Source organism: Triticum urartu, chromosome 1A (assembly GCF_056163025.1).
Source record: "Triticum urartu cultivar PI428250 chromosome 1A, HENAU_Tu73, whole genome shotgun sequence".
Lineage (NCBI taxonomy): Eukaryota > Viridiplantae > Streptophyta > Magnoliopsida > Poales > Poaceae > Triticum > Triticum urartu.
Genome location: NC_141873.1, coordinates 108,725,520 through 108,797,608, shown reverse-complemented (window position 1 = coordinate 108,797,608; position 72,089 = coordinate 108,725,520).

Below are 72,089 nucleotides of genomic sequence, written 5' to 3'. Positions count from 1 at the left end.
TAATGCCAATGTAAATAAATAATGAGTTAAATACAGTACCTTGAAGTGGTGGTTTGTTTTCTTATACTAATGGAGCTCATGAGATTTTCTGTTGAGTTTTGTATTGTGAAGTTTTCAAGTTTTGGGTCAAGATTTGATGGATTTTGGAATAAAGAGTGGCAAGAGCCTAAGCTTGGGGATGCCCAAGGCACCCCAAGGTAAGATTCAAGGACAACCAAGAGCCTAAGCTTGGGGATGCCCCAGAAGGCATCCCCTCTTTCATCTTTGTCTATTGATAACTTTACTTGAGGCTATATTTTTATTCACCACATGATATGTGTTTTGATTGGAGCGTCTTGTATGATTTGAGTCTTTGATTTTTAGTTTACCACAATCATCCTTGCTGTACACACCTTTTGGAGAGACACACATGAATCAGAATTTATTAGAATACTCTATGTGCTTCACTTATATCTTTTAAGCTAGAAAATTTTGCTCTAGTGCTTCACTTATATCTTTAAGAGCACGGTGGTGGTTTTATTTTATAGAAATTATTGATCTCTCATGCTTCACTTATATTATTTTGAGAGTCTTTTAGAACATCATGGTAATTTTCTTTGGCTATAAAATTAGTCCTAATATGATAGGCATCCAAGATGGGTATAATAAAAACTATCATAAAAAGTGCATTGAATACTATGAGAAGTTTGATACTTGATAATTGTTTTGAGATATGAAGATGGTGATATTAGAGTCATGCTAGTTGAGTACTTGTGAATTTGAGAAATACTTGTTCTAAAGTTTGTGATTCCCGTAGCACTCATGTATGGTGAACCGTTATGTGATGAAGTCGGAGCATGATTTATTTGTTGATTGTCTTCCTTATGAGTGGCGGTCGGGGACGAGCGATGGTCTTTTCCTACCAATCTATCCCCCTAGGAGCATGCACGCAGTACTTTGTTTCGATAACTAATAGATTTTTGCAATAAGTGTGTGAGTTCTTTATGACTAATGTTGAGTCTATGGATTATACGCACTCTCACACTTCCACCATTGCTAGCCTCTCTAGTACCGCACAACTTTCGCCGGTACCATACACCCACCATATACCTTCCTCAAAACAGCCACCATACCTACCTATTATGGCATTTCCATAGCCATTCCGAGATATATTTCCATGCAACTTACCACCGTTCCGTTTGTTATGACACGCTTCATCATTGTCATATTGTTTTGCATGATCATGTAGTTGACATCGTATTTGTGGCGGAGCCACCTTTACCATCCTTTCATACATGTCACACTTGATTCATTGCACATCCCGGTACACCGCCAGAGGCATTCACATAGAGTCGTATTTTGTTCTAGTATCGAGTTGTATTTTTTTGAGTTGTAAGTAAATAAAAGTGTGATGATCATCATTATTAGAGCATTGTCCCAAGTGAGGAAAGGATGATGGAGACTATGATTCCCCCACAAGTCGGGATGAGACTCCGGACAAATTCTATAAAAGAAAAAAAGATAAAAAGAGGGAAGGGACAATGCTACTACCCTTTTACCACACTTGTGCTTCAAAGTAGCACCATGATCTTCATGATAGAGAGTCTCCTATGTTGTCACTTTCATATACTAGTGGGAATTTTACATTATAGAACTTGGCTTGTATATTCCAATGATGGGCTTCCTCAAAATGCCCTAGGTCTTCGTGAGCAAGCAAGTTGGATGCACACCCACTTAGTTCTTTTGTTGAGCTTTCATACACTTATAGCTCTAGTGCATCCGTTGCATGGCAATCCCTACTCACTCACATTGATATCTATTGATGGGCATCTCCATAGCCCCTTGATATGCCTAGTTGATGTGAGACTATCTTCTCCTTTTTGTCTTCTCCACAACCACCATTCTATTCCACCTCACGCTCATGTATTGCGTGAGGATTGAAAAAGTTTGAGAACATCAAAAGTATGAAACAATTTCTTGGCTTGTGATCGGGGTTGTGCATGATTAAATACTTTGTGTGATGAAATAGAGCATAGCCAGACTATATGATTTTGTAGGGATAACTTTCTTCGGCCATGTTATTTTGAGAAGACATGATTGCTTTGCTAGTATGCTTGAAGTATTATTATTTTTATGTCAATATTAAACTTTTTTTCTTGAATCTTTCAGATCTGAACATTCATGCCACAATAAAGGAAATTACATTAAGAATTACGCTAGGTAGCATTCCACATCAAAAATTCTATTTTTATCATTTACCTACTCGAGGACGAGCATGAATTAAGCTTGGGGATGCTTGATACATCTCCAACGTATCTATAATTTTTGATTGTTCCATGCTATTATATTATCTGTTTTGGATGTTCAATGGGCTTTAATATACCTTTTTATATTATTTTTGGGACTAACCTACTAACCAAAGGCCCAGTGCAAATTGCTGTTTTTTTGCCTATTTCAGTGTTTCACAGAAAAGGAATATCAAACGGATTCCAAACGGAATGAAACCTTTGGGAGAGTTATTTTTGGAACAAACGTGATCCAGGAGACTTGGAGTGGACATCAAGAAAGAAGCGAGGAGGCCACGAGGCAGGAGGGCGCGCCCAGGGGGGCCAGGCATGCCCCCACCCTCGTGGGCCCCTCACAGCTCCACCGACGTACTTCTTCCTCCTATGTATACCCATATACCCCGAAAACATCAAGGAGCACCACGAAACCCTATTTCCATCGCCGCAACCTTCTGTACCCGTGAGATCCCATCTTGGGGCCTTTTCCAGCGCTCCGCCAGAGGGGGAATCGATCATGGAGGGCTTCTACATCAACACCATAGCCTCTCCGATGATGTGTGAGTAGTTTACCACAGACCTTCGGGTCCATAGTTATTAGCTAGATGGCTTCTTCTCTCTCTTTGGATCTCAATACAAAGTTCTCCTCGATTCTCTTGGAGATCTATTCGATGTAATTCTTTTTGCGGTGTGTTTGTCAAGATCCGATGAATTGTGAGTTTATGATCAAGATTATCTATGAACAATATTTGATTCTTCTCTGAAATCTTTTATGCATGATTTAATATCTTTGCAAGTCTCTTCGAATTATCAATTTGGTTTGGCCTACTAGATTGATCTTTCTTGCAATGGGAGAAGTGCTTAGCTTTGGGTTCAATCTTGCGGTGTCCTTTCCCAGTGACAGCAGGGGCAGCAAGGCATGTATTGTATTGTTGCCATCGAGGATAAAAAGATGGGGTTTATGTCATATTGCTTGAGTTTATCCCTCTACATCATGCCATCTTGCCTAATGCGTTACTCTATTGTTATGAACTTAATACTCTAGATGCATGTTAGATAGCGGTCGATGTGTGGAGTAATAGTAGTAGATGCAGAATCATTTCGGTCTACTTGTCGCGGACGTGATACCTATATACATGATCATGCCTAGATATTCTTATAACTATGCGCTTTTCTATCAATTTCTCGACAGTAATTTGTTCACCCACCATAGAATTTACTATCTTGAGAGAAGCCACTAGTGAAACCTATTGCCCCCGGGTCTATCTTCCATCATATTATTTTCCTAGCAAATTGCTATTTCTATTTTGCAATCTTTATTTTTCATTCTATATAACAAAAATACCAAAAATATTTATCTTATTGTCTCTATCAGATCTCACTTTCGTAAGTGACCGTGTAGGGATTGACAACCCCTTTATCTCGTTGGTTGCGAGGTTCTTGTTTGTTTGTGCAGGTACTAGGTGACTTGCATGTTACCTCCTACTGGATTGATACCTTGGTTCTAAAAAACCAAGGGAAATACTTACGCTACTTTGCTGCATCACCCTTTCCTCTTCAAGGGAAAACCAACACATGCTCAAGAGGTAGCACCCGCTGCCACGGGAGGGTAGGACAAAAGATGTCATGCAAGTTCTTTTCCATAAGCACGTATGATTATATTCGGAATACATGCCTACATTACATTGATGAACTGGAGCTAGTTCTGTGTCATCCTATGTTATAACTGTTGCATGAGGAATCACATTTGACATAATTATCCATCACTGATCCATTGCCTACGAGCTTTTCACATATTGATCTTTGCTTAGTTACTTTACCGTTGCCACTGTTACAATCACTACAAAACCAATACTGTTACTTTTGCCACCATTACCGTTACTTCTATATTACTTTGCTACTAAATACTTTGCTGCAGATATTAAGTCTTACAGGTGCAGTTGAATTGACAACTCAACTGTTAATACTTGAGAATATTCTTTGGCTCCCCTTGTGTCGAATCAATAAATTTGGGTTGAATACTCTACCCTCGAAAACTGTTGTGATCCCCTATACTTGTGGGTTATCAGCTCCCCTTGTGCTGAAGCAATAAATTTGGGTGAAATACTACCCTCGAAGACTGTTGCAATCCTCTCTACTTGTGGGCTATCAATAGCCGACACCAAATAAAGCCGAGTCCATCTCATGATGATATGCCTTTGCTAGCGTCATAGCATGCATAACTCATTTGTGAGAAGCTGATAGCCTTAGATGCTTAATCCATTAAGGCGGTTTTTCCTAGCCTCTTACGACATTAACAGAAGCGACACCTCCAATGAAGAACTGCTTGATCAGTGTATATAGCAATTTCACCTTCTCCTCAGGTACATGGAGATTTCCACCACTGGTTTTACCTGAGGACATCTCAACAACATAAGCTGATATTCATAGATTAGTGCTATTGTGGTTGGGTTTTTAATTTACAACCAAGTGGCAAAGCTTTCAGCAGTTTCTTGAGGCTAACAAAGCCAGTTTCTGTTTCCTTTAGTTCTTCTCTACTACTTCCGCTCGTTGCAATCACATCTCCTCTTGTTGTGATGCTTTTGTTTTGACATTCTCAAGCTCTTGGGAGGCTTGTTGGGTAGCTTCTTTTGCTTCACGAGCTAGCTATTCGGCTTTCTCCCTTTTGCTGGCTTTGTTGACAAGTTCTTGCCTCAGCTGGGCTATCTCTTGATATGATTCAGAATTGGATTTCTGCATATACAAAGTGAGATTTGTTAAAAGTCCGAGGTTGCCACAGTTAAGACAACCCAACACTTGGGAGCAACACTACTACAATTTTTTTTCGGATTGTAAGTCTATGATTGCTGCAGGCACACAAGCCAACACTTGGGGCTACACTATTTGAAGCTTCATCTGGAAAATACTAACTCCCAACTTGCTGCAGACACACAACCAGACACTTGGGGGCTACATAGTTGAAATTGTTGGAAATATGCCCTAGAGGCAATAATAAAGTGGTTATTATTATATTTCCTTGTTCATGATAATTGTCTATTGTTCATGCTATAATTGTATTAACCGAAAACCATAATACATGTGTGAATACATAGATCACAACGTGTCCCTATTGAGCCTCTATTTGACTAGCTCGTTGATCAATAGATGGTTTTGGTTTCCTAACCATGGACATTGGATCTCGTTGATAACGGGATCACATCATTAGGAGGATGATGTGATGGACAAGACCGAATCCTAAGCATAGCACAAGATCATGTAGATCGTTTGCTAGAGCTTTTCTAATGTCAAGTATCGTTTCCTTAGACCATGAGATTGTGAAACTCCCAGATACCGTAGAGTGCTTTAGGTGCATCAAACATCACAATGTAACTGGGTGACTATAAAGGTGCACTACGGGTATCTCCGAAGGTGTCTGTTGGGTTGACACGATTCGAGACTGGGATTTGTCACTCCGTATGACGGAGAGGTATCTCTGGGCTCACTCGGTAATGCATCATCATAATGAGCTCAATGGGACTAAGGAGTTAGCCACAGGATCATGCGTTACAGAACGAGTAAAGAGACTTGCCGGTAACGAGATTGAACGAGGTATGGGGATACCAACGATCAAATCTCGGGCAAGTAACATACCGATGGACAAAGGGAATTGTATACGGGATTGATTGAATCCCCGCCATCGTGGTTCATCCGATGAGATCATCGTGGAATATGTGGGAGCCAACATGGCCGGAGAGATGTCTCGGTCATGTCTGGATGGTTCCCGAACCCGTAGAGTCTACACACTTAAGGTTCGGTAACGCTAGAGTTGTTATGGGAAATAGTATGTGGTTACCGAAGGTTGTTCGGAGTCCCGGATGAGATCCCGGACGTTGCTACCTCTTGAGCATGCGTTGGGTTTCCCTTGAAGAGGAAAGGGTGATGCAACAAAGTAGCGTAAGTATTTCCCCCAATTTTTGAGAACCAAGGTATCAATCCAGTAGGAGACTACACGAAAGTCGCCTAGTACCTGCACAAACAAACAAGAACCTCGCAACCAACGCGATAAAGGGGTTGTCAATCCCTTCACGGTTACTTAAGAAAGTGAGATCTGATAGAGATAATAAGATAAATATTTTTGGTATTTTTGTTGTATAGATTGAAAAGTAAAGATTGCAAAATAAACGATGACAGAAATAGCTAGTTGACGGGAAAATAATATGATATAAAGTAGACCCGGGGGGCATAGATTTCACTAGTAGCTTCTCTCAAGATAGCATATATTACGGTGGGTGAACAAATTACTACCGAGCAATTGATAGAAAAGCGCATAGTTATGATGTGTAACATCCCAAATTTTCAATTTGGAATGTTATACATAGGTCATCACTGCATATCATATTTTATTGCATTTTGTTTTTCGATCCTAGAAAATCCTAAGCAACTCAAGGACCCACGGAGAGAGTTGGGGATTTCACTACTTTCATATTTTAATTTTCTCAAATATTAGAAAGGGGATCATTTTGGTTTTAATTATTTTTCCTCTCCAAAAAAATATTTCAAATTAAAATATATGAGAGGAGATAATATGACTTCTCCAAAATAAATGAAATATCAGGGGGAAAATGTTAAAATCAAGTAAATATTTTTATTTGGATTTTATTGCTATTTTATTTAAATTAGGAAAAATATGCATTTTTCAAAATTGCATTCTTAGCCCAAATAAATGTTCACTTTGTCCGAAATATTATTAGAGGACCATGAAAATTTATTTCAGGATTTTTGGACTTCGTTTAGTATTTCTTTTATTTATTTTACTCCGTCCATTTAAAAAAACGAACCGACCTACGGGCCGTGCCCGAGCCGGACTTCCCCGGCCGGCCCCTTTAAAAGGCGAGGCCCGACCGCCCCGCCAGCCCAAGCCGCCAGCCCCGCCGCTCGGAACCCTAGCCGCCGCTACGCCTCGTTTTCCGTGCCGCCACCGCCTCGGTTTCCGCGCCGCCGCCCTCCACCCTGTGCCGCCACCTCCCGCCGACATCGCCACCACCGGAGCTCCGCGGAGTTAGCCGCCGCCGCCGGACTTTTCGCTCAGTTATGTAAAAACCACTCGGTTTTTTTTTCTTCGGAAAACCCTATATCTGTTTTTTTATATATATGTTGGTTTGGTTTTTCGTCGGTCTATTTATTTAGCGGACGTTTGTCTGCTCGTTCGTTTTAACGAACGTTGTTCGCCGATTAGGCTCAGACAGCGAACGCTCGTTCGTTAGTCTTTTCTTTTTATTTTCGGACAGGGACCTATCCACGATTATTTTTATCGCAGATTAGCCCCTAATCTTCAAACCCTTGCCGTTTCTTAACTGTTTGTCCAATTCCAATGAAACCAATGCCAAAATCTTCGTCTCGAACCCCTCTCTCTGTTTAACCAACTTGAACCAGGTTTTTACAAATTTAAAATTTGGTTTGAAGTAGATTTGTCTACGAAGTTCTTTTGACCGTAGTTTCAGTCCCGTAGCTCCGATTCGATCGATTCCTTTTGCAAATCGAACCTCTTGAGTTGAACTTTCAGTTTGGGTCTTCTTATCTGAAGTTTTACCCTTGCATCTTTTCCTGAGTGCTTATGTATGCTATTGTTTGTTTGCGATAGAATTCCCGAAGTGCGCAGCGTGCTACTACGAGTCACTAGGTTTTGCCGATCATTAGCAAAGCAAGTAACACATTGATCATATCCCTTTATTACCCAGTTTTTATGCATTAGTTACAACCCTCAAACATTGCATGAGTAGGATCTCTTAACATGTGGGTTTGTGAAGTAGTTGATGATGTAGAACCTATTGCCCCTTTTTTTTACCAAACCCCTGGGAGTTACTTCTACGTTATGCTATTTATTGCCATGCTATGCTCATAGACGTGGATTTGGTTTGAGTGTATCCATGACAGATGTGAGATTATTAATTAATGTTTTACTTAAGGTGGCTACTTAAACACACATCTGGGTGGATTGGTTGCGGGCACCCGGGGATATACCAGTGCTGTCCTTTTTGGTTCGCCACCCAGGCTCAAAGGGATCATAAGATTATTCATGCTAGAAACTTCCGTGTGCAGCCACAAGCTATTATGGGCTCTAGCATAGTGGAGTAAGTTGCATGACCTCTTCTAGTGGTATGCTAGCAGATGTAGGGGATGTAGGTTGGTACTGTCTGCCGGGGTTAGACTTAATGCTTCTGAAAGACTGTGTCACCGCCATCCGTTTCTCAAACACCTTGTAGTGCGAGAAATCCGACGGAGGAGATCGAGTCTTGTGGGGAAAAGTGCGCAAACCTCTGCAGAGTGTACAAACAAATCATGGTTAACCCTGTCCCCGGTTATGGACATCTTGAGTATCTGGTACTTGGATTATCCTGTGGATCTCATCACCCTAAATTAAATTTGTTGGGATGTTAATTATTTTAATTGGGATTGAGATGGGGTTTTACCATTCTCACTGTTTTTCAACTACCATTGTAGTTAAATAAAATATATTCCTTTGTTGTAGGAAAAAATTGGCTTTTCGCAAAAACATTATAACCATAGAGTCTCCACCAGCATATTCCATGTGCTGACCCGTTTCGGCCTACAACATATCATGTTGCAGACTTTTCAGAAGAAGAGTAAGGTGCGCTGGGTCGTTGTCGTGCACTCAGCTATGCCGTTGGAGTTGATGGACTCACTTTATCTTCCAAGCCTTCCGTTGTTATCTTACTTAGATGGCTATATATATAATAAGTTCTCTTTTCAGACTATCGATGTAATAAGTGTGTGATCACTACTCTATTATAAATCCTTCGAAGTACTGTGTGTGTGTCAGCATTACCGATCCAGGGATGACACTTATGCACAGAGATTTGGCCATTTGAGGTTGGATCGCTACAAGATGGTATCAGAGCACATGCTGAATGTAGGACACGACCACTAAGATGAACCATAGGTCACTCTTCTCCACTCATTTCTGACTTCTCTCCATTTTCTACTCTATAGGATGTCGGACACGAGGAACAAGTTTGCACAGACGAATGAAGACACACCTTTTGGACGACACTTGAAGGAAGTCACTAGGTACCTGAACATTGGAATACCAAGATTCACCGGGACCTACACCGCCACTTTAACAGAAGAGGAGCGTTGGATGATTCGAGTTCAAGTTCTAGGAAGAACATTCAACCAGTAACTAAGCCCATAGAGTTTTCCTTTGATGCGCCAGCCTGGAGTCTAGGAAAGAGCATGGCAGCCCACATCACCATAGGATGCATCGGCGAAGTTTATCACAAGGATCTTAAGGACACCATCTATCAGATATGTGGGCGCTGAGAAGAGAAATGGGAGATGATCAACACCAGGAAAGACAGGTCCATTGCATCTTACATCCAGGAGTTAAACCAGCACATACGATGCCAGGAGAACCAAATGTGCGCAAGCATGATAGATCTGAAGAAGTTCATGACTAGGAACATGGAGCTCGAAGAGGAACTCAAGTCTACACGCGACGGATATGAGGAGGAAATCACAAAACTAGTGGAGAAGAACGACGACCTAACAAGGAAGCTAGGAGTATTCATGGGAGACCCTGCGCCAGGAGGAGATGACGACCACCCCAAGGACTACATCATCATCGATGACACCGACTCCGAACCCAATGATGATGATTATGAAGATGAAGCTGGAGAAGATATCATGGAGTCTTCTACCGATCAAAATTTCTAGTAGACCACCATACTATTAGTAGTATTTCCTCCATGTATATATTAGTAGTCCGAGCACTGTAACGATAGTTAGATCGATTGTAGGCCCTTGTTTGATATTGTTTTGGAGTGATATTGATTGTGTTTGTCTCATGTCCATATGGGTAGTGTTTTCTCACTAGACCTCATTCTATTCTAATCTCTCCCCTCTAAAACCCATCAGATGCCTCCGAGACGTGACCCCGGATTTGCTTTCCCACCGGAGCTCACTCAGTTGATCCAACAGTAGAATACACTGATGCAGTTGCTAGTTCAGAATCAAGGCAACAACAACAAAAACAATAACAACAACCCACCGCCACCACCTCCAGTTGACAACTTAGCCCGTTTTCTGAGGTTACAACCACCGGTGTTTTCCAGTACCACCGAGCCCATAGTTGCGGATGACTGGCTACGTAGGATTGGAAGGGAGTTAACCACTGCAGGTTGCACAAATGTTGAGAAGGTGCGTTTTGCCGCACACCAATTGGATGGACCTGCAGCCTCATGGTGGGAGAATTACACAACCACCTTCCCCATAGACAATGTTACTTGGGAGCAGTTTCAGCAAGCATTCCGCACTGCTCATGTCTCAGCTGGAGCTATGAGCATGAAGAAGCGTGAGTTTCGCAACTTACGCCAGGGCAACCATACTGTGGGGTAGTACATGGAGGAGTTTAGCAAGTTAGCTCGCTATGCCCCGGATGATGTGGCCACAGATGCCGCGAAGCAAGAGAAATTTATGGAAGGGCTGAACAATGAGATGAGTGTGCAATTGATGGTGGCAACATTTAGCAACTAGCAGGAGTTGGTAGATAAGGCTCTTATGATTGAAGGAAAGCAGCAGCAAATTGAGAGCCACAAAAGGAAGAATGGACAAGGGAAGTACAATTCAGGGGCTCAACAGAAGCCATGTTTTACCCCGAACTCGGGAGGATATACCCATAACCATGGAGGTCATAACCACAATGGAGGAAGTTCGCATAACCATAGTGGTTCCAAGAGTGGAAACGGGAATGGAGCAGGCAGTAATCCGAACCGCTCTAACCCAGCCACGCCCGCCAAGAAGGACCAAAGTCACATTACTTGTTTCAAGTGCGGGAAGAGTGGACACTATGCCAATGAGTGTCCTGAACTCAAGAATGGAAATGGCAATGGAAGCTCTGGGAAGAAGCCTAACCCTTTCAATAAGGGCCAAGTGAACCACATGAACGTGGAGGAGGTTGAAGAGCAGCCAGACGCAGTTATCGATAAGTTTTTGATTAAGTCATTTACCGCTCTCGTTCTTTTCAATACTGGTGCATCGCATTCATACATTTCAAGGGGATTTATGGACAAGTTTATGTTACCCACCTTAGCCCTTAGTACACCCTTGTTAGTAAGCTCACCAGGAGCAGAGTATATGGCCAGCCGATGGTGCGGCCGGATACCCTTAAACATTGGCAGCCATATTTTCCCCTCAGACCTAATAATTTTGGAGTCACAAGGATTGGATGTGATACTGGGTATGTATTGGCTATCGAAGTATGGAGTAAACATTAACTGTGCTAGTAGGTCAATTCTACTCACCACCCCGGAGGGGGAAATGATTAAGTATGTATCCAGGCATACCCCAAAGAGGACCCATGTAAATTCCCTCACGGGAGTTGTTCAGGAGGAAGTGCATGTAGTGAAGGATTACCCGGATGTATTTCCAGAGGAACTACCAGGCATGCCGCCGGATCGATACATTGAGTTTTTGATTGAGCTATTGCCAGGCACCGGACCAATATCGAAGAGACCATACCGGATGCCTGCTAATGATCTGGAGGAGATTAAGAAACAGATCAAGGATTTATTGGAGAAAGGTTACATTCGACGAAGCTCGTCACCGCCGGAGCCCCAGTGCTTTTGGTTGAGAAGAAGGATAAATCTTTGAAAATGGTGGTTGATTATCGTGCATTGAATGAAGTTACGATCAAGAACAAGTACCCACTACCAATGATCAATGATTTGTTTGACCATCTGCAAGGAGCTAAAGTATTTTCCAAGATCGATCTTCGATCAGGATACCACCAACTGAAAATCCGAGAACAGGATATACCCAAGACAGCCTTCACCACAAGGTACGGGCTATATGAGTACACGGTTATGTCATTCGGATTGACTAACGCCCCAACCTATTTCATGAGTATGATGAATAAGGTGTTCATGGAGTTTTTGGATAAGTTTGTTGTGGTGTTCATTGATGATATTTTGGTATACTCGAAGAATGAGGAGGAACACAAGGAGCATTTGTGTTTAGTTCTCGAGAAGCTCAGGGAACATCAGTTATATGCCAAGTTCAGCAAATGTGAGTTTTGGTTGAAGGAAGTTGGATTCCTTGGACATGTTATATCAGGAGAAGGTATAGCGGTAGACCCTACCAAGGTTCAGTCAGTCACTAAGTGGTTGGCACCCACCTCAGTTGCAGAGATCCGCAGTTTTCTTGGACTCGCAGGATATTATCAGAGATTCATTGAGAATTTCTCTAAGATAGCGAAGCCCATGACGGAGTTGTTGAAGAAATACACCAAGTTCAAGTGGAAAGATGAATGTGAGGCAAGTTTTCAGGAGTTGAAGAAACGTTTGGTTACAGCCCCAGTGCTGATTCTGCCGGATATACGCAAGGATTTCCAAGTGTATTGCGACGCATCTCGCTTAGGGCTTGGAGGCGTACTTATGCAGGATGGAAGAGTTGTTTCATATGCCTCACGTCAGCTTCGACCACAGGAGTTAAATTATGCCACGCGTGATTTGGAGTTAGCAGCTGTAGTGGATGCACACAAGACCTGGAGACATTTTCTTATTGGAAATCATTGTCATGTGTACACAGATCATAAGAGTTTGAAGTACATTTTCACACAGAAGGAGTTGAATCTCAGGCAAAGGAGATGGTTGGAGCTTATAAAGGATTATGATATGAAGTTACACTATCATCCAGGCAAGGCCAATGTCGTAGCAGACGCTTTGAGCCGAAAGAGTTACGCCAATAACCTTGCAAGCGGAGGATTACCAACAGAGTTAGCTGAAGATCTCAGGGAGCTACGTTTGGAGATAGTCCCTAGAGGTTTTGTTGTAGCATTGGAAATTCAGTTGACATTATTGGGAAAAATTCGAGAAGCTCAGAAGATGATAAGGGAATTGCAGAGATAATGGAGAAAATGAGCAAGGGTAAAGCCAAGGGTTTTCGTGAGGATGAGCACGACACCTTGTGGTTTGAGGACCGTGTTTATGTACCCAATAATGCAGAGATCAGGAAGTTGATACTCCAGGAGGCTCATGACTCGCCATACTCGATACACCCCAGAAACACCAAGATGTATTTGGTTTTGAAGGAGCATTTCTGGTGGACTGGTTTGAAGAAGGATATTGCCGAGTATGTAGCCGTATGTGATGTATGTCAGAGAGTGAAGACAGAACATCAAAATCCATAAGGATTACTGCAGCCTATGCCGATACCCGAATGGAAGTGGGACAAGCTTGGCATGGATTTCATCACCGGATTACCCAGGACCCGACCAGGATACGATTCTATTTGGGTAGTAGTGGATCGTTTGACCAAAGTGGATCACTTTATCCCAGTGAAGACCACCTATACGAGTGCGAAATTGGCCAAGACATATATGACCAGGATCGTATGTCTGCATGGAGTTCCGAGGACCATCGTATCAGATAAAGGAATGCAGTTTACATCAAAGTTTTGGCACCAGCTGCACCAGACTTTGGGTACCAGGCTAGAGTTCTGTACAACCTTTCATCCACAGACAGATGGACAGACTGAGAGAGTCAATCAGATTCTGGAGGACATGTTAAGAGCTTGTGCACTCGATTATGGATCTAGTTGGGATGATAATTTTCCCTACGCAGAGTTTTCATACAACAACAATTATCAAGCTAGTCTGAAGATGGCACCTTTCGAAGCTTTATATGGAAGAAGATGCAGAACGCCGTTGATGTGGGATGAAGTTGGAGACCGCCAGTTGTTTGGACCAGATTTGATCAAAGAGTCAGAAGAGAAGGTTAAGTTGATTTGAGACAGACTAAAGATAGCTCAGTCCAGGCAGAAGAGCTATGCAGACTCAAAACGCAAGGAGGTAGTTTATGAAATTGGAGACAGAGCATATCTTCATGTATCACCACTGCGAGGAGTTAAACGTTTTGGAGTTAAGGGAAAGTTAGCCCCAAGATTTGTTGGACCATATCAAGTTTTGTAACGTATGGGAGAAGTAGCCTACATGTTGGAGCTACCCGAAGGACTGTCAGGAGTTCATGATGTGTTTCATGTTTCCCAGTTGAAGAAGTGTCATGCTGAGATGGCCGTTATTCCTTTGAGAGATACAGTGCCCCTGGAAGCAATTCAGTTGGATAGTGATCTGACCTATGAGGAGAAACCAGTCAAGATTCTCGAGTTTGCCAGATGAGTCACATGCAGCAAGGTTATCAAGTTTTGCAAAGTTTAGTGGAGCCACCATACCGAGGATGAAGCCACCTGGGAACGAGAGGATGATCTACGGAAAGACCACCCAGACCTATTTTCTAGCCAACCCGAATCTCGAGGACGAGATTCATCTTAAGGGGGTAGGTTTGTAACATCCCAAATTTCCAATTTGGAATGTTATACATAGGTCATCAATGCATATCATATTTTATTACATTTTGTTTTGCGATCCTAGAAAATCCTAAGCAACTCAAGGACCCACGGAGAGAGTTGGGGATTTCACTATTTTCATATTTGAATTTCCTCAAATATTGGAAAAGGGGATCATTTTGGTTTTAATTATTTTCCTCTCCAAAAAAATATTTCAAATTAAAATATATGAGAGGAGATAATATGACTTCTCCAAAATAAATGAAATATTGGGGGAAAATGTTAAAATCAAATAAATATTTTTATTTAGATTTTATTGCTATTTTATTTAAATTAGGAAAAATATGTATTTTTCAAAATTGCATTCTTAGCCCAAATAAATGTTCACTTTGTCCGAAATATAATTAGAGGACCATGAAAATTTATTTCAGGATTTTTGGACTTTGTTTGGTATTTATTTTACTCCGTCCGTTGAAAAAAATGAACCGACCTATGGGCCGTGCTCGAGCCGGACTTCCCCGACCGGCCCCTTTAAAAGGCGAGGCCCGACCGCCCCGCCAGCCCAAGCCGCCATCCCCGCCGCCCGAAACCCTAGCTGCTGTCGCGCCTCGTTTTTCACGCCGCCGCCCGCCACCCGCGCCGCCGTCGTGCGCTGCCGCCACCCGCCGACACCACCACCGCTGGAGCCCCACCGAAGTTAGCCGCCGCCACCGCCGGTCTTTTCGCTCGGTTAGGTAAAAACCGTCTCGGTTTTTTTTCCGGAAAACCCTAGATCTATTTTTATATAGATAGGTTCAGTTTTTCGTCGGTTTATTTATTTAGTGGACATTCGTCCGTTCGTTTTAACGAACGTCGTTCGCCGGTTAGGCTCAGACAGCAAACGTTCGTTCGTTAGTCTTTTCTTTTCATTTTTAGCCAGGACCTATCCGTGATTATTTTTATCACAGATTAGCCCCTGATCTTCAAACCCTCGCTGTTTCTTAACCGTTTGTCCAAATCCAGTGAAACCAATGCCAAAATCTTTGTATCGAACCCCTCTCTCTGTTTAACCAACTTGAACCAGGTTTTGAAAAATTTAAAATTTGGTTTAAAGCAGATTTGTCTACGAAGTTCTTTTGACCGTAGTTTCAGTTCCGTAGCTCCGATTCAATCGATTCTTTTTGCAAATCGAACCTCTTCAGTTGAACTTTCAGTTTGGGTCTTCTTATATGAAGTTTTACCCTTGCATCTTTGCCTGAGTGCTTATGTATGCTATTGTTTGTTCGCGATAGAATTCCCGAAGTGCGCAGCGTGCTACTACAAGTCACTAGGTTTTGCGGATCATCATAAAGGCAAGTAACACATTGATCATACCCCTTTATTACCCAGTTTTTATGCATTAGTTACAACCCTCAAACATTGCATGAGTAGGATCTCTTAACATGTGGGTTTGGGAAGTAGTTGATGAGGTAGAACCTATTGCCCTTTTTTTACCAAACCCCTGGGAGTTACTTCTACGTTATGCTATTTATTTCCGTGCTATGCTCGTAGACGTGGATTGGGTTCGAGTGTATCCATGACAGATGTGAGATTATTAATTAATCGTTCACTTAAGGTGGCTACTTAAACACACATCTGGGTGGATTGGTTGCGGGCACCTGGGGATATACCAGTGCTGTCCTTTTTGGTTTGCCACCCAGGCTCAAAGGGATCATAAGATTATTCATGCTAGAAACTTCCGTTTGTAGCCACAAGCTATTATGGGCTCCAGCATAGTGGAGTAAGTTGCATGACCTCTTCCAGTGGTAGGCTAGCAAATGTAGGGGATGTAGGTTTGTACTCTCTACCCGGGGTTAGAGTTAATGCTTCTGAAAGACTGTGTCTCGGTCATCCGTTTCTCAAACACCTTGTAGTGAGATAAATCCAACGGAGGAGTGGGAAAAAGTGCGCAAACCTCTGCAGAGTGTACAAACAAATCATGGTTAGCCGTGTCCCCGGTTCTGGACATCTTGAGTAACTAGTACTTGGATTATCCTGTGGATCTCATCACCCTAAATTAAATTTGTTGGGATGTTAATTATTTTAATTGGGATTGAGATGGGGTTTTACCATTCTCAATGTTTTTCAACTACCATGACAGTTAAATAAAATATATTCCTTTGTTGTAGGAAAAAATTGGCTTTTTGCAAAAACATTATAATCATAGAGCCTCCACCAGCCATATATGCATGTAGTGATAGCTTTTACTTGTTTCATTCCTCTACCGTGTCATCTTGCCAGCATATTCCATGTGCTGACCCGTTTCGGGCTGCAACATATCATGTTGCAGACTTTTCAGACGAAAAGTAAGGTGCGCTAGGTCGTTGTCGTGCACTCAGCTAAGCCGTTGGAGTTGATGGACTCACTTTATCTTCCAAGCCTTCCATTGTTATCTTACTTAGATGGCCTTAAGCCATATATATTGTAATAAGTTCTCTTTTGAGACTATTGATGTAATAAGTGTGCGATTACTACACTGTTATAAATCCTTTGAAGTACTGTGTGTGTCAGCATTACCGATCCAGGGATGACACTTATGCACAGAGATTTGGCCATTTGAGGTCAGATCGCTACATGGTGATATCTAGGAATGGTCATGAACATAGGCATCACGTCCGTGTCAAGTAGACCAAAACGATTCTGCATCTACTACTATTACTCCACACATCGACCGCTATCTAGCATGCATCTAGAGTATTAAGTTCATAAGAACAGAGTAACACATTAGGAAAGATGACATGATGTCGAGGGATAAAATCAAGAAATATAATATAAACCCCGTCTTTTTATCCTCGATGGCAACAATACAATACATGCCTTGCTTCCCCTGCTGTCATTGGGAAAGGACACCGGAAGATTGAACCTAAAGCTAAGCACTTCTCCCATTGCAAGAAAGATCAATCTGGTAGGCCAAACCACAATGATAATTATAAGAGACTTGCAAAGATATCAAATCATGCATATAAGAATCCAGAGTAGAATCAAATATAGTTCATAGATAATCTTAATCATAAACCCACAATTCATCAGATCTCGGCAAACACACCGCAAAAAGAATTACATCGAATAGATCTCCAAGAACATCAAGGAGAACTTTGTATTGAGATCCAAAGAGAGAGAAGAAGCCATCTAGCTAATAACTATGGACCCGAAGGTCTGTGATAAACTACTCACACATCATCGGAGAGGCTATGGTGTTGATGTAGAAGCCCTCCGTGATCGAATCCTCCTCCGACAGATCGCCGGAAAAGGTCCCAGATGGGATCTCACGGGTACAGAAGGTTGCGATAGTGGAAAAGTGGTTTCGTGGCTCCCCTGGATGTTTTCAGGGTATAAGAGTATATATAGGCGAAAGAAGTAGGTCGGTGGAGCTGCGAGGGGCCCACGAGGGTGGGGGGCGCGCTACCCTACCTCGTGGCCGCCTCGCTGCTTCCTTGACGTCCACTCCAGGTCTCCTGGATTGCGTTTGTTCCAAAAAAAATCCTCCTGAAGGTTTCATTCCGTTTGGATTCCGTTTGATATCCTTTTCTGCGAAACACTGAAATAGGCAAAAAAACAGCAATTTGCACTGGGCCTTCAGTTAATAGGTTAGTCCCAAAAATAATATAAAAGTGCATAATAAAGCCCATTAAACATCCAAAACAGATAATATAATAGCATGGAACAATAAAAAATTATAGATATGTTGGAGACGTATCAAGCATCCCCAAGCTTAATTCCTGCTCGTCCTCGAGTGGGTAAATGATAAAAACAGAATTTTTGATATGGAATGCTACCTAACATAATTTCCAATGTATTTCTCTTTATTGCGGCATGAATGTGTAGATCCAAAATATTCTAGACAGAAGTTTCATATTGACATAAAAATAATAATATTTCAAGCAATGCTAACCAAGCAATCATGTCTTATCAAAATAACATAGCCAAAGAAAGCTTATCCCTACAAAATCATATAGTTTGGCCATGCTTCTTTTTCATCACACAAAATGTTCCCATCATGCACAACCCCGATGACAAGCCAAGCAATTGTTTCATACTTTAGCTTTTTCAAACGTTTTCAACTTTCATGCAATATATGAGCGCGAGCCATGGACATAGCACTATGGCTGGAATAGAATATGATGATGGAGGTTGTGTGAGAAGACAAAAGGGGAGAAAGTCTCACATTGACACGGCTAATCGATGGCTATGGAGATGCCCATCAATTGATGTCAATGGAAGGAGTAGGGATTGCCATGCAATGGATGCACTTGAGCTATAAATATATGAAAGCTCAACAAAAGAAACTAAGTGGGTGTGCATCCAACATGCTTGCTCACGAAGACCTAGGGCATTTTGAGGAAGCCCATTATTGGAATATACAAGCCAAGTTCTATAATGAAAACTTCCCACTAGTATATGAAAGTGACAACATAAGAGACTCTCTATCATGAAGATCATGGTGCTACTTTGAAGCACAAGTGTGGAAAAAGGATAGTAACATTGCCCGTTCTCTCTTTTTCTCTCATTTTTTGGCCCTCTTTTTTATGGCCTTTCCCTTTTTTCGAAGAACTTTCCTCACATGGGACAATGCTCTAAAAATGAAAATCATCACACATTTATTTACTTACAACTCAAGAATTACAACTTGATACTTAGAACAAAATATGACTTTATGTGAATGCCTCCGGCGATGTACCAGGATAATGAATCAAGAGTGACATGTATGAAAGAATTATGAAGGTGGCTTTGCCACAATTATGATGTTAACTACATGATCATGCAAGGTAATATGACAATGATGGAGCGTGTCATAATAAACAGAACGGTGGAAAGTTGCATGTCAATATATCTCGGAATGGCTATGGAAATGCCATAATAGGTAGGTATGGTGGCTGTTTTGAGGAAGATATAAGGAGGCTTATGTGTGATAGAGCGTATCATATCACGGGGTTTGGATGCACCGACGAAGTTTGCACCAACTCTCGAGGTGAGAAAGGGGAATGCACGGTACCGAAGAGGCTAGCAATGATGGAAGGGTGAGAGTGCGTATAATCCATGGAATCAACATTAGTCATAAAGAACTCACATACTTATTGCCAAAATCTACAAGTCATCAAAACCAAGCACTACGCGCATGCTCCTAAGGGGATAGATTGGTAGGAAAAGACCATCGCTCGTCCCCGACCGCCACTCATAAGGAAAGCAATCAAAGAACACCCCATGCTTCAAATTTGTCACACAACTTTTACCATACGTGTATGCTACGGGACTTGCCAACTTCAACACAAGAATTTCTCAATTCCAAAATCACTCAACTAGCACAACTCTAATATTACCATCTTCATATCTCAAAACAACTATCAAGTATCAAGCTTCTCATAACATTTAATGCACTCTATATGAAAGTTTTTATTATACCCATCTTGGATGCCTATCATATTAGGACTAATTTCACAACCCAAGCAAATTAACATGCTATTCTAAAAGACTCTAAAAATAATATAAGTGAAGCACGAGAGATCAATAATTTCTATAAAATAAAACCACCACCATGCTCTAAAAACTTTAGAACAAGTATTTCATAAACCACCACAGTGCATTAAAACTTTAGAACAAGTATTTCTCAAATTCACAACTAATCAACTAGCATGACTCTAATATCACCATGTTCATATCTCAAAACAATTATCAAGTATCAAACTTCTCATAGTATTCAATGCACTTTTTATGATAGCTTTTATTATACCCATCTTGGATGCCTATCATATTAGGACTAATTTTATAGCCAAAGCAAATTACCATGCTGTTATAAAAGACTCTCAAAATAATATAAGTGAAGCATGAGAGAAATAAAACCACCACCGTGCTCTTAAAGATATAAGTGAAGCACTAGAGCAAAATTTTCTAGCTCAAAAGATATAAGTAAAGCACATATAGTATTCTAATAAATTCTGAATCATGTGTGTCTCTCCCAAAAGGTATGCACAGCAAGGATGATTGTGGTAAACTAAAAAGCAAAGACTCAAATCATACAAGACGCTCCAAGCAAAACACATATCATGTGGTGAATAAAAATATAGCTTCAAGTAAAGTTACCGATAGATGAAGACGAAAGAGGGGATGCCTTCTGAGGCATCCCCATGCTTAGGCTTTTGGTTGTGCTTGAATTTTACCTTTGGGTGCCTTGGGCATCCCCAAGCTTAGGCTCTTGCCACTCCTTGTTCCAAAATCCATCAAATCTTTACCCAAAACTCAACAAAAAATCTCATGAGCTCCGTTAGTATAAGTAAACAAATCACCACCTTAAGTTACTGTAATAAACTCATTATTTATTTATTTTGGTGTTAAACCTACTGTATTCCAACTTCTCTATGGTTCATACCCCCCGATACTAGCCATAGATTCATAAAAATAAGCAAACAACACACGAAAAACAGAATCTGTCAAAAACAGAACAGTCTGTAGTAATCTATAGGTTTCGAATACTTCTGTAACTCCAAATATCCTTAGAAATTAGGACATCCTAAATAATTTTTATATTGATCTACTGCAGTTGAAATTAGTATTTTATCGCTCTCTGGTTAAAAATGAAAATTATTCTCGTGAGCGCATACTTTCTGTTTTTTCCAGCAAGATCAAATAACAATCATCCAAGAAGATCATAAAGGCTTTACTTGGCACAAACACTAATTAAAACATAAAACACAATCATAACAGAAGATAGATGATTTATTTATTACTAAACAGGAACAAAAATAAAATTGGGTTGCCTCCCAACTAGCACTATCGTTTAACGCCCCTACCTAGGCATAAAAGCAAGAATAGATCTAGGTATTTTCATCTTTGGTATGAAATCCATATGTGGCTCTCATAATAGATTCATAAGGTAATTTAATTTTCATTCTAGGAAAGTGTTCGATGCCTTTCCATAACAGAAATTGGAATATAATATTTCCTTCTTTCATGTCAATAATTGCACCAATCGTTCTAAGGAAAGGTCTACCAAGAATAATAGGACATGTAGGATTGCAATCTATGTCAAGAACAATGAAATCTACGGGCACATGATTCCTATTTGCAACAATAAGAACATCATTAATCCTTCCCATAGATTTCTTAATGGTGGAATCCGCGAGATGCAAATTTAAAGAACAAATCAAATTCACGGAAAACTAACACGTGACACAAAGTTTTTGGAATCATGGAAACACTAGCACCCAAATAACATAAAGCATAGCATTCATGATCCTTAATCTTAATTTTAATAGTAGGTTCCCACTCATCATAAAGTTTTCTAGGGATAGAAACTTCTAATTCAAGTTTTTCTTCGTGGGATTGCATTAAAGCATCAACGATATGTTTAGTAAAAGCTTTATTTTGATCATAAGCATGAGGAGAATTTAGCATGGATTGCAACAAGGAAATACAATCTATCAAAGAGGAATTATCATAATTAAATTCCTTGAAATCCAAAATAGTGGGTTCATTGCTATGTAAAGTTTTGACCTCTTTAATCCCACTTTTACCAAATTTTGCATCAAGATCTAAAAACTCTGAATCATTGGGACGCATTCTAATTGAAATTGACTCATCTCTAGTCCCATCTTTATTAAGATTCATATTGGCATACAAATATTTAATAGGAGACCCACCAATCACTTTTAGATCTTCATCTTTATTATCATGAAAACTAGAAGAACACACCTTCACAAAGCAATCTTTTTTAGCACGCATCCTAGCGGTTCTTTATTTGCACTCATCAGTGGAAATTCTCATGGATTTGAGAGACTCATTGATATTATGCTTAGGTGGAATAGATCTAAGTTTCAAAGAATCAACATGAAGAGAAATTCTATCCACGTTCCTAGCCACCTCATCAATCCTAAGCAATTTTTCTTCAAGCAAAGCATTGACATTCTTTTGCGAATTCATAAATTATTTAACACTAGTCTCAAAATCAGAGGGCATCTTATTAAAATTTCCATAAGAGTTGTTGTAGGAATTACCATAATTATTAGAGGAATTACTACGAAATGACCTAGAATTAAAATTTCCTCTATACGCATTGTTACCAAAATTTTTCCTACCAACAAAATTCACATCCATAGATTCATTATTATTCTCAATCAAAGTGGATAAAGGCATATCATTAGGATCAGAAGAAGCACTCTTATTAGCAAACAATTTCATAAGTTCATCCATCTTTCCACTCAAAACATTAATCTCTTCAATCGCATGAACTTTTTTATTAGTAGATCTTTCAGTATGCCTTTGAGAATAATTAACCATAATATTATCTAGGAGTTTAGTAGCTTCTCCTAAAGTGATTTCCATGAAAGTGCCTCCCGCGGCTGTAACATCCTAAATTTTCAATTTGGAATGTTATACATTAGATCATCATTGCATATCATATTTTATTTTGCTTTTGGTTTGATCCTAGAAATTTCTACGCAACTCAAGGACCCACAGAGAGAGTTGGGGAATTCATTCTTTTCATATTTGAGTTTTCTCAAATTTTGAGAATAGGATCATTTGATTTTAATTATTTTATCATCAATTATTTCTATTACAAAAATATGAGAGAGGGAATAAAATGACTTTCCCAAAATAAAGAAATATTGAGGATTTAATAATAAAATCAAATAAGATTTTATTTTGGAGTTTTTCGTTATTTTATTTGAATTGAGGAAAATTGTGCATTTTTCAAAATTGCATTTAGGCCCCAAATAAATGTTCACCTTGTGCTGCTTGATTTTAGAAGCCAGGGAACATTTATTTCGGAATTTTTGGAGTCCGTTTAGTATTTCTTTTTATTTTTCTTCTGCGCGTAATTATTATAAAAAAGGGCAACCGACCTAACCGGGCCGTGTCCGCCTGGGACTCTGGCCCAGCAGGCTTTATAAGCCGGGGCGCCCGAGGCCGAAACCAACCCAGCCGCCGACGCCCCCAAACCCTAGCCCCGCGCCCGCCGCCTCCGCCAGCGCCGCCCATGATGGTTAAATAAATTTTATTCCTTTGTAGTAGGGAAAAATTGGCTTTACGCAAAACTGTAACCATAGAGCTTTCCACCAGCCAAATATGCATATAGTATAGCTATTTCATTCCATTACTCTCTATGTGTTACTTTGCCAGCATATTCCATGTGCTGACCCGTTTCGGGCTGCAACGTTAATGTTGCAGACTTTTCAGACAACGATTAAGGAGTTTTTAGGTCGTTGTTCTATACTTAGTGATGCCATTGGAGTTGATGGACTCACTTATCTTCCAAGCCTTCCGCTGTTATCGTTATTAGATGGCCTTAAGCCATATTTATTGTAATAAGTTCTCTATTGAGACACTCGATGTAATAAGTGTGTGATTGCTACTCTGTTATAAATCCTCCGAGTACTGTGTGGTGTCAGCATTACTGATCCAGGGATGACACTTGAGCACAGAGATCCGACCGTTTGAGGTCTGGTCGCTACAGAGATGGTATCAGAGCACACGCTGACTGTAGGACACGACCACTAAGCTAAAGACCTAGATCACTATTCACTCTCTTCTTTTCTGACCTCTCATATTTTCTACTCTTTAGGATGGCTGATGCAAGGAACAAGTTCACGCAACCGGATGACGATACACCTTTTGGACGTCACTTGAAGGAAGTCACTAGATACCTGAACATAGGAGTACCAAGCTTCACCGGAACCTACAACGCCACTTTACCTGAAGAAGAGCGCTGGATGATTCAAGTTCAAGTTCCAGGAAGGACGTTCATGCCAGTCACTAAGCCCATAGAGTTTTCTTTTGATGCACCAACTTGGAGTCTAGGAAAGAGCATGGCAGCTCACATCGCCATGGGACACACTGGAGAAGTCTACCGCAGTGATCTCAAGGATACTATCTACCAGATTTGTGGGCGCCGAGATGAGCACTGGGAGATGATCAGCACCAGAAAGGATAGATCCATTGCAGCTTTTATCCAGGAATTAAACCAGCACATTCGATGACAGGAGAACCAGATGTGCGCCGACATGATAGATCTGAAGAAGGCTAAGACAAGAATTAAGGAACTGGAGGAAGAACTCAAGGCTACGCGTGAAGATTATGAAGAGGAAATTGAAGTATTGGTGGAGAAGAATGACGATCTGATCAAGAAGATCGGAATATTTATTGGAGGCCCTACACCAGTAGATGAAGACGAAGAACCCAAGGAGATTCGCCCGGAAGACTACATCATCATCGACGACACCGACTCGGATCCAGATGACAGCGATGATGAATATGTTGATGAAGCCGGAGCAGATATCATGGAGTCTGCAACCGAAGAATATTTCTAGTAGACCACCTCATCAGTAGTAGTAGTCCACCATGTAAATATAGTAGTCCGAGCACTTTTGCGATAGTTAGATCGATTGTATGCCCTTGTTTGATTGAATGAAGTGAATTGTTTGCTTTTGCCTCATGTGCATATGGGTAGTGTTTTATCTTTAGACCCCCTCTATTCTTACATCTCATCTTTTCTAAACCCTCAGATGCCTCCAAGACGTGACCCAGGATTTACCTTTCCACCGGAGCTCACCCAGTTGATCCAGCAGCAGAACACATTGATGCAGTTGCTAGTCCAGAATCAGAATCAGGGGAAGAACAACAACAACAACCCACCACCACCACCACCTGTTGATCACTTAGCCCATTTTCTTAGGCTGAATCCGCCGGTGTTTTCCAGTAGCACCGAGCCGATAGTAGCAGATGATTGGCTCCGCAAGACAGCTAGAGAGTTGACCACAGCAGGATGCACAGATGCGGAGAAGGTGAAGTTTGCCACACATCAGCTTGAAGGACCCGCAACATCATGGTGGGAGAATTTCACAGCCACCTTCCCTGTCGACACTGTCACATGGGACCAGTTTCAGCAGGCCTTTCGTACTGCCCATGTTTCAGCAGGAGCTATGGCCATGAAAAAGCGTGAGTTTCGCAACTTGCGCCAAGGAGGACAGACAGTTGGCCAGTATGTGGAGGACTTTAGTAAATTAGCACGTTACGCCCCAGATGACGTTGCTACGGATGCAGCTAAGCAGGAGAAGTTTCTGGAAGGACTGAAGGATGAGTTGAGCATGCAGTTGATGGTAGCAACCTTCAACAACTACCAGGAGTTGGTAGACCGTGCTCTTTTGATTGAAGGCAAGCAGCAGGAAATTGAGAGCCACAAGAGGAAGTATGGACAAGGAAAGTACAATTCAGGAGCTCAGAAGAAGCCACGTTTTACCGCTAGATCGGGAGGACATTTTCAGCATACCCATGGAGGAGGTAGCTCGCACAATCACAATGGCACCAAGAATGGTAATGGGAATGGAGGAAGCAATGGCCAGAATCGCACCAACCCATCAACCCCAACCAAGAAGGACCTGAGCCAAGTCACTTGCTTTAAGTGTCAGAAGACCGGACATTATGCCAATGAATGTCCTGAAGGCCAGAATGGTAATGGAAGTTCTGGGAAGAAGCCGAACCCTTTCAACAGGGGAAAGGTGAACCACGTTAACGTGGAGGAGGTTGAAGAGCAGCCGGATGTCGTAATCGGTAAGTTTTTGGTTAAGTCATTTACTGCACTCGTTCTTTTTGATACTGGTGCATCACATTCATACATATCAAGGGGATTTGTGAATAAGTATAACCTGCCCACTAAGGTTCTTAGAACACCTATGCTAGTAAGCTCACCAGGAGCGGAGTATATGGCCAGTCAAGGATGTTTTCAAGTGCCATTGAGTATAGGTAGGCATGTGTTTCCCTCAGATTTAATCATTTTGGAATCACAAGGATTGTATGTAATTCTGGGTATGGATTGGCTGTCACTGTATGGAGGAAACATCGATTGCGCTAGTAAGACAATTTTGCTTACTACCCCAGAAGGGAGAAGGATCAAGTATGTATCCCGACATGTGCCAGAAGGGACTCAAGTAAATTGTTTAACAGGAGTTGTGCAGGAGGAAGTACCAGTGGTAAGGGATTTCCCTGAAGTATTTCCACAGGAGTTACCAAGCATGCCACCAGATAGAGATATTGAGTTTTTGATTGAGCTATTGCCAGGCACAGGGCCAATATCAAAGAGACCATACAGGATGCCTGCAAAGGATTTGGTGGAAATTAAGAAGCAAATTAAAGAGTTACTGGATAAGGGATATATCCGCCCAAGTTCTTTGCCTTGGGGATCGCCAGTACTTCTAGTGGAGAAGAAGGATGGATCGTTAAGGATGGTTGTTGACTATCGAGGATTGAATGAAGTAGCGATCAAGAACAAGTACCCACTACCAATGATCAATGATCTGTTTGATCGATTGCAAGGAGCTAAGGTATTTTCCAAGATCGATCTGCGATCAGGATACCACCAGTTGAAGATTCGAGAACAGGATATTCCTAAGACAGCTTTTACCACCAGGTATGGGCTGTACGAGTATACCGTTATGTCATTTGGTCTGACTAACGCACCTGCATATTTTATGAACATGATGAACAAAGTGTTTATGGAGTTCTTGGATAAGTTCATCATGGTGTTCATTGATGATATCCTGGTTTACTCGAAGAATGAAGAGGAGCATAAGGAACATTTGCGATTGGTACTTGAGAAGCTCAGAGAACATCAGTTGTATGCCAAGTTCAGCAAATGTGAGTTTTGGTTGAAGGAAGTAGGATTCCTCGGACACGTTATATCCGGAGAAGGAATAGCAGTTGATCCCACTAAAGTTGATACCGTGACCAAGTGGGAAGCACCAACCATGGTTGGAGAGATACGGAGTTTTCTTGGACTCGCAGGATACTACCGTAGATTCATTGAGAATTTCTCCAAGATTGCAAAGCCTATGACGGAGTTATTAAAGAAGGATACCAAGTTCAAATGGACTAAGGAATGTGAGACTAGTTTCCAGGAGTTGAAGAAATGCTTGGTTACTTCACCAGTGTTGATTTTGCCAGATCAGACCAAGGACTATGAGGTGTATTGCGACGCTTCACGTCGAGGACTTGGAGCAGTGCTTATGCAGGAAGGGAGAGTTGTTTCATATGCCTCAAGACAACTAAAACCTCATGAGTTGAATTATGCTACGCATGATTTGGAATTAGCAGCCGTAGTGCATGCATTGAAAACATGGAGACATTTCCTCATTGGAAACCATTGTGAGGTGTACACGCATCATAAGAGTTTGAAATACATTTTCACACAGAAGGAGTTAAACCTCAGACAAAGGAGATGGTTGGAGCTCATCAAGGATTATGATATGAGATTGCATTACCATCTTGGAAAGGCTAATGTAGTAGCTGACGCATTAAGCCGTAAGAGCCATGTCAATACATTAATGACGGGAGAAATACCAAAGGAGTTAGCCGAAAATCTTCGAGAGTTATGTTTGGAAATAGTTCCGAGAGGCTATGTAGCGGCATTGGAGATTCAGTCAACTTTGATGGATAGAATCAGAGAAGCTCAGAAGACTGACAAGGAGATTGCCTCTATAAAAGAGAAAAAAAGCGAAGGAAGGGCTAAAGGATTTCATGAGGATGAGCACGACACCTATGGTTTGAAGACCGTGTTTATGTGCCCAATGACCCGGAGATCAGGAGGTTAATTCTGCAAGAGGCACACGATTCACCATATTTGATTCACCCAGGAAATACCAAGATGTATTTGGATTTGAAGGATATTTTCTGGTGGACCGGAATGAAGAAAGATATTGTGGAGTATGTAGCAGTTTGTGATGTGTGTCAAAGAGTAAAGGCAGGGCATCAGAAGCCAGCAGGATTATTACAACCATTGCCGATACCCGAATGGAAGTGGGATAAGTTAGGCATGGATTTTATCACGGGATTACCTAGGACTCGTTCAGGCTATGACTCGATTTGGGTTATAGTCGATCGGTTGACGAAAGTAGCTCATTTCATCCCAGTAAAGACCACGTACACCAGTGCTAAGTTGGCAAAGATATACATGACCAGGATCGTATGTTTGCATGGAGTTCCGAGGAGTATCATATCATATAGAGGAACCCAGTTTACCTCAAAGTTCTGGAAGCAGTTGCATGAAACTTTGGGTACTAGACTAGAATTCAGTACAACTTTTCATCCACAGACAGATGGACAGACCGAGAGAGTCAATCAGATTTTGGAGGATATGCTAAGAGCTTGTGCGCTAGATTACGGATCTAGTTGGGACGACAATTTGCCATATGCAGAGTTCTCTTACAACAACAACTACCAAACCAGTTTAAAGAAGGCCCCTTTTGAAGCTTTGTATGGAAGGAGGTGCAGAACACCGTTGTCGTGGGACGAAGTTGGAGACCGCCAGTTGTTTGGGCCTGATTTGATTAAAGAGTCTGAATAGAAGGTGAAATTGATTCGCGATAGGCTCAAGGTAGCTCAGTCTAGACAGAAGAGTTATGTAGATTCTAAATGCAAGGAGACTGTTTATGAAGTTGGAGATAGAGCTTATCTTCAAGTATCCCCACTTCGGGGAACAAAGCGTTTTGGTGTTAAAGGAAAGTTAGCGCCACGATTTGTAGGACCATATCGAGTTTTGGAGCGTATGGGAGAAGTGGCCTACAAGTTGGAATTGCCCGAAGGATTGTCAGGAGTTCATGATGTGTTCCACGTTTCTTAGTTGAAGAAGTGCCACGCGGAGATGGCTGACATACCCTTGAGAGACACAGTGCCATTGGAAACAATTCAGTTGGATAACGATTTGACCTATGAGGAGAAACCGGTTAAGATTCTAGAGTATGCCAGTCGAGTCACCCGCAACAAGGTTATCAAGTTTTTTAAAGTTCAGTGGAGCAACCACACGGAGGATGAAGCCACCTGGGAACGAGAGGAAGATTTTCTCAATGACCACCCTCACCTATTTTCTAGCAAACCCGAATCTCGAGGGAGAGATTCATCTTAAGGGGGTAGGTTTGTAACATCCCAAATTTTCAATTTGGAATGTTATACGTTAGATCATCATTGCATATCATATTTTATTTTTCTTTTGGTTTGATCCTATAAATTTCTACGCAACTCAAGGACCCACGGAGAGAGTTGGGGAATTCATTCTTTTCATATTTGAGTTTTCTCAAATTTTGAGAATAGAATCATTTGGTTTTAATTATTTTATCATCAAATATTTCTATTACAAAAATATGAGAGAGGGAATAAAATGACTTTCCCAAAATAAAGAAATATTGAGGATTTAATAATAAAATCAAATAAGATTTTATTTCGGAGTTTTTCGTTATTTCATTTGAATTTAGGAAAATTGTGCATTTTTCAAAATTGCATTTAGGCCCCAAATAAATTTTCACCTTGTGCGGCTTGATTTTAGAAGCCAGGGAAAATTTATTTCGGAATTTTTGGAGTCCGTTTAGTATTTCTTTTTATTTTTCTTCTGCGCGTAATTATTATTAAAAAAAGGCAACCGACCTAACCGGGCCGTGTCCGCCTGGGACTCTGGCCTGGCAGGCTTTATAAGCCGGGGCGCCCGAGGCCGAAACCAGCCCAGCCGCCGGCGCCCCCAAACCCTAGCCCCGTGCCCGCCGCCGCCGCCGCACGCCGCCGCTGCCGCCCGCCGCCGCCGCCCGCCGCGCCGTCGCCGGAGTCGCCGCCCGCCGCCTCGCCGACCCGCCGCCCGAGGTCGCCTCGAAATCCGTGCCGCCATTTTTTTTTCAAAAAACCGTTCGGTTTTTCGGCGATTTTTTTTAGTTTCGGTTTTTTTAAATAGATCGGTTTTTCCGATTTATTTAGTTAGCGAGCATTCGTCCGTTCGTTTGTTCTAGCGAACGTTCGTCATTTTTCTTTTTCTCGGATTAAATCCGCGATTTTTCTGATCGCGATTTCTGATCCGATTTTCGTTTTAGTATAACTTTTCGCTCGTTAATCGGAATCAGGCGATTCAAGTGCCTGGAGTTTCATCTTGAAACCTCTATCCGTTTAACCAACTTAAACAAGTTTTTGCTACTGTAAAATTTGACTTAGATCAAGATTAGTAGAACGAAGTTGTTTTCTTTCGCCGTCCGACTTTCGTTGCTTCGTTCGATTTGATTCTTTTTGCAAACCAGAGTTCTTAAGTTGAACTTTCCGGTTAGTTCTCTTATTTGACTTTTACCTGTGCATTAGATGAGTGCTTATTGTATGCTTGTTTGTTTTTCTGTGATAGAATACCTGGAGTGCGCCGCCTGTTACTTCGAATCGCTAGGTTTCGCGGATCATCAGCAAGGCAAGTAACACTTTGATCATACCTTTTCTACTACCCAGTTTTTATTGCATTAGATCAATCCTCAAACATTGCATGATTAGGATCTAATTAAATTAAGGGATGGGAAGTAGTTGAGGTAGTACCTATTACCTGTTATATTATCAAGCCCTTGGGAGTTACTTCTACGTTTGCCTGTTATGCCATGCTATGCTAGTAGACGTGGATTGGGTGAGTGATATCCATGACAGATGTGAGTTTGTTAATTAATGGTTTAACTAAGGTGGCAACTTAAACACACATCTGGGTGGATTGAGGTACCTGGGTATTCCAGGATTGCCTATTTTTCTTTATGGACCGCCACCCAGGCTCAAAGGGATCATGAGATTATTCATACTAGAAACTTCCGTGTGCAGCCACAAGCCATTATGGGCTCTGGCATAGTTGATTATGTCGTGCGAACTCTTACAGGGTAGACTAGCAGATGTAGGGGAAAGTAGGTGTAACAGTCTATCCATCGTAAGGTGCTAGCGCTTCTGAAAGACTATGTCTCGGTCATCCGTCTTCTCAAACACCATGTAGTGCGAGAAACCAAACGGAGGCGATCGAGTCTTGTGGGGAAAAGTGCACAAACCTCTGCAGAGTGTATAAACTAATCATGGTTAGCCGTGTCCCAGGTTATGGACATCTTGAGTATCTAGTACCTGGATTATCATGTGAATCTCAACATGTTACCCTAAATTAATTTTGTTGGGTTTGGTTAATGATGATGTTTAATTGGGATTGAGGATGCTGTCAACCATTCTCAATGTTTAACAACTACCATGATAGTTAAATAAATTTTATTCCTTTGTAGTAGGGAAAATTGGCTTTACGCAAAACTGTAACCATAGAGCTTTCCACCAGCCAAATATGCATATAGTATAGCTGTTTCATTCCATTACTCTCTATGTGTTACTTTGCCAGCATATTCCATGTGCGGACCCATTTCGGGCTGCAACGTTAATGTTGCAGACTTTTCAGACGACGATTAAGGAGTTTTTAGGTCGTGGTTCTATACTCAGTGATGCCGTTGGAGTTGATGGACTCACTTATCTTCCAAGCCTTCCGCTGTTATCGTTATTAGATGGCCTTAAGCCATATTTATTGTAATAAGTTCTCTATTGAGACACTCGATGTAATAAGTGTGTGATTGCTACTCTGTTATAAATCCTCCGAGTACTGTGTGGTGTCAGCATTACTGATCCAGGGATGACACCTGAGCACAGAGATCGGACCGTTTGAGGTCTAGTCGCTATAGCGGCCGAATCCAAAAGATTTCTAGAAGCAGAATACAATCCAGCATAAAAATTCTGAATAATCATCCATAAATTCAAACCATGTGTAGGGCAATTACGTATCATTAATTTCATCCTCTCCCATGCTTGTGCAACATGCTCATGATCAAGTTGCTTAAAGTTCATAATATCAATTCTAAGAGAGATGATCTTAGTGGGAGGAAAATACTTAGAGTTAAAAGCATCTTTGCACTTATTCCTTGAATAAATAATATTTTTAGGCAAAGAAGAGAACCAAGTTTTAGTACGATCCCTAAGCGAAAACAGAAATAGCTTCAATTTAACAATATCATTATCCACATCTTTCTTCTTTTGCATATCACATAAATCAACAAAGCTGTTTAGATGGGTAGCGGCATCTTCACTAGGAAGGCCAGCAAATTTATCTTTCATGACAAGAGTCAGCAAAACAGTATTATTTTTACAAGATTCAGCATCGGTAAGAGGAGCAGTCAGAGTGCTAATAAAATCATTATTGTTGGTATTGTAAAAGTCACATAATTTAGTATTATCTTGAGCCATCGTGACAAACAATCAATCCAACAAACAGTCACACAAGAGGCAAGCGAAAAGAGATGAGCGGAAGAAGGGCGATTGGAAAAGAGGCGAATAAAACGGCGAGGGTGAAGTGGGGGAGAGGAAAACGAGAGGCAAATGGCAAATAATGTAATGCGAGGGATAAGAGTTTGTGATGGGTACTTGGTATCTTGACTTGGCGTAGATCTCCCCGGCAACGGCGCCAGAAATCCTTCTTGCTACCTCTTGAGCATGCCTTGGTTTTCCCTTGAAGAGGAAAGGGTGATGCAGCAAAGTAGCGTAAGTATTTCCCTCGGTTTTTGAGAACCAAGGTATCAATCCAGTAGGAGACTACACGCAAGTCGCTTAGTACCTGCACAAACAAACAAGAACCTCGCAACCAACACGATAAAGGGGTTGTCAATCCCTTCACGGTTACTTACGAAAGTGAGATCTGATAGAGAAATAAGATAAATATTTTTGGTATTTTTGTTGCATAGATTGAAAAGTAAAGATTGCAAAATAAACGGTGACAGAAAAAGCTAGTTGACAGGAAAATAATATGATGTAAAGTAGACCCGGCGGCCATAGGTTTCACTAGTGGCTTCTCTCAGGATAGCATATATTACGGTGGGTGAAAAAATTACTGCCGATCAATTGATAGAAAAGCACATAGTTATGCTAATATCTAGGCATGATCATGAACATAGGCATCATGTCCGTGTCAAGTACCAAAATGATTCTGCATCTACTACTATTACTCCACACATCGATCGCTATCTAGAATGCATCTAGAGTATTAAGTTCATAAGAACAGAGTAACGCATTAGGCAAGATGACATGATGTAGAGGGATAAACTCAAGCAATATTATATAAACCCCATCTTTTTATCCTTGATGGCAACAATACAATACATGCCTTGCTGCCCCTACTGTCACTGGGAAAGGACACCGCAAGATTGAATCCAAAGCTAAGCACTTCTCCCATTGCAAGATAGGTCAATCTAGTAGGCCAAACCAAACTGATAATTCGAAGAGACTTGCAAAGATATCAAATCATGCATATAAGAATTCAGAGAAGAATCAAATATTGTTCATAGATAATCTTAATCGTAAACCCACAATTCATCGGATCTCGGCAAACACACCGCAAAAATAATTACATCGAATAGATCTCCAAGAATATCAATGAGAACTTTGTATTGAGATCCAAAGAGAGAGAAGAAGCCATCTAGCTAATAACTATGGACCCAAAGGTCTGTGATAAACTACTCACACATCATCGGAGAGGCTATGGTGTTGATGTAGAAGCCCTCCGTGATTGAATCCACCTTCGGCAAATCGTCGAAAAAGGTCCCCAGATGGGATCTCATGGGTACCGAAGGTTGCGGTGGCGGAGAAGTGGTTTCGTGGCTCCCCTGGATGTTTTTAGGGTATAAGAGTATATATAGGAGAAAGAAGTAGGTCGATGGAGCTGCGAAGGGCCCACGAGGGTGGGGGGCACGCCTGGCCCCCCTGGGCGCGCAACCCTACCTCGTGGCCGCCTCGCCGCTTCCTTGACATCCACTCCAAGTCTCCTGGATTGCGTTTGTTCCATAAAAGATCCTCCCAAAGGTTTCATTCCGTTTGGATTCCGTTTGATATTCCTTTTCTGCGAAACACTAAAATACGCAAAGAAACAACAATTTGCACTGGGCCTTCGGTTAATAGGTTAGTCCCCAAAATAATATAAAAGTGCATAATAAAGCCCATTAAACATCCAAAACAGATAATATAATAGCATGGAACAATCAAAAATTATAGATACATTGGAGACGTATCAGACATCACGAGGAGTTCCGGAATGGTCCGGAGGTGAAGATTTATATATGGGAAGTCCAGTTTCAGTCGCCCGAATAGTTTCGGGGGTTATCGGTATTGTACCGGGACCACCAAAAGGTGTCCGGGGGTCCACCGGGTGGGGCCACCTGCCCCAGGGGACTTAGTGGGCTGAATACGGGAGGGAACCAGCCTCCTAGTGGGCTGGTGCGCCCCCAGGGCCCAAGGCGCCTAGGGTTGGAAACCTATGGGAGGGGGGTGCCTCCCACCTTGCTTGGGGGGCAAGCCTCCCCCTTTACCGCCCCCGTCTAGATGCATCTAGGGATTGACGGACCCTCTCCCTTCACCTTGTAAATAAAGCAGGGGGAGGGCAGCCGCACCCCTTCCCCTGGTGCAACCCTTCCCCTTCCAACACCTCTTCCTCCTCCGTAGTGCTTGGTGAAGCCCTCCCGGAGAATCACGAGCTCGACCACCACGCCGTTGTGCTACCGGAGTTCTCCCTCAACTTCTCCTCTCCCCTTGCTGGATCAAGAAGGAGGAGACGTCCCTGGGCTGTACGTACGTTGAACATGGAGGCGCCGTCCGTTCGGCGCTTGATCGGATCTTCCGTGATTTGAATTGCCGGCATCTCCTAGATTGATCTTGGTGACACGTAGGCGAATTTTGAATTATTACTATGTTCCCCAACAGAAATTAGCAATTTACAGATTTTTTTCAAAAATAGACAAGTCCCAGTTCATTGCAGGCACATGACCCGACACTTGGGGGCTACATAAACTACGAGCTTCATCTATGAAAAAGCACTAAGACATCCCTATGTGAAAAACTTGGATCTTAGGGGCTACACATGTATATACGAAGATAAGGAAAATGTGGTACCTCATATATTTTTCTTCATACGTCCAACCAATGCACTTTCATGAGCTCTCCCTTGTGCAAGCCAGGCCTCATATTGCTGATGAAGAGCAGCCACGCTCATCTCCTCATATTCCTCCATGTGAGTGGTATGAGCTGACTCTTAGCGCAAAGCTAGTTTCTCTTCAAAAATCTTTTTGGAGAGGGCACTAGAGGTACTTGGTGGTCGGACGTACTTCTAGACAGTAATCATCAAATCATCCTGCGTAGAGTTGCCATTAGCCGACTTATCACTAGCATGGTCTTCTTTCTTTTCACTTTCAGCAGCAGGCTCTAAAGTGGTTTAATCATTGAAAACCGGATCATCTAGAACCGGATCCCTAGCAGCAGATTCTGGAGGATCTTGGTCATCAAAAGCAGGCTCACTCCTTGCCGGATCTTCTATGGCGGTCATTGCGATGGTAAAAGTGGCCATCTCCACATCAGTTTCAGCCACAAAAGATGAAGCCGACTTTTCCTTCAAAATCGCCTTAGCCCTGTTCCAACCAAGATATATCAAATGAGGAAAAAGAAACAGAATTGAGACAACATGACAGGTTTTATAAACTTACCCAATGTTTATGGTAAAGTTGGGTAGTTGGCTTACACTAGAGGCATCATATGAAGGTAATGAAGTGTGGTAAGCTGGATTTGATGGATTCAGTGGAACCTTCATCTGGCCGGCTCTTGGGCAAGAAGAGGTTGGACTTAGTTTTTCTTGCCAATGAGCCTAGCATGGAGAGGGTTGGAGAGAGAGAGAGACCTTCATGAAGATCTTCTGAGCCAGAACTCTAGGTCTTCCTTTTCTTGTTCTCTACGTGTTGTATTTTCTTCACAGATAAGTTTGACTCTAGATAAGCTGATAGGTGAGAAAAGGGTACCTTTCTTACAGCCAGTCGAGTTTTCCTTCCACCCATGGTTTCAGTATCAGAGGCACTAGGGGTTACCTCTGTTCACCTAGCTTGCTGGTCCCAGTATTTTCCTGCGAAGACTCGGCATCAGCAAAATGATTATGGAGTTGGCCAAGCAAGTCAAGTTTTTCTAGCTCATCAGCCTCCTCTTTTCCTTCTTCCTCTTCAACCTCTGTCGGCTCCAAATCATGAGTAGTGGGAGCTTAATACTCAGTTTTCCACTAATCGGCTCCAGGCTGAAAGAATAAAAGCCAGTATTTCCACTTTTATAAATTTTTCCAACAAGATTTTCACCCTCCGAATTATGAGGATGCCTTCTAGCTAAAGTTGAATCTTCTTCAGTCCCCTTATCATCAATTTTAATATTACTAAACAAGGAATCAATATAAGAAACACCAATCATCTTAAGATCTTCATCATTACTACCCTCTAGAGATTCTGGCTTAGCCACCATTTGATTTACTAGCGTAGCTTGTGCAACGGATATTTTACCTAGCAAATTTTCTGTCTGAGCATACTTAGATTGGAGATTGGCAACTTCTTTGCTAACATGATCAAGTTGTTTCGTTATAGCATCTAACACAATAAATTCTTTAAGCTCGTCGGTGAAAATTTTATTATGCTCAAATTGTATAGTCATGTATTCTTTGGTATTTTCCTCGATCTCAATGAAGATGTTGGGATAGGGAACATCATAATACTTTCTTTGAGACATCGTGACTACAGAAGCAAGATCACAAGCAAACAAGAAAAAATCAAACGGAAAATATTTTTGTATTTTTGTAAAAACTTGTTAGAAGTGGGGGAGATGAAAATGAGAGGCAAATGGAAAATAAAGTAATTGCAAGGAGATGAGAGTTTATGCGTAGGTACTTGATAGATGTTGATGATGTCTCTCGGCAACGACGCCATAAATTCTTCCTGATTGCTTGCATCTGCGTTGGTAATTCCCCGAAGAGGAGAGGATGATGCAGCATAGCAAAGGTAAGTATTTCCCTTATTTATGAAACCATGGTGATCAATTCAGTAGGAGAACCAAGCAACACTACGTAAATAGCACCTGCACACAAACAACAAAAACTTGCAACCCAACGTGTAACAGGGGTTGTCAATCCCTTCTTGGTATTGAGATATATTAAATTGTATAGCTTTTGATAAATAGATCTAACTAAAACACAAAATAAAGAAAATAAATAGTGCAACAAGGTATTTTTAGATTTAATATGATAGGAAATAGACCCGGGGGCTGTAGTTTTCACTAGAGGCTTCTCTCGAGAAAATAGCATACAGTGAGTAAACAAATTACTGCTGCCAATTGATAGAAAAGTGAATAATCATGCTAATATCCAAGGTAATGATCATGTATATAGGCATCATGTCCAAGATTAGTAGACCGACTCTTGCCTGCATCTACTACTATTCCAAACATCGACCGCTATCCAGCATGCATCTAGTGTATTAAGTTCATGGAAAAACAGAGTAATGCAATAAGAACGATGACATGATGTAGACAAGATAAACTCATGCATGAATAAACCCCATCTTGTTACCTTAATAGCAACGATACATGCATGTCATGTCTCTTTCTATCACTAAGATTGAGCACCGCAAGATCGAACCCATCACAAAGCACCTCTTCCCATGGCAAGAAAATCAATCTTTTTGGCCAAACCAAACCAAAATTCCAGAGAAGAAATACGAGGCTATAACAATCATGCATATAAGGGTTCAACAAAGACTCAAATAATATTCATGAATAGAACTGATCATAAACCCACAACTCATCGGATCCCAACAAACACACCACAAAAAGGAGTTACACCGAATAGATCTCCAAGAACATCAAGGAGAACATTGTATTGAAGATCAAAAAGAGAGAATAAGCCATCTAGATACTAGCTATAGACCCGTAGGTCTTTGGTAAACTACTCACGCATCATCGGAGGGGGAGCAAGGATGATGAAGAACCCCTCCGTGATCGTTGCCCCCTCCGGCAGAGTGCCGGAAAAGGCCTCTAGATTGGATCTCGTGGTTCTAGAACTTTCGGCGGCTGGAAAAGTGTTTTGTCGTCTCCCCTTGGGTTTTGGGGATTTTAGAGTATTTATAGAGGTGGAGGTCGGTGGAGAAGCTTCCCGTGGGCTCCACTACCCACTAGGACGCGCCTGGGACCCCTAGCACGCCCCGGTGCCTAGTGGGCTCACCGGCCTCCTCCCATGTGCTCGCTTGGCTCCCTCCGTGTGTTATGTCCAAAAAAAAATCTTCAAAAAGTTTTGTGGCATTTGGACTTCGTTTCGTATTGATATTCTGCAAAGTAAAAAACAAGCAAAAAACTACAACTAGCACTGGGCACTATGTCAATAGGTTAGTCCCAAAAAATGATATAAAATTGCTAGTAAATGAATGTAAAACATCCAAGATTGATAATATAACAACATGAAACAATCAAAAATTATAGATACGTTGGAGACGTATCAGGCTACACATTACAATATGGTTGCACGTTACGAAAGAATCTATAACCCAACAGCTGATACGTCTCCAACGTATCTATTATTTTTTATTATTTCATGCTATTGTATTATCAACCTTGGATGCTTTCTATGCATTTTTATGCTATTTTATATCATTTTTGGGACTAACCTATTAAGGCTGTATCAGTTCCTATTTTTTTGCTTGTTTTGGCATTTCAGAAAATCAATACCAAACGATGTCCATACATGATGAAACTTTACGGTGATTTTTTTGGACCGGAAGGGACCCTAGAAGGTTTGGGAGGAGGCTAGAAGAGTTAGGAGAGATCCACGAGCTTATCAGGCATGCCCTAGGTGTAGGTCGCACCCCTAAGCCCATGGGCCCCATGCAACTCTATTTGACCTAATTCCACCTCTTTAAATTCTCAAATATACCCTAACCAACAGAGAGCCACCTGAAACACTTCTTTCGCCACCGCAAGCTTCTGTTCTTCCGCGATCCCATATGGAGGCCTTCTCTAGTACTCTGCCGGAGGGGGAATCCATCACGGAGGGCTTCTACATCATCCTTGCCGCCTTCGATGATGTGTGAGTAGTTTACCATAGACCTATGGGTCCATAGCTAGTAGCTGGATGGCTTCTTCTCTCTCTTTGATCTTCAATACAATGTTCCCCTCGATCTTCTTGGAGTTCTATCCGATGTAACACTACTAAGGAAAACCTTATACACAGAAACTTACCAGTAGCGCGGGTCAAAAAGAAGCGCCACTACTACTTACCACTAGCCCCCGACAAATAAATGCGCTGCAGCTAAGTTTGTAGAAGTAGCGCGTCTGAAGAAAGAAGCGCTACTACTACAACTCCCACACTATTCTCTACAGGCTAGGAATAGTAGTAGCGAGCTTATGCAAAGCATGCTGCTGCTAAGATGGTTGTAGCAGCATGTTTTACGCGGAAAGCGCTACTGCTAATGAAAATAAAACAAAATGAAAAACATGTAGAAAAGTAAATGAAAATGAAAGAAATAGAAAAGGGGGAAAGGAAAAAAAGAAAATGTGAAGGAAAATAAAAGAAAAAGAAAAATAAAGGAGAAAGGCGTAGCAGCATCGTGCTTTCAGGACAAGCGCAATAGCTAACGTAGTAGTGTCGCATTTTGTTAGTCAGCGCTATAACTAAGTTAGCTATCGCTAATGTAGCAGTAGCACTTTTCGGGGCCAGCGCTACTACTATTTTTGACTTAACCGCGTGGTTCTTCTTCCCCCCGGCCACTTCCCCCAAATCCCCCCTTGATCTGCTGTTGCCGCGTCGCCCTACATCACCGTCAGCCGCGCGCGCTCTCCCGTGACCCTCCGCACACCCTCTGCTGCCCTCGGTGGCCATCATTGTTGTCGCCCTCAATCGCCGCCCTTCGCCGCGCGCCCGAGCCCCGACCCCGACCTCGACACCGTGTGCGCCTCCCTCGGCCGCTCCCTAACTCTGCCGGCGCCTGAGGTGAGCACGCCTACACCTCCTCCTCCTCCCCCTACCTCTGCCTAGCTAGGGTTCCTAGGGTTCATCAAATTTTAGGGTTCATCTAATTATTAGGGTTCATCAAATTAGCTAGTACTTGTAAATGCTTAAGTAGTTATATAGTTGTTGTGCACCTAGTGTAGTTAAGTAAATATAGTTGTAAACTAGATGTTAATTAGGGCAATAGTGCAGATGCTTAAGTAGTTTTTAGGAAAAATTCCTAGGGTTCATCAATGGGTTCTTAAGTACTTGTAGATGCTTAAGTACCTAGCTAGGGTTCATCTAATTAGTTAGTACTTGTAGATGCTTAAGAACTAGGGCAGTAGGGTTAGGGCAGTAGGGTTTAACTAGATGTTAATTATGGCAGTAGTGTTTAGTTTAGAGAAAAAATTCAATATAGTTTTTTTACTATTTTTAGTAAGTGTTTAATAGAATTAGTAAGAAAATTAATAGAACTAGTTGATTTTTAGTAAGAACTAGTTGAATTAATAGAATTAGTTTATTTTTAGTAAGAAAATTAATAGTACTAGCTGAACTAGTTTATTTTTATTTATAGTAAGTGTTTAGTTGAACTAGTTGAATTAATAGAACAAGTTTATTTTTAGTAAGAAAATTTAGGTATATAAGATTTGATGATCTAATTAAAATTTTACTATAGAACTAGTTTATTTTTAGTAAGAAAATTAATAGAACTAGTTTATTTTTAGGTGCATTTAACAGAATTCTAGCTTGATTCGTTTTGAAGTGGACATGTCATATTTTGAACATGTCACATTTTTTGTTATTTTTTAGTTAAAGCAATTATTCCCGCATCGACGTCGACGATGCCTATCCCGCATCCTCGTCGTCAACTCGGCGGAGGAGGCCTGCTTGATCAGAGGGGCCATGTCCGAGATTGGGCTCCGCTGGGCTGGTACTGGGAGGTGCCACCTTCTGGGGGCGCAACTTGGTGAGGAGCCAGCCGTCATTGACCCGAACCTTCTTTGGTGGTGGTCGTGTGGGCCAGTGACAGTGCGGAGGCTTGAGGACCGCGCGGAGGTGGTACGTCACTGTGTCAGCGAGGAGGACGAGCACGTCCGTCGCTACATGGTTGCGTTGTAGGGCAGGTTCTCCAATACCTGGCAGGTTCTTCTTGGATCTCACAAGAGCTATGATCATGTGATGGTTCCTTCTCTTTGGGTGTCCACCACCCACGCTGATACCCGTCGTTCGCTAGGGTTTTAGCTGTATTAGTGATGTTATATGTAGGATACTATTCGAGATGTATTAGTGATAATATTCGATGATGTACGGATGCAAGAGATGATTTAGTTTTGCTTATTGAATGCATGCTAATTTGAATACTAATTTATTTTATGATTTGGTTTTCTTATAGAATGCTCAAATTGGAGAGCACTATGCAAGGCATATGCATTTGATTAGTTGATAGCTTATAGGGTTTTTGTTTTGCATAAATCAAGGAGCCCGTCCATCATCCTCGCCGTCGTCCCCGTCACCGGCCCCCTCCGACCTCGAGGTGAGACCAGCTAAATCTTCATGTCAATATGAGTCCTATAAGATATTTTGAAATGTTTTTGTTCATATTTTCAACCATTGAAATGCAATGACCATCAAGTTTGAATGCTCATATGATGTAGATATAAACATGTATATCTTGTGTTGCTCAGATAGGATATGTGCTTCCCCAAGTGGCCGGCCATGTTTGCAGGTAACACCTCCGAGTGGCCTATGTTTTGCCGAAGTGTTGATTAATTTCCGTTCCGGCAAATTTCAGGCGCTTGATATGTCCTTTTTTTTAGCAAAGGTCATGCTAGATTTTTTCGTGAATTTTGGCATGACTTGTGCTAGAATATGTAGGAAATATCGAGTGGCCTGGATTTTCTAGAAAAATAATTAAACGACATTTAGGGTTGACTCTAAGTCTGTCGAGGCTCCATACATGACAATCAACAAATGAGTGAAGAAGAATCCCGATTGTTGTCATGGGGGTTGTTTTTCCTTCTTCTCCTTGTGCTAGACCTTTGTTATGCACTTGGGGAAGGAGGAATAATGACCATCACCGACGGTCGAAAAAATTAGTGAGGGAGTGTGTCCACCATATATGAGAGAGGACAAAGAATCCTGACTGTTGTCGTGGGGGTTGTTTCTCCTTCTTCTCCTTGTGCTAGACCTTTGTTATGCACTAGGGGAAAGAGGAGTAACGACCATCACCGGTGGTTGCAAATGTCAGAGAGGAATCAGTGAGGGAAAGTCTCCACCATATATGAGAGGACGAAGAATCCCGACTGTTGTCGTGGGGGTCGCTTTTCCTTCGTTCCCGTGTGCTAGACATTTTGGTGTAATGCACTCGGGGACGAAAGGAGGAGCGACCATCACCAACAGTCGAATGTATACACCACGTGACCTGAGAGTTTTCAAGAAAAGACTCGACAGACTGATAGTTAACCTGTGATGAATACTAATGATCTAAATTAGTTTTTGTAGTACATATATTTAATTGTACAGGTTTAATCTTTCAATTAAGAACATAGGAAATGTCGTCGATGTCGTCTATCGGACGATGAAAGTCTCCTGGTGGAGTGTGACTGGTGCGGCAACGACCGGGGTCAGTGCGACATGCCTCACCTGGTAGAAGGTCGGCGCTTCAGCATTAAGCTTCAGGAGACCTTCGATGTTGAAATGGTACGCAACGACAACATGTGTTTTTTCCATAATTAAGCACGACTTCTGCTTCTTCAACGTGTATTTTTTTGTCTTTTACAATTCGACTAGCTTATCCCATGTCATGCAAGACACTATGTATAGGGGATCGCAACAGCTTTCGAGGGTAGAGTATTCAACCCAAATTTATTGATTCGACACAAGGGGAGCCAAAGAATATTCTCAAGTATTAGCAGCTGAGTTGTCAATTCAACCACACCTGGAAACTTAGTATCTGCAGCAAAGTGTTTAGTAGCAAAGTAATATGATAGTGGTGGTAGCGGCAACAAAAGTAAAGACAGAAAAAGTAATGTTTTTTTATTTTGTAGTGATTGTAACAGTAGCAGCGGGAAAGTAAATAAGCGTAAACCAGTATATGGAAAACTCGTAGGCACCGGATCAGTGATGGATAATTATGCCGGATGCGGTTCATCATGTAACAGTCATAACATAGGATGACACAGAACTAGCTCCAATTCATCAATGTAATGTAGGCATGTATTCCGTATATAGTCATACGTGCTTATGGAAAAGAACTTGCATGACATCTTTTGTCCTACCCTCCCGTGGCAGCGGGGTCCTATTGGAATCTAAGGGATATTAAGGCCTCCTTTTAATAGAGAACCGGAACAAAGAATTAGCACATAGTGAATACATGAACTCCACAAACTATGGTCGTCACCGGGAGTGGTCCCGATTATTGTCACTTCGGGGTTGCCGGATCATAACACATAGTAGGTGACTATAGACTTGCAAGATAGGATCAAGAACTCACATATATTCATGAAAATATAATAGGTTCAGATCTAAAATCATGGCACTCGGGCCCTAGTGACAAGCATTAAGCATAGCAAAGTCATAGCAACATCAATCTCAGAACATAATGGATACTAGGGATCAAACCCTAACAAAACTAACTCGATTGAATGATAAATCTCATCCAACCCATCACCGTCCAGCAAGCCTACGATGGAATTACTCACGCACGGCGGTGAGCATCATGAAATTGGTGATGGAGGATGGTTGATGATGATGACGGCGACGAATCCCCCTCTCCAGAGCCCCAAACGGACTCCAGACCAGCCCTCCCGAGAGGTTTTAGGGCTTGGCGGCAGCTCCGTATCGTAAAACGCTATGATTTCTTCTCTCTGATTTTTTCTCTCCGAAAGCAAATATATAGAGTTGGAGTTGGCGTCGGAGGGTCTCCAGGGGGCCCACGAGGTAGGGGGCACGCCCTACGGGGGGGGGGGGGGGGGGGGGGCGCCCCCACCCTCGTGAGAAGGGTGTGGGCCCCCTGGTCTTCATATTTGGCGAGGATTTTTATTATTTTTTCTAAGACCTCCCGTGGAGTTTCAGGTCATTCCGAGGATATTTGTTTTCTGCACATAAAACAACATCATGGATATTCTGCTGAAAACAGCGTCAGTCCGGGTTAGTTCCATTCAAATCATACAAGTTAGAGTCCAAAACAAGGGCAAAAGTGTTTGGAAAAGTAGATACGATGGAGACGTATCAACTCCCCCAAGCTTAAACCCTTGCTTGTCCTCAAGCTATTCAGTTGACAAACTGAAATAAAGAAAGAAAAACTTTTACAAACTCTGTTTGCTCTTGTTGTTGTAACTATGTCAAGCCAGCATTCAAGTTTTCAGCATAGATCATAACTAACCACACTTGCAATAATTCTCAGGTCTCATCATTACTCATATCAATAGCATAATCAACTAGCAAGTCATAATAATAAATCTCGGATGACAACACTTTCTCAAAACAATTATAATATGATATAACAAGATGGTATCTCACTAGCCCTTTCTGAGACCGCAAAACATAAATGCAGAGCACCTTTAAAGATCAAGAACTGACTAGACATTGTAATTCATGGTAAAAGAGATCCAATCATAGTCATACCCAATATAAATTAACAGTAATGAATGCAAATGACGGCTGTGCTCTCCAGCTAGTGCTTTTTAATAAGAGGGTGATGACTCAGCATAAAAGTAAATGGATAGGCCCTTCGCAGAGGGAAGCAGGGATTTGTAGAGGTGCCAGAGCTCAGTTTTGAAATAGAGATAAATTGTATTTTGAGCAGTATACTTTCATTGTCAACGTAACAACTAAGAGATGGCGATATCTTCCATGCTAAACACATTATAGGCGGTTCCCAAACAGAATGGTAAAGTTTATACTCCCCCTCCACCAACAAGCATCAATCCATGGCTTGCTCGAAACAACGAGTGCCTCCAACATACATCAGGTCCTAGGGGGAGTTTTGTTTGCAATTAATTTTGATTTAGTTTGCATAAAGCATGGGACTGGGCATCCCGGTGACCAGCCATTTTCTCGTGAGTGAGGAGCGGAGTCCACTCCTCTTGAGAATAACCTGCCTAACACAAAAGATAAGGACAACCTTTGTTGACACATGAGCTATTCGAGCATACAAAACAGAATGTTTATTTGAAGGTTTAGAGTTTGGCACATACAAATTTACTTGGAACGGCAGGTAGATACCGCATATAGGAAGGCATAGTGGACTCATCTGGAATAACTTTGGGGTTTAAGGGATTGGATGCACAAGCAGTATTCCCGCTTAGTACAAGTGAAGGATAGTAAAAGACTGGGAAGCGACCAACTAGAGAGCGACAACAGCCATGTACATGCATTAAAATTAATAAATATTGGATGCAAGCATGAGTAGGATATAATCCACCATGAACATAAATGTCGTGAAGGCTATGTTGATTTGTTTCAACTACATGCGTGAACATGTGCCAAGTCAAGTCACTTAAATCATTCGAAGGAGGATACCACCCCATCATACCACATCATAATCATCTCAATAGCATGTTGGCACACAAGGTAAACCATTATAACTCATAGCTAATCAAGCATGGCACGAGCAACTATGATCTCTAATTGTCATTGCAAACATGTTTATTCATAATAAGCTGAATCAAGAACAAGGGACTCATCATATTTTCAAAAACAAAAGAGGTCGAGTTCATACCAGCTTTTCTCATATCAGTGAGTCCATCATATATCATCATAGTTGCCTTTCACTTGCACGACCGAACGGTGTGAATAATAATAAGAGTGTACATGCATTGGACTAAGCTGGAATCTGCGAGCATTCAATAAACAGGAGAAGACAAGGCAATATGGGCTCTTGGTTAATTCAACAATAATGCATATAAGAGCCACTTCAACAATTTAATTATAGTCTTCTCCTACTGACCCCCAAAGAAAAGAAAAGAAATAAAATTATTTACACGGGAAAGCTCCCAACAAGCAAAAGAAGAACGTGAAATATTTTTGGGTTTTCTTTTTAATTATTACTACTACAGTAGAAAAATAAACTACTACTAATTTTTTTTGGTTTTTTCTTAAGGTTTAGCAAACACACAAGAAGAAAGCAGGAAAAAGAAAATAAACTAGCATGGATATTACAGTGAAAAAGTATGAACACCGACATCTAGCAATGAGTGTGTGTGAGCATAAATGTAATGTCGGTGAGAAATACGTACTCCCCCAAGCTTAGGCTTTTGGCCTAAGTTGGTCTATGGCCACGGCTGGCCTGGCGGATATCCATAATAATAGTTGTTGGGGTCGTACTGTGATGAGGAAGGATAGTTGGGATCATACTGATATGTAGTGGTTATCGCCTGCTGAGCTGGAGCGTGGAGTCGGGCTGGCTCCGCTCTCCTCTCGTACTCTTCTGCCTCCTCTCTGGTAATAACATATCTTCCTTTTGTCTGTGAATAAAAGAAGGCAGGAGCAGGGAGAGTAATACGGAAAACACGTCGTTTATCAAAAATTAAGCGATATAAGAGAGGTGATTCAGGCCTCTCGACAAACTGGTGCGAAGCCATAGAGTTATAATCTAAATATACAGGAGGCAACTCCATATCACCCTCACGAATGTCTATTTCAAGAAAATGAGCTAAGCGGGTTGCATAAATTCCTCCAAAGAAATCTCCATTATGTCTATTATGATGCAACCTACGAGCTACAATGGCTCCCATATGATAAGATTGGTCTCCTAACATAGCACTCCCGAGAATGCTGAGATCAGGGACACACATGTGACATGCTTCATCCTTAGCATTTATGCATCTACCGATGAAAAGAGCAAAATAATGTATAGAAGGAAAGTGAATGCTCCCTATGGTAGCCTGCGTTATATCTCTGGATTCCCCCACAATTATACTAGAAAGAAAGTTTCTAAATTCAGATTTAGGGGGATCCCTAATACTGCCCCATGATGGAAGTTCGCAAGCAAAAGTGAAATCCTCTAGGTCCATGGTATAAGATTTGTCATAAAGATCAAACATGACTGAAGGGGAATTACACGAAGATGAATACTCAAACTTCCTCACAAATGAACTTGTGAGATCATGATACTGAGGGCATTTGTTAGCCTCAAAATCCTCAAGACCGGCATTGCGCAAATATGATTTGAATTCTTCTTTAATTCCCGCACGGTCCATAAAATTTTCCGACGGCCATTCGCAAGGCTGTACTGGAGCGTCTCTTGGTGGATCCTCGTCAGCATCGCGCATAGCAATTCTGGGTCCTTGCTTCTTAGAGGAACCACCTTGGAACATCTTCCTAAACATATTGTTTTTCTCTGAAAAATTCTGAAATTTTTAGTAACTTCAAAATAAAAGTGAACCAAACTCAATAAAACTGACAGCAACTACTCCTACAAGTGCCTAGAGTCTATATCGAGCATTAGAACTACTTGGAACCATATAAATTTGACATGCAAGCTCAAGAACATGGTCACCTATGCAGCACAAATTTGCAAAGAATAAAGCACTAGAACAAAAACTAATTGGACCAATGGAGGAGTCACATACCAAGGAACAATCTCCCCAAGCAGTTTTGCGAGAGGTGCTTTGAGCAAGGAGATCAAAAATCGCAGCAAAACTGGCTGGAACTCGTGCTTGAGTTGGTTTTTTGGGTTTGTGTGAGATAGAGGAAGAAGATGGGTGCTGGGATAAGTGGAGGAGGGCCACCGTGGGCCCATGAGGCAGGGGGGCGTGCCCACCACCCTCGTGGCCAGGTGGCAGCTCCTCCTGCGGTAATTTTTGCACAGTAAATCCTCAAATATTCCCGAAAAAATCATATTAAATTGGCATGGCATTCTGAGGACTTTTATTTTCGGGATATTTTTATATTGCACAGATAAGTCAGGAAACAGACATGAAAAATACTATTTTTACTTTATTTAATATAAATAACAGAAAATATAGAGAGGGTACAGAAGTTTGTGCTTCTAGTTTCATCCATCTCATGCTCATAAAAAAGAATCCACTAACAAGGTTGATCAAGTCTTGTTAACAAACTCATTCCGATAATCATGAAACCGGAGAAATTTCGAATAACACTAAGTTACCTCAACGGGGATATGCACATCCCCAATAATAAGAATATCATATTTCTTCTTGACAGTAGGAAGAGGAAATTCAAAACCTCCAAATATAATCGATGGAATTTTCCCAATAGAGTTGATACTATGAACTTGAGGTTGTTTCCTTGGAAAGTGTACCATATGCTCATTACCATTAACATGAAAAGTGACATTGCCTTTGTTGCAATCAATAACAGCCCCTGCAGTATTAAGAAAAGGTCTTCCAAGAATAATAGACATACTATCATCCTCGGGAATATCAAGTATAACAAAGTCCGTTAAAATAGTAACGTTTGCAACCACAACAGGCACATCCTCACAGATACCGACAAGTATAGCAGTTGATTTATCGGCCATTTGCAAAGATATTTTAGTAGGTGTCAGCTTATTCAAGTCAAGTCTACGATATAAAGAGAGAGGCATAACACTAACACCAGCTCCAAGATCACATAAAGAAGTTTTAATATAATTTCTTTTAATGGAGCAATGTATAGTAGGTACTCCGGGGTCTCCAAGTTTCTTTGGTATTCCACCCTTAAAAGTGTAATTAGCAAGCATGGTGGAAATTTCAGCTTCTGATATCTTTCTTTTATTAGTAATGATATCCTTCATATATTTAGCATAAGGATTTGTTTTGACCACATCAGTTAATCTCATACGCAAAAAGATAGGCCTAATCATTTCAGCAAAGCGCTCAAAATCCTCATCATCCTTTTTCTTGGATGGTTTCGAAGGAAAAGGCATGGGTTTCTGAACCCAAGGTTCCCTTTCTTTACCATGTTTCCTAGCAACAAAGTCTCTTTTATCATAACGTTGATTCTTTGATTGTGGGTTATCAAGATCAACAACAGGTTCAATTTCTACATCATTATCATTACTAGGTTGAGCATCATCATGAACATCATCATTAATATTTTTACTAGGTTCATGTTCATTACCAGATTGTGTTTCAGCATCAGACATAGAAATATCATTTGGATTATCAGGTGGTTCAGCAATAGGTTCACTAGAAGTTTGCACAGTTCTATCATTTTTCTTCTTCTTCTTTTTAGAAGAACTAGGAACATCAATATTATTTGTTTGAGAATCTTGCTCGATTCTCTTAGGGTGGCCTTCAGGATACAAAGGTTCCTGAGTCATTCTACCAGTTCTAGTAGCCACTCTAACAGCATAATCATTTTTCTTACTATTCATTTCATCAAGCACTTCTTTTGAGCTTTAAGTACTTGTTCTACTTGAGTGGTAACCATAGAAGCATGTTTGCTAACAAGTTTAAGTTCACCTTTAATATCAGCCATATAATCACCCAAGAGTCTAATCATATAAGCATTTTCTTTTAATTGTCTACCAAAATAAGTATTGAAGTCGTCTTGCTTAAACATAAAGTTATCAAACTCATCCAAGCACTGACTAGCAATTTTAGTAGGGGGGACTTCAGCTTTATCATATCTATAGAGAGAATTTACCTTTACTACCTGTGTCGAGATATCGGGATCAGGAGGTTCTTCAGTAAATAAATAATTAAGATCATATGTTTCTTCAACAGGCGGTATATTAAGACCATGTATTTCTTCAATAGGAGGTAAATTCTTAACGTCTTCAGCTTTAATACCTTTTTCTTTCTAGATTTCTTTGCCTCTTGCATATCTTCGGGACTAAGGAATAGAACACCTCTCTTCTTCGGAGTTGGTTTAGGAATAGGCTCAGTAATTGGAGCAGGAGTTGGCTCAGGAGCTGGCTCAGGAGGTGCCCAATTATTTTCATTTGTCAACATATTATTCAATAGAATTTCAGCTTCATCCGGTGTTCTTTCCCTGAAAAGAGAACCAGCACAACTATCCAGGTAATCTCTGGAAGCATCAGTTAGTCCATTGTAAAAGATATCAAGGATTTCAGGTTTCTTAAGAGGATGATCAGGCAAAGCATTAAGTAACTTGAGAAGCCTCCCCCAAGCTTGTGGGAGACTCTCTTCTTTAATTTGCATGAAGTTATATATTTCCCTCAAAGCAGCTTGTTTCTTATGAGCAGGGAAATATTTAGCAGAGAAGTAATAAATCATATCCTGGGGACTACGCACACAACCAGGATCAAGAGAATTAAACCATATCTTAGCATCACCCTTTAATGAGAACAGAAATATTTTGAGTATATAAAAGTAACGCGATGTCTCATCATTAGTAAACAGGGCAGCTATATAATTTAACTTAGTAAGATGTGCCACAACAGTTTCAGATTCATAGCGATAAAACTGATCAGATTCAACCAAAGTAATTATATCAGGATCAACAGAGAATTCATAATCCTTATCAGGAACACATATAGGTGAAGTAGCAAAAGCAGGGTCGGGTTTCATTTTATCTCTAAGTGATTCTTTGTTCCATTTAACTAATAACCTCTTAAGCTCATATCTATCTTTGCAAGCTAAAGTAGCAGCAAAAGATTCCGCATCAAGAAGTTAACCTTCAGGAATAACAGGCATATTTTCATCATCACTATCATCATCGTATTCAGATTCAATAATTTCTTTTTATCTAGCCCTAGCAATTTTTTCATCAAGAAATTCACTAAGGGGCACAGTAGTATCAGGTGTAGAAGCAGTTTCATCATAAGTATCATGCATAGCAGAAGTGGCATCATCAATAACGTGCGACATATCAGAACGAATAGCAGAAGCAGATGTAGGTGTCACAAACTTACTCATAACAGAAGGTGAATCAAGTGCAGAGCTAGATGGCAGTTCCTTACCTCCCCTCGTAGTTGAGGGATAGATCTTGGTTTTTGGATCTCTCAAGTTCTTCATAGTGTCCAGTAGATATAAATCCCAAATGACTCAAAGAATAGAGCTATGCTCCTCGGCAACGGCGCCAGAAATTAGTCTTGATAACCCACAAGTATAGGGGATCGCAACAGCTTACGAGGGTAGAGTATTCAACCCAAATTTATTGATTCGACACAAGGGGAGCCAAAGAATATTCTCAAGTATTAGCAGCTGAGTTGTCAATTCAACCACACCTGGAAACTTAGTATCTGCAACAAAGTGTTTAGTAGCAAAGTAATATGATAGTGGTGGTAGCGGCAACAAAAGTAAAGACAGAAAAAGTAATGTTTTTTATTTTGTAGTGATTGTAACAGTAGCAGCGGGAAAGTAAATAAGCGTAAACCAGTATATGGAAAACTCGTAGGCACCGAATCAGTGATGGATAATTATGCCGGATGCGGTTCATCATGGAACAGTCATAACATAGGATGACACAGAACTAGCTCCAATTCATCAATGTAATGTAGGCATGTATTCCGTATATAGTCATACGTGCTTATGGAAAAGAACTTGCATGACATCTTTTGTCCTACCCTCCCGTGGCAGCGGGGTCCTATTGGAAACTAAGGGATATTAAGGACTCCTTTTAATAGAGAACCGGAACAAAGCATTAGCACATAGTGAATACATGAACTCCTCAAACTATGGTCGTCACAGGGAGTGGTCCCGATTATTGTCACTTCGGGGTTGCCGGATCATAACACATAGTACGTGACTATAGACTTGCAAGATAGGATCAAGAACTCACATATATTCATGAAAACATAATAGGTTCAGATCTGAAATCATGGAACTCGGGCCCTAGTTACAAGCATTAAGCATAGCAAAGTCATAGCAACATCAATCTCAGAACATAATGGATACTAGGGATCAAACCCTAACAAAACTAATTCGATTACATGATAAATCTCATACAACCCATCACCGTCCAGCAAGCCTACGATGGAATTACTCACGCACGGCGGTGAGCATCATGAAATTGGTGATAGAGGATGGTTGATGATGATGACGGCGACGAATCCCCCTCTCTGGAGCCCCGAACGGACTCCAGATCAGCCCTCCAGTGAGGTTTTAGGGCTTGGCGGCGGCTCCGTATCGTAAAACGCGATGATTTCTTCTCTCTGATTTTTTCTCTCCGAAAGCAAATATATAGAGTTGGAGTTGACATCGGAGGGTCTCCAGGGGGCTCACGAGGTAGGGAGGCGCGCCCTAGGGGGGGGGGCGCCCCCACCCTCGTGAGAAGGGTGTGGGCCCCTTGGTCTTCATATTTGGCGAGGATTTTTTATTATTTTTTCTAAGACCTCCCGTGGAGTTTCAGGTCATTCCGAGAATATTTGTTTTCTGCACATAAAACAACATCATGGTAATTCTGCTAAAAACAGCGTCAGTCCGGGTTAGTTCCATTCAAATCATACAAGTTAGAATCCAAAACAAGGGCAAAAGTGTTTGGAATAGTAGATACGACGGAGACGTATCAGTAGGTCCTATGAGAGAGAAGTAGGTCCTAGGTACAATGTGTTATTATGTGCTAAAATGTGTTAGAGTTGATGATGATGATGCGGAGTTGTGATTATGACTAGTGACCAACTTGCTAAATGATGTCTCATTGATGAAAATGATGATCATGAGGAGGTGTTATATGACAATGATGTATTATGATGATAAGTTGTTAATGATATGATGATGATATTTATTATATCATTGGGTGAAAGAACCGCAGATTAGTTTCAAGTGGATGTCCATCCACTTGAAACTAGTCCATGGTTCTTTCACCCAGTGATGTAATAACTCATTATGATGTAAAAACAATCTCTAAATTGCTGTTGTGTGAAAACTTGTATAAAGGTGTATGAATACGACATAAAATAAAAAATAAATAGAATACTGAATAATAGTAGTAGCACGGGCAATGAGATGAGCTACTAGTAATTACCAGTAGCGCCTTTTGCAGGAAGCGCTACTACTAAGTGGATATAGCAGTAGCGCGGATAAACCAACGCTACTGCTAACCTTTAGCTGTAGCGCCGTAGCAGTAGCACGGTCACCCGCGCTACTGGTAGGCCAAAAACCCACGCTACTGCTAGGCTTTTCCCTAGTAGTGTAATCTTCTTTTGCGGTGTGTTTGTTTGGATCCGATGAATTTTGGGTTTATGACCAGATTATTCATTGAAAGTAAATGAGTCTTTTTCGAACTTTATTATGCATGATTGTTATAGCTTTGTATTTCTCTCTAATCTATCTGTTTGGTTTGGCCAACTCAATTGATTTATCTCCATTGGGAGAGGTGCTTTGTAATGGGTTTGATCTTGCGGCGTCCTCACCCAGTGATAAAAGGGGCAGCGAGACACATATAGTATTGTTGCCATTAAGGTCAAAACGACGGGGTTTAATCATATTGGTTGAGTTCACTTTGTCTACATCATGTCATCTTGCTTAAGGTGTTGCTCTATTTGTCATGAACTTAATACCATAGATACATGCTGGATAGCGGTTGATTGGTGGAGTAATAGTAGTAGATGCAAGCAGGAGTCGTTATACTTGTCACGGACGTGATGCCTATATCCATAATGATTGCCATGAATACGTCATAATTATGCACTTTTCTACCAATTGCCCAAAAGTAATTTGTTTACCCATCGTATGCTATGTGTTCGAGAGAGAAGCCTCTAGTGAAAACTACTTTTATCATATTATTAAAACCAAAAATACCTTGCTGCAATTTTATACCTTTTATTTTAATTTTTTATCTATCTATAACTATCAGAGTTAATCCTTGCAAATAACGAGTTCAAGGGGATTGAGAACCCTCTTGCCTGCGTTGGGTGCAACTATTTGCTTTTGTATGTGTATGTGTCGTAGAAGGGAATTTGTGTGCTTCTCCTATTGGTTCAATAACCTTGGTTCTCACTGAGGGAAATACTTATCTCTACTATACTGCTTCACCCCTCCTCTTCGCGCAAAATCCCAATGCAGTTTACAAGTGGTAGGAAGAAATTCTGGCCCCGTTGCTGGGGAAACATCATCAAATTCTTGTCAGGTTCCTACATATAAACTATCATCTACTTTCTCTACTTTTCATTTGCCTCTATTTTTCATCTCCCCCCACTTCTCATAAAAATAAAAAATGAAACATATTTTACTTTGTTAGTTTGCTTGTTTGTATGCTTGCATGTCACTATGTCTCAAGAGAACACGAAGTTGTGTGACTTCTCAAATACTATTAATAATGATTTTATTAGTACTCCAATTGCTCCTTCAGCCACTAGTGTGGAGTCATATGATATTAATGGTACATTTTCTAATTCTTGTTATGAAAGAACATGTTTATGGAAATCCTAATGAAGATGATGCATCCCATCTTAATACATTTGTTGAATTATGTGATATGCAAAAGGAAAAAGATATGGATAATGATATTACTAATTTAAATTATTTCCTTTCTCACTAAGAGATCATGCTAAAACTTGGTTTTCATCCTTTCCTCACAATAGTATTGATTCATGGGATAAGTGTAAGGATGCTTATATTTCCAAGTTTTTCCCTCCCGCTAACATTATTTCTCTTAGAAATCAAATGATGAACTTTAAGCAAACCGAGGATGAACATGTTGCACAATCTTGGGAGAAAATGAAATTATGCGGGACTAAACTTTGTTCGAGAAATATTCTAGACTCTGCTATGGTAGTACTTTTATGGAAATCACATTGGGATAAGCTACAAAACATCTTGATAAAATAATGACAAATTGTTCTCAATGGCACACGGAACGAGCTCCAACTGGTAAGAAGTTAAACTCTGTCGAAGAAGTTTCTACTTTGAGTTATAAAATGGATGCTCTTATGAAAATGCTTGCTAGTAAAAAACTGTCATGTTGATCCTAATGATGTGCCACTATCTAAGTTGATTGAGCAAAATAATGATGCTATTGATGTGAATTTTGTTTCTAGAAATAATTTCAACAATAATGCTTATAGAGGTAACTTCAATCATAGACTTTATCCTCGTAATTACTCTAGTAAATATGGCAATTCATTCAATAATAATAGGATACCTATTGATCTTGAGAACCAAGCTCTCAAAAGATTTTCAAAGCTATGGTAGAAGAAAAACTTCATAAAGTTGATGATATGGCTAGAAACATGGATATAATTATTCATGATGTGGAAACTCTTAAAATTAAAAGTTTGCCACCTAAGCATGATATTAATGAGTCAATAAAGTCTATCCAAGTCTCCAAACAACTGCCGAGTCTTCCCTGGCTCCGTGTCGTTCCCTTCCTAGGCCTCGTCGTCATCCACCGCCCTGGTGCTCTCGGCGTGGCGTGGTCAAGGAACGAGTTCCATCTGAGGACTGTACATGGAGAGGCCGACAACTGGGTCCATGGCCGCACGCAAGGAAGTGCCTCCTTATTACGTGAAAAATAATGATTCCTCCACCACACAGCTGGGACCCACCGAAAGGGCCTCTGTATTTCGCGAAAAAACATTCCTCCCGCTGACAGCTCGGACCCACCAGCTATATCTTCGCACGCAAGGAAGTGCCTCCTTATTATGCACAAAAATATGAGTCCTCCCCCTGCTAGCTGGGACCCACCATAGTTGGAGGTTGACTTGTGGTCCTACTAAGTTGACGCGGACGAAGGGCTTTGTCAACTTAGTCAATATGAACGATTCTAGCTCCAATGACCATACGATGTCCATCCAACGGCCGTAGTGCTTCTTCAACCTCGGGTCTTCTTGCTCCAGCCGCCCAAACCAGCGCCAGTCGTGCCGCCTGCTCCCACCTCCCGTGGCCAGCACTGCTGCTGTGCAAGCCTCACCGCCCCACCCTACTCCCATCGCTGGCCTGGCCATCCCTGTACTCACCGAGATCTCCTGTTATTCTCCGGTGACGGCAGCATCACACTGCAGCCCAACCAGTAAACCCGCGTATGCCCCTCCACATGAGAAACAACTGTCGAGTATTCCCTGGTGCCAGGTCATTCCCTTCCCAGGCCTCGCCATCGTCCACCACCTTGGTGCTCTCGGTGTGGCGTGGTTAAGGAACGACTTACATCAGAAGAGGACTGTACATGAAGAGGCTGATAGCTGGGTCCACGACTGCAGCAAGGAAGTGCCTCCTTATTACGCGCAAAATAATGATTCCTCCACCTGCACCATGGACCTACCAGAAGGGCCTCTACATTTTAGCTTAGCTGTATTTTGTGAAAAAACATCCCCCCTGACAACTGGGATCCACCAGCTATATCTTCGGACGTAAGGAAGTGCCTCCATATTAGGCGCAAAAAAATGAATCCTCCCCCTGACAGCTCGGAACCACCATCAATAACTTCGCACGCAAGGAAGTGCCTCCTTATCCTCCCTGATAGCCGGGATCTACCTGGTCGAAGCATACATAGCATTGTCATTCTGGTCGCGAACATGTACGTACATACTAGTCGATCGGTCTCTCTGCAACAATGAATCGTGGCTGAGAAAGCAGCGACATGTGTAGTAGTAGAGCCCCCGACATAGCAGTTCAGGCAGTCCCTTATAAACCATGTACACATACATACAACTACATGCCCAAAAATACGGCCACGTACATACATACGGTCGAGGTCTCAAACGCCTACTCGCGCATACGTACAACGAGGGCTCTTGTACATGGAGAGGCAACGGACGACAGCAACAACATCCTATTCATCGGGCAGCCAACCGGCTGAGTCGGAATGGATAAACAACGTCCTGTTCATCGGGAGGCAATAGACTGGGTCGGAAGCGTCCTGTTCAATGGGAGACAACCGGCTTGGACAGAACAGCCGAAACAGGGTCTGGCGTACCACAGTATGGAGGAAACGACCTTCTGTTCGACTGGCTACGGTCGAAACGACATCCTGTTCATCGGGAGGGGTCCGGCGTGCCACAAAACGGAGGAAACAAACTTGTGTTGGAGCGCTACGATTGAAACGGGGGTCCTGTTCATCGGAAGGGGTGTGGCGTACCACAAAACGGGACTCTACGGGCTTCTGTTCACCCATCGTCGACTTCCTTCAGCCTCCACTTGCACTGTTCATCCACCGTGTCTTCCTCCTGCCTCCACCAGCTACGGTTCATCCATGGGCTACTGTTCATCCAGCCCTCCACCGGCGACTGTTCAACTAGCCCTCTACGAGGTCCTATTCATCCACCCCCAACTAGCGCGGCTGTGGCGGCCTCCTCTCGGGGTCCTGTTCATCCAGTGGCAATGGCCTACTACCACGGGGTCCTGTTCATCCAACCCCTACTAGGAACTATTCATCCAACCCCAACCACGTACATCTCGACTCTTTAAACCAACTCCCTTGTCCACTGTTACTCAAGAGGTAGCATGTTCGATCGGCTTCAGTAAGCAGCAGCGACCGATCGCTCGGGTTCAGTTAGAAGCTATAGCGAAGGAATCGCTCGGGTTCAGTTAACAGCCGAGGGATCGATCGCTCAGGTTTATCACTCGGGTTTAGTAAGCGAACTTCTTGCTCGGGTTCTGTTGGGGATATTACTTCTGGGCGTAAACCGGCCTATCTGGACCAGGTCAACTTCATCAGTAGTTCCAGAAGTGATAAAGCCCAAGAAGGCAAATGAGGGCCTAAGGCCCGTAGCCGGTTCAAGACTTGTAGCTGATAACCGGAATTTGTATATAAACTTGTACTGTAAGTTAGGAATAAGGAGAGACCAACCCGGATACGAATATCGACCGGTGTTGGGACTCTGTGAACCGATGGGTGTCACCCGTGTATATAAGGGGACGACCCGGCGGCGGTTTAAGGACAAAAGACAACAACTCGAGACATAGGCGAAGCTTGTTTGCTCCCTAGTCATCGAAACCCCATCAATTCCATCACAACTAGACGTAGGCTTTTACCTTCATCGAAGGGGCCGAACTAGTATAAACTCTCTTGCGTCCTTGTGTCCGCTTTAACCCCTTCAAGCTAACCCTCGCGATGGCTCCACGACTAAGTCCTTTCTCTAGGACATCTGCCGTGACAAAACCATGACAGTTGGCGCCCACCGTGGGGCCATCGCATGATGGTTTCCGGTTCTTGGAGGGCCGCTTTGAAGGACTCGAGGGCTACGCTATAGGCCGGATGACTAAGAGTCATCGCGGCAAGCTCTACATCGACGATGCAGGCTGGGGCCCCGAGGCCGGCTCAATTGAGTACGGTACTGGGTCCCCTTTGGTAGCATTCACGTTTTCATTGGCAAGATCGGTGAAGCGGGCCCTGAGCCGGACATCTGCACCGACCTCGTCGAGACGGCTCAGCGTGCGCGATCCGCCCGGGTTAAACCGGCCATGAAACATGCCTTCGTAGGAGTCATCCATGGAGGAAGTTATGAGGACGGATCGGAATTTCACGGTGCGACCGTCATTTGTTCCGGTGACGAATCTTCGACCGGAGAAACCGAATTTGTTTATCAGCTACAAGATGGCCAGATTGGGAGCTGTTCCGATGGCAACAGTATTCCAGACCCCTCTGATCTGCCCAACCGGGTTGGAATATTCATGGCCGGAACACAAGCAGCGCTTCACTCTTTGACAGCTGCGGCAACGATCTCCGGTTCAGCAGCGGCGACAACTGCCGGGGCAGGAGGCCCTGTGCGCCCGCCGGCTCAGGTTCTGTCAGAACTATTTGATGCCTTGGCTGTGCTTATGGCGGAAGTTAATCCGCCGGATCAGGACGTTCACAATGCGGAGATTGCAAAGGTAAAGGAACAGATCACCCAGGCCAAGGCGGATCTGGCGGCTGAGGACACCAGGATGGCCGCAGAGCGGGCCGCTTTAGACGCACAGGCCTACAGGCTTATGTTGGACCAAAGCGCGTCGCATGAAGTCATGAGGAGGAAGCACCGATCCCGCTTACCTCCGGTTTTCGAGGCCAGAGACCTTTTCAACACTCCAGGACCAAGAGCCGGCAATCCGCTGGAGGGAAACCGGGCAGAAGCCCCTGGGACCGGTGCACCGGTTCAGCCTCGTCAGATGGACCTGCCTCATCAAAACACCGTAATATGTCAGGCTACTTTAACACCTCCGGGTCACTACTCCAACCCAATGGACAATCTTGTTGCCGCTGCTGCACGGCTGGAGGCCATTCCAATTGAAGGTGACTCGCCGTAGGCAGTAGAGACGCGACAGGTCAAGGAACTTCTGAGGACAGCTTTGGCCCAACAGGAAGCGTACTTGTACAGCCGCGACCGGATCCACTCGACCCCCCGTCCAAGCCGGAGCTATAGCAGACATATGGATGAACTAGCAGTGTCGAGTAATGAACGACGTGGAGCACCCCATGACAACAACCCGGCGGGTGGTGCTGATAACGCTTAGGGAGTAGTGGACTGGGCCCGCGCACGTAGAGAGGCCGAGTTAGCCACACAGCATCAGGCTCGGCAGCTCACGCCGGTTCGTCCAACCACCTTGACTGAACATGGTGTTACTTCTAGTTCTTTGGGGGTGCCTTGCCTTATCCCCACTTTACGCAACGTGCGCCTGCCCAAGGATTTCAAAGGCCCGCGCAAGGTACCAAATTACACGGCGGATCAACCTCCGGAGACATGGGTGGAGAGCTATGAGATGGCCATGGAGATGCTTGATGTGGATGACGCGGCGTGTGCGAAATACTTCACCATGATGCTTGAAGGAACGGCCTGTACTTGGTTAAAAAGCTTGCCGGCTGATTCTATCAGTTCATGGGCCCAATTACGAGCCCGGTTTATCAGCAATTTCAAAGATACTTGTAAACAGCCTATGTCGATAGTGGACTTAGCTGCATGCGTCCAGGAGGAAGGAGAATCAATGACTCATTGGGTGCGCCAGGTTTCACAAGTATTGCACTCCTCAGACCGCATCAACGCTGACACCGCAGTATTAACCCTAGAAGGCAACTGCCGGTTTGGGCCCCTGAAGCTGAAGTTGGGACGGATGAAGCGTCATTGCACCGACATGGGGACCCTCATGGATGCTTTGGCGAAATATGCTGATTCTGATAGTACCAAGGATCCTAAATCTGATGATGACAAGACAGGGAAAGGGAAGAAGAACAGCAGCTCCAAAGGTTAGCAGCATCACTGGGCAGGCAATGGTGGAGGAGGCAAGCGTAAAGCGGATGGTAACATGGACTTTGTGGCTAATACCAACGCACAGGACAATGGCCAGCGACGCAAGGGTAGGCCGAAAAATCGTAATGGAGCACCCAACCCTAACCCAAACCGCCTAAACTATCTGCTAAGCCAGCCCTGTCCAAGACATGGGACGAAGGAGGCGCCAGCAAACCACCTTTGGAAGGATTGCTTTATTATGCAGGAGTTCAAGAATTCTAATAATTTCCGGTATGATCACGAATCTGGTGGTGGCTCAGGATCCGGGCCGGGTTACGGTGGAGGAAGTTCCGGTTCAGGATTCAATGGTAATCCGGGCGGACATAATGGTCAAAATAGTCAGAACAACCAGGGTGGTTACAACCAACAACAGCAACAGTTAGGTTACCAGAGCAACCCAAAGCAGTTGAGTAATGGGCAGTACCATGTCTTCACCACTAGCTTGGACAAGCGAGACCGGAAGGTTCAGAGGCGGGCGGTCAACTCTGTTGAACCGGCCATACCCCGTTATCTACGTTGGTCTGAACAGCCAATCATATGGAGCAGAGAAGATCACCGTCCCCAGGTCGATAATCCGGGTCAGTTGGCTCTGGTGGTGGCGCCTCAGGTGGGAGGTTACAAGTTCACCAAGGTGCTCATGGATGGAGGGAGCAGCATTAACATCCTGTACTATGAGACCTTCCGTCGTATGGGACTAACAGATAAGAATCTCAAACCGTCTAATACAGTATTCCACGCTGTAGTGCCTGGCAGATCAGCATATCCCGTTGGTAATATAGCTCTGGAACTGGCCTTTGGGGATGATCATGATTCCAGGTCAGAGACATTGACGTTTGAAGTGGTGAAAATCTGAAGTCCATATCATGCCCTGTTTGGGCGACCGGCCTACGCCAAGTTTATGGCTCGGCCATGTTATGTATATTTGCAGCTCAAGATGCCGGGTCACAAGGGGACAATAACGGTTCACGGAAGCCGCAAAATCGCTTTGGAATGCGAGGAAGGAGATGCGGCTTATGCAGAGTTGGTTTGTGCCACCGAGGAGTTGAAGTACTATAAAGACAATGTTGATCCGGCGGACATGATTCCGTTGAAGAAGCCAACTACGGAGCATGATCCGGCCCTGAAGTTCAAATCGGCAACAGAAACTAAGCTTGTTGACTTCGTACCTGGTGATTCGTCCAAACAGTTCAGCATAAGTGCCAACTTGGATCCGAAATAGGAAGGCGCGCTCATCGAGTTCATCCGTGAGAATCGGGACATTTTTGCATGGAAGCCCTCTGACATGCCAGGTGTACCGAGGCAACTCGCTGAGCACACACTTAATGTGGATCCTAAATATAAACCGGTGAAACAGTTCCTCCGCTGGTTTAACAAAGAAAGACGCAAGGCGATTGGAGAAGAGGTAGCCAGGCTCTTAGCAGCTGGCTTTATTGTTGAAGTTTTTCACCTTGAGTGGCTTGCCAATCCGGTGCTGGTCCTCAAGAAAAACGGCACCTGGCGCATGTGTGTGGATTACACAGATCTTAATAAGGCTTGTCCATCAGATCCTTTTTCCCTGCCCCGTATTGATCAAATTATTGATGCTACGGCGGGTTGTGAGCGTTTAAGTTTTTTGGATGCGTATTCTGGCTATCATCAGATCAAAATGGCAGTTAAGGACCAGGAGAAGACAGCATTTATAACTCCGTTTGGAGCCTTCTGCTATGTGTCTATGCCCTTCGGGCTCAAGAGTGCCCAGGCAACTTATCAACGGTGTGTACAAAATTGTCTTCACAAGCAAATCGGCCGTAATGTACATGCTTACGTGGATGATATCGTGGTTAAGTCTAGGGAGAAGGAACTTTGATTGCTGATTTGAAGGAAACCTTTGATAACCTGAGGACATACAAGATGATGCTTAATCCGGACAAGTGTGTCTTTGGTGTACCGGCGGGCAAGCTATTGGGTTTTCTGGTGTCCAACAGGGGAATTGAGACTAATCCGGAGAAGATCACGGCCATCACCTCCCTGGCTAAGCCAAAGTGTATCAATGATGTTCAACAACTGGCTGACTGGATTGCAGCATTAAGCCGGTTTATCAGTCGTCTTGGTGAGAAGGCAATCCCTTTGTATCAGATGTTGAAAAAGACGGATCAGTTTGCCTGGAATTCCGCCGCTGATGAAGTGTTTGAGGACTTAAAGCGGTAATTGGCCAATCCGTCGGTGCTCGCCGCTCCCATTGACAAGGAGCCGTTGTTGCTATATGTTGCTGCCAATGCTCGGGCGGTCAGCGTGGCTATTGTGGTGGACCGAAAGGAGGCAGGTAAGGAGCATCCGGTTCAACGACCGGTCTATTATATCAGTGAGGTGCTAATCGAGTCCAAGCAAAGGTATCCGCATTGGCAGAAGCTAGTGTATGGAGTTTTTATGGCAAGTCAGAAGCTTAAACAATATTTTCAAGGGCACCCAATTACGGTGGTCAGTTCTGCTCCTTTGGGAGATATCATCTAGAACCAGGAAGCAACTGGCCGGATTGCAAAGTGGGCCATAGAGCTGGGGCCGTACGGTTTGAAGTATGTGCCTTGGACAGTGGTTAAGTCTCAAGCACTTGTTGATTTCATCAATGATTGGACGGAAATGCAAGCACCTGAAGAAAAGCCGGATCACACGTATTGGACCATCCATTTTGATGGATCCAGGCAGTTGGAAGGCTCGGGGGCTAGAGTCGTATTAACTTCCCCACGAGGTGATAAGTTTTGTTATGTTCTCCGCTTAATGTTCCCTTGTACTAACAATGCAGCTGAGTATGAAGCCTTGCTCCATGGTCTCCGGATGGCTAAGGAGATGAATCTAAGTCGAGTTAAGTGCTTCGGTGACTCGGACCTTGTGGCTCAGCAAGTGTCTGGCACTTGGGACTCCAAGGACCCACTCATGGCAGCATATCGTTGGGAGGTGGATACTGTTGCAGGTTATTTCAAAGGCTATCAGGTGGACCATGTGGACCGGCGGAAAAATGAAGCGGCGGACACTTTAAGCCGGCTGGGCTCTCAGCGCAAACCGGTCCCGCCCAATGTTTTTCTGGATGTGCTGCACAACCCATCGGTCAAGATCCCTGGTGAAGAGGATTTGGCTATTCCTGATCCGGAGGCTCAATTGGTGGCAGCTCTTCATGTTATTCTGGATTGGACGCTTCCTTATCTGGCGTACAAGAACCGAGGCGAGTTGCCAGAGGATGAGATTCTGGCCCGGCAAATAATCCAGCGATCCAAGTCCATGGCTATCATCAATGGCGAGTTGCATCATTGCAGTGTATCAGGAGCTTTTCAACGCTGCGTGTCTCCTGAAGAAGGCCGTGAAATTTTGCGTGAGATCCACGAAGGAGATTGTGGTCACCACGCCGGTTCAAAGTCTCTGGTGGCTAAAGCGTTTCACCATGGCTTCTATTGGTTAACTGCTCATGCTGATGCGGAGGATCTGGTCACACGATGTGATGGTTGCCAAAGGTTTTCAAGACGTGCTCATGTACCGGCTCAAGAATTGAGAATGATTCCAATTACTTGGCCGTTTGCGACATGGGGGCTGGATATGGTTGGGCCTTTCAAAAGGTCCAAAGATAAGAAGACCCACCTTCTAGTGGCGGTTGACAAGTTTACAAAGTGGGTGGAGGCAGAACCTGTTAGCAAGTGTGTTGCGGCCACGGCGGTTCAGTTCATCAAAAAGGTGATTTTCCGGTTTGGCTTTCCACACAGTATTATCACAGATAATGGTACCAATTTGTCCAAAGGTGCTATGAAGGAGTTCTGCGAACGGGAGCACATCCGGCTCGACGTTTCATCAGTGGCACATCCACAGTCCAATGGTCAAGCAGAAAGAGCTAATCAAGAGATGTTGACAGGCATCAAGCCCCGGCTCATGGTTCCTTTGCAGAGAACGCCGGGTTGTTGGGTAGAAGAATTACCATCTGTGTTATGGAGCATCAATACAACACCCAACAGATCAACAGGATATACACCGTTCTTCATGGTTTATGGAGCGGAGGCGGTTCTCCCCAGTGATATCCGTCATGATTCACCTCGTGTGACGGCTTACATTGAAGCGGACAACAAGGCAGCACGGCAAGATGCTTTGGACCGGTTGGATGAACAGCGTGACATCGTAGCCGCCCGATCGGCGATTTACCAGCAGGATCTTCGTCGTTATCATAGTCGCCGAGTCAGAACCAGAACCTTTCAGGAAGGAGATTTGGTGCTTCGGCTCATCCAAGATCAGACTGATATGCATAAGCTATCCCCACCTTGGGAGGGGCCTTTCGTGGTCAGCAAGAATCTGCACAATGGGTCGTACTATCTGATCGATATTCGAGAGCATAAAGACTCACACACATCAGAGGAGGAGACCAACAGGCCATGGAACATAGCTCATCTTCAGCCTTACTATACCTGAGCCATTGGCTATACTTGTGTACATATTATGACAATGTATATAGTATGATTAAATATAATAAACCGGAACCTCAGCTAAAGCGGGGTATCTGTTCTTTTACATCATGTGAGGTTACACGGAGTTGCTCTAAAGCGGCCTCCGGTTTACCCCTTGAGTTCGCTTTTTAAAAGCATCATATCACTTGGGGGTTTGGTTGTGTCCGAACCAATACCATGCCTCTTGATAGGTGAGAGCCACCAGATCACTTGGGGACTTGGTCATGTCTGAACCAGTCATGCCTCTTGATCGGCCTAAGGCCACAGAATCACTTGGGGGCTTGGTCGAACCCGAACCATGACCATGCCACTTGATCGGCATAAATGCCACGGTTTCATTTGGGGACCTGGCTGACTAGAACCATAGTTACACCTAACGGGAGCTTGGTCGTGTTCAGCCATGGTAACACCATCTGATCAGCTCAAATAAACCTTTTTTTGCAACGGTTTTGTCATTGCACTTGATTTACACTTTTCTTTGAAGGTTTTTTTTGTTTTTATTGTGTTTTTAAACCGGCAAAGTTTTTTAACCAATCAACTGACGGAACACAGTCACGTCAATCCGGAGACTATTTGCCCGGTTTGATCCTTGTTGTTAACATCCTCTTATGGAGTAACACGGTGTTTATTATAACCCGGCACGGTTTACCTGGTAAACCAGCATCATATATGTACAGGAGCTGTTATCTCCTCCAACAGTGTGGGTTTGCAATACTCCGCTTCAAGATTGGCCAAGCCAACTTCATGTTCAACGAGGGCAGGTATTATGTATCACAAAAATTTGGTCATATACTTAAGATTTTTTTGGATGTTTTGACTTCATATATGCAGACGTCATATTCCGCCGGACGGTACAACCGCACTGGCACTTGAAGAGTTTTTTATTGCAGAAGGTGCTTTGGAAAGTTCATCACCACAGGAAGAACAAATTATGCACGAAGGCATATCAACATCAAAAGTATCAGCTAGCCTATTACAAGGCAACACGGTGCCCATAATAATATCATTGTTTTTCGCCAAGGAGAGGCAGTTTCAAAACCGGATTCCGGTTCAAGCTTGGTCACCAGCTTGGCCTGATGGTTGTGGGTCAACCTGCACCGCTTCAGCCTCCGTTTCTCTACCCAGTGGCTGGAAATCAACAATTGTCTAGACGATTCCAATTAATGCTTGAAAAACAGCTTCATCGTGGATCAGCAATGACGGGTAAATATCAGGAGCGTAAGTGTGCTTACGGATTGGAGGGATAAGATTTTCCGACTCATGAATTGGGGCAGCTATTCGCTTGTTCTGATTATCATATTGAGCTCGATAACGAGACAAGTCTGCTTCTTCAGCCAGTTGACAAGCTAGCGGATGCACCTCCCGGTTTATGGCTCGCTAATCCGCTTCACTAAATTCTGACCCATCTTCTTTCAAGCTGGGATAGCCCTGAGCCGCTTCAATAGGATCAAAATCCGGCACCCAGGCCTTTGCCCGCATTAAGGCATTGATCGCACCGGTTCGAGCAGCAGATTTCTTCAGCTCTTCAACCCGGGCGGGAAGCACCGATAGTTTCATCAGGGTATCTTGAATCAAAGTGGGTGCCGATTTGTTGTGAGATGCGGTACAGATGATCCGCTGTGCGCCAGTATACAGTTGTTCGACCAACGTGTAGATGACTTTCAATTTTTTCTGCACATCTAAACCCAAGTGGCCAGTGCGTGTCCCTAAAATATCATAAGGGTTAAATCGGCAGCTCTGTAAGAAGGCCGAGTCAATTCAGAAGTCAAACTGGCTTACCAAAGATAGCAGTGGTCATAGTATGCACGTGCCGCTTTATACTAGTCAATTCATCCACCACCGGTTTTAGTGCAGCCTCGGCATCCTCCGCTCGTTTGATTAAAGTGGATTTTGAAGTGGCCCAATCTGCCTGTTTCTTCTTGAAGCTCTCCTTAAGCTGCTCCATGGCGCTTAAAGCACTGGTTAATTCCTCTTTTGCTTTGGAGGTTTCAGCTTGTTGGGTTTTCAGGTTTTCTTGGAGGTCGACGATTTGGTTTTCTTTCGTCTTCAGCTTAGCCTGCATGCAGACAATTATATGCTTCAACAAAACGGTACAAGGATTGAAGTACCAACCACATAACAAGTTATGCACTTGGCACTTGGGGGCTAATGCATATTCGATCTTCATCTTTCAATTGCTTACAAAGTCCCAAGATCAATACAAGTATTCAACTTGGCACTTGGGGGCTAATGGCTATTTGCTCGTATATATTCTGATGCGGCAATTTCAATTACTTAAAGTACCGGTTTAACTACGCTAAGTTGAACCGGCCCTTGGGGGCTACATCATCGAATTTCAAAGCATCAAGATTTATATTAGTAAGTCCTAGTTTGAAAGAATATTACAAACCGGCCCTTAGGGGCTAGGAGAGTAAGCAAGAATGGAAGCATACAAGCAGGAAGGAGCATATGGAAGTTACCTCATATTTATCTTTCACCATATTAACCAGACCGGCTTCATAGTCGCGACTGGTATACAACCGGTTCAGATAGCCGGAATGGATATCTTGGGCGTTCAGAGCAGCATAAGTCGTCAGATCAGCGTTCCACTTGCCTTTGCCAAAGGCAGCAAATTCTTCCTTGGCAGAATGTTTGGACAAAGCGACAGGATTGCTTGGCTCAGTATGTCCAGTGCCAGTAATGACAACCTCATCATCCTGGGTACCGCCGGTTTGCACTGGAGCTGTTGGGTTGTCAGTAGGTTTTGCTGGACCGGTGGAGCTTTCAATCCGGATGGAGTCTGTGGGCTGATTGACAGGACCTGAGGCATCAACAGGTCTCTCTTTAGCAATAAGATCGTTGTCTTGCTGCGGTGGATCGTTGGGTATATCCTCAGGAATAGCCGCTTCAAGATCGGGTGTCTTGCCTGGCTCAAGAACGGCATCTTCTTCGGCCGCTTTGTCCAGGCGGGCCTTCTTGCTTGGCCTAGGTTTGGCCCTGAGAAGAATAATAAAATCAAATACAGCTTATGTTCTATGGCGTTGTACTGCAAATATCACAATAAGTGTAGCTTACCCAAGCACCGTTTTGAGCGGTGGCAGCTGAGTAGCCGATGACTCGCCAGAAGATGAGTGGGAAGTAACCTGGTAATCGGATTCAGACGGATTAAGAGGTTGACGAAAGCAGCCCGCTTTAGGACAAGCACTGACAAGCAAATTAGAGACCTCTGAATGGCGTTTCCGAACCGTACTGTTTGATAAGCCGGCGGAGGTAACTACCTGGCCACTGTGCCGAGTTGTGCGACGAGCTTCGTGTTGTTGGGTCTTCATAAGAAATTTAGGATCCAGATAAGCAAGAGGATGAGAAAATTTAACTTTCCGGTTTGCCTGATGGTTTTTTTGTGAAGGCAAAGTTTCTGAATCGGAAGAGAGAATAATTACCTCTGCAACATCCGCATGGCTGGCTTCGGCATCATCCTGACAAATATCATCATCAATAAGACGCATGAAAAATAAACCAAGTGAGTCAAGCTCTACCTCAAAGTCCGGATTATCCACATCATCATCAGGGGCCGGATTAGAAGATGCCGTGGTTCTTTTCCTGTGGGCATTCTTCTTCACAGCTTTAGTCTTTTGCCGAGTTACTCTTTCCGGTTTGTCTGGTTTTTCTGGTTTCTCCTGCGGCAGTTTTTTGCTCCAAAATGGATCATTGCCCTGATTACACAGTCACTGATATTAAACAATGACCAGACATATCAATAACAGATTCAGCAAAGAGAAAAATCAAAGTCTTACAGCTGGCGGTTTGTTGGTGGCACAGAAGGGAAGAAGGCCGGTTCTAACGCAGACGTGTTCCGGTTCATTCAACATCTTATTCATAGCTTCTGTGATTTCTTCATCGGAGAGCTGGATTTTTGAATGTCGCAGTGGGTCATCAACACTGTCAGTATACTCGCACATCAAACCGGAGCGCTGACTAAGGGGCAGTATGCTCCATGATATCCAATAGCGAGCGAGATCAACCCCTGTTAAACCGTTGGCCATAAAGGCTCTGAGCTTTGACAGTTGGGGAGCATATTTGCTTCTCTCCTGGGAAGTCAATCTTTGAGGAAAAGGGTGTGTATTGCTAAGCCGCTTCGGACGAAAGCCAGGTTAGGGATTCTCACCACCAGGGGAGGTGTCTTTGCAGTAGAACCATGTCTGATTCCACTCTTTGGGGTGGCTGTGCAGCTTGGCGTGAGGGTATGTGACCTCTTTCCTTTTCTGAATCGCCACGCCACCCAACTTTGTGTTAGAGCCATCAGTAAACTCAGTACGGCGGTTTAAATGGAAAAGGTCTCTGAACAATTCCACTGTGGGCTCCTCTTGAAAGAACACCTCATAGAGCACTTGGAAGTGACACATATTTGTAACAGAGTTGGGGCCAGTGTCTTGTGGATGGAGTTGGAAATCGGCTAAAACATCCCGGTAAAATTTAGAACCGGGCGGCTTAAAGCCCCGGGCTAAGTGATCTACGAAAACAACAACCTCTCCTTCTCAAGGTGTGGGAGGGCATTCTTTGCCAGGAGCCCTCCAATGGATGGTATCTTTGCTGCCTAAAGCGCCAATCTGGACTAAATCGTCCAGTTGAGCCTCTGTGACGCGAGAAGGAACCCAATTGCAATCATATACTTGCTTGGCCATGATGGAATCTACAAGGTAGAAGATCCCGAGTCAAAAATGTATTTGATCAAGGTACGTTGGTATGTACACTGTTAAACCGGAGACAGAACTATCTGAACCGGAGTTTCATGAAGCAACCAACATCTCGCGGTTCAACAAGGGGACTAATGGAATATACCGGTTTGGAAATTTTTCTATAAGGTTAAACCGCCTGATCTAAGCATTGAAAAACTGAGATTGCGGATGGACAAGTACGCAGAAACAGGTTTCACAAGATTTCTTTACAGCATTGGATCTGAAGCAAGTTCAAAAAAGAGATAAATACTTAGAGGTTCAAAAGGAGCAGTACCGAACCTGTGAGCAAAGCGTTCATATAGATCTATGGTTTTGAGATGCATAAGTGAAGGCGAAGGTCAAACAACTATCATTGCACAGAATAAAGATTTGCGGATTCATCTAAAGATCTGTCGCATGAGTAAGAAGCAGACGATGAATACTGAAGAACTGTGAAACCCTAAAACAGATCTGCGGGGGAAAGGATAGAAGGTTTACCAGAGCTGCGGAAGACGCGGAAGGTTGCGGCGATGCTCTGGTGCGCCTAGGTTGATGCGACGGCCAAGGTTGAGGCAGAGGTCGACGGCGGCGGCGGAGCTCTGAAGTCGGGCGATGCGAGGAAGATGAAGCAGAAGGGGAAGAAGGGAAAGAGAAAGGAAATGACCCTTCGGTCCTATTTATAAGGCAAAAAGACATGTGTCAGGCGCGACAATCAAGGGGCCACGAAACGGAGCTGTCGCCTCGATTTCCACAGATATATTAAATAAAGAAGCATAATGGATATCTTCGTTATGACAGGTGATGTCACTCCGGTTTACAGTAATCAAAGAAGATGACATCATGGCGATTTACCAATTTATGGGAAGACGTTGAAGAGGAAGTTTTTGTTAAAGGATTGACATGAACCCGTTCAAATCAATCTGGGGCCTAATGTTGGGGATATTACTGCTGGGCGTAAACCGGCCTATCTGGGCCGGGTCAACTTCATCAGTAGTTCCAGAAGTGATAAAGCCCAAGAAGGCCGATGAGGTCCTAAGGTCCGTAGCCGGTTCAAGACTTGTAGCTAATAACCGGAATTTGTATATAAACTTGTACTGTAAGTTAGGAATAAGGAGAGACCAACCCGGATACGAATATCGACCGGTGTTGGGACTCTGTGAACCGACGGGTGTCACCCGTGTATATAAGGGGATGACCTGGCGGCGGTTTAAGGACAACAGACAACAACTCGAGACATAGGCGAAGCTTGTTTGCTCCCTAGTCATCGAAACCCCATCAATTCCATCACAACTAGACGTAGGCTTTTACCTTCATCGAAGGGGACGAACTAGTATAAACTCTCTTGCGTCCTTGTGTCTGCTTTAACCCCTTCAAGCTAACCCATCGCGATGGCTCCACGACTAAGTCCTTTCTCTAGGACATCTTCCGTGACAAAACCACGATAGGTTCAGTTAGAGCCCAATGTCTCGCACACACGCGCGTACTTGTACGAGAGAAACGCGCAATCCCTTTGTGCATTGCTCGGCCCCGACCACCCACCGTAACCGGGAACTCCCCGAAATTTTCTTCGCCCTCCATTCTACCATGATTTTTTCTTTCATAGACGGCCCAAATAATGTCATGCACGTGCGTCCCCGGCTCGCCTAGGAAGAAAAGCCCATTTTCTATCACGATTTGTTGTCATAGTAGGATCCCACCACATCTACTATGATACGTGCTCTTATCACAATTATCTATTGGAAATGTGCCCTAAAGGCAATAATAAAATGATTATTATTATATTTCCTTATTCATGATAATTTTCTATTGTTCATGCTATAATTGTATTAACCGGAAACCGTAATACATGTGCGAATACATAGATGACAACATGTCCCTAGTGAGCCTCTAGTTGACTAGCTCGTTGATCAATAGATGGTTGTGGTTTCCTAACCATGGACATTGGATATCGTTGATAACGGGATCACATCATTAGGAGAATGATGTGATGGAAAAGACCCAATCCTAAGCATAGCACAAGATCGTGTAGTTCATTTGCTAAAGCTTTTATAATGTCAAGTATCATTTCATTAGACCATGAGATTGCGCAACTCCCGGATAACGTATGAATGCTTTGGGTGTACCAAACGTCACAACATAACTGGGTGGCTATAAAGATGCACTACAGGTATTTCCGAAAGTATCTGTTGGGTTGGCACGAATCGAGACTGGGATTTGTCACTCTGTATGACGGAGAGGTATCTCTGGGCCCACTCGGTAATGCATCATAATAACGAGATCAATGTGACTAAGGAGTTAGCCACAGGATCAAGCGTTACGGAACGAGTAAAGGAACTTGCCGGTAATGAGATTGAATGAGGTATAGAGATACCGGCGATCGAATCTCGGGCAAGTAACATACCGATGGACAAAGGGAATTGTATACGGGATTGATTGAATCCACGACATTGTGGTTCATCCGATGAGATCATCGTGGAACATGTGGGAGCCAATATGGGTATCTAGATCCCGCTATTGGTTATTGGCCAGAGAGATGTCTCGGTCATGTCTGCATGGTGCCCAAACCCGTAGGGTCTACACACTTAAGGTTCGGTGACGCTAGAGTTGTAACGGGAATAGTATGTGGTTACCGAAGGTAGTTAGGAGTCCCAGATGAGA